Here is a 60,948-nt window from a genome sequence, read left to right on the forward strand (position 1 = left end):
TAGGCTCTCCTGCCAATTTGGGCCTTGGAAGGTACTCTGTGTATCATGGTAAACTACCAGGCCACTCATGTCAGTGGGTAACAGTGCAGACCCTACAGCAGGCATGTCCAAACTATGGCCCTCCAGCTGTTCTGAATGTTGTCCCATCATGCCTTGCCACAGTTTTGCTATAAGAAAATGCTAAAGCTATGGCAAGGCATGCTGGGATGTGTAGTTTCACAACAGCTGGAGGGCCACAGTTTGGACATGCCTGACATAGATGATCAGTACACACTAATGTTCACATCATCAGTGTGGGAGACCCCATACTGTTACCACTGAGTTCAGTATGATTTCTCGACAGTCACAATCAAAATATCGACACGTTCAAAATGCTGACATGGCTAAAAGCATCATTCGAAAAATGTCGACTGGTCAAAATCTAAAAAATTTTGTTGTTGTTATCTCTGTTGACATGGTCACCGTATAAGTGTACCGCGCCCATCGCAGCTTTGGGCACGGTGCCTCGGTACGCTACGCAAACTATTATAAACCTAACTCTATGCCCACTGGGATCGTGACTTAAGAACCAGTCAGTTTTAAAGACAAAAAAAAACATGAAAAAGGCATGTCAACTCTTTGAACTGACAACATTTTGACCATGTCGGCGTTTTGAGCGTGTCAGTATTTTCTCTGTCTCTCTGTCTGTCTCTCTCTCTCTTTTTTTTTTCTCTCTCTCTCTCTCTCTCTTTTTTCTCTGTCTCTCTCTTTCTCTCTCTCTTTTTCTCTCGCCAAAGGCTTTCGCACAGGGGGTCTGCACCTTTGGAAAGCGCCCTTCCGAGCCACCTAGAATCGGGCCATTACTGCAGATCATTTCTATATGTTCCTACAGTATGCTTGCCATATCTTTACATCCATGTGTCTTCAGTGTTGTATGTTCTGCTTTGTACAGGTGAAAAACCCTTCTCTTGCTACCACTGCGGCCGGGGCTTTGCTGACCGTTCCAACCTGAGGGCTCACCTGCAGACGCACTCGGAGATAAAGCGGTACCAGTGTCCAGGATGTGGCAAGACCTTCTCCCGCATCTCCCTCCTCACCAAACACCGTGGTGGCTGTTGCTGCCCGCTGTCCTGACGCTCACTGTAACCGATGTGCGCGAACGGGCCTGAGACAAAACAATCCCTGTTATTACATGTGCAGAGACTTTCTCCGTGGCACATTGGTGTGGACATCCATCTGACCGTATATGCTGTCTATACCCATGCTTCCTCAGTAAAACAAAGTGTCTCCGATATCTGAGAAATGTTTGTCAAGCTACATCATACTTACCGACTTTCTTCTTGGCTGATGTCAGCAAGGGTAATATTGTGGGTAATTCATGGGGTGCTCTAGGAATATTATGTAATAACAGTAATCTTACCTCATTACAGCACTTAGGTACAGATGACCTTAGGGTATGGGAAGGAGTTAACGACATAGGAAGAAGTTTCAAAACTGTAAATAGGTCAGACAGTGGGAATGGTGGGAATGGTGGGGTGGGCTGTAGAGAGTCTACTAAGGGGGAGGTGGGTACGAGGAAGTTAGTAAGGAATACAAATAAGTCCAGAAGAGAAATTCAACACAATGTTAGGGACGCAAATAAAAATAAACATAAATTAAAATGCCTACTGGCTAATGCAAGAAGCTTAGCAGGTAAAATCTGGGAACTTGAAACTGTGGTCACTAGGGACGATTATGACATTATTGGTATTACAGAAACTTGGTGTAACGAGTCACACAATTGGGCATTATGCATGGAGGGATATACACTCTACAGAAAAGACAGGGAAAATAGAAAGGGCGCGGGGGGGGGGGGGTGCGCCTATATGTAAAAAAAAATAACTTAACATTGTGTGAGAAAGAAATGAGCACAGGTACAGAGGAAGATAACATGGAGGCCGTGTGGGCAGAGATAACCGACAATAACAAAAAAACTAATAACAGAATTTGAATAGGGGTATGCTATAGACCACCGAACATAAACGAAGGGGACGAGTCTCTTCTTTAAACCAAATCAAACAATCATCAGATCAGGGTCAGGTATTAATTATGGAGGATTTTAATTTACCTGATATTGATTGGAAAAACGAAACATGTAAAACAGCAAGAAGCAGTGGGTTCCTTAGCTTACTTAAAGACCAGTTTATCACACAAACGGTAGAAGCTCCAACTCGTACTAAGGCATTATTGGATTTGGTATTAACAAATAACATAGATTTAGTTTCAAACACAAAAGTAATTAAACACCTAGAGAACAGTGACCACAATATGGTTTCACTGGAAATCAACTTCAGTAAATTACATCATAAAGGATCGTCAAAAATACTAAACTTCAGAAAAGCTAACTTCGAATTATTCAGAGAAGCCCTAAAAAGAATTGTGTGGGAAACAGTTTTTGAGGTGATAAATGCTGAGGAAATGTGGGATACTCTAAAAAATGTACTCAAATCATTAACTATTAAATACATTCCTAAAGTAACTAAGGGTAAATTCAATTTAAAAAAAAAAAAACACCATGGTTGGACAAAAAAGTTAGGTCAGCAATCAACAATAAAACAAGAGCATTTAAATTCTATAAAAATAACTTAAATGAGGAGGCGTTCACCAAATACAAAGAATCAAAAAAATTTGCAAAGGGGCAATCAAAGTAGCTAAAAGGGATTATGAAGAGCACATAGCCACTGAAAGTAAAACTAACCCCAAGAAATGTTTCAAATACATAAATAGTAAACGTATGATTAAGGACAACATAGGCCCACTAACCGATATCAATGGAAAAAGTTTTACGGAGGACAAGGGAAAAGCAGAACTTTTAAATGATTTCTTCTCATCAGTGTTTACTAACGGAGAGCAGACTGTGGAACGCACACATACCACAAATGGGATGAACAAGCTGGACCTCAATATTGATTTCTCTACCGAGGAAATAATATTGAGGCTCAGCAAAATCAAAACAAATAAATCACCTGGGCCAGATGGGATTCATCCTAGGGAATTAAGAAGGATTCAGCTTCCCCTCTACATTATATCTTTGATAATTCACTATCATCAGGAAAGGTACCAAAAGACTGGAGAATAGCAGAGGTAGTGCCATTATTCAAAAAAGGAACAAAGGAGAATCCCGCTAATTACAGACCTGTTAGTTTAACATCAATAGTGGGTAAACTATTTGAAGGATTTTTAAGAGATGGTATCCAGGAATATTTATACCTTCAAAGTTTACTCAGTAATAACCAGCATGGGTTCGTGAAAAAATTGTTCATGCCAAACTAATCTACTTGGTTTCTATGAAGAGGTTAGCAAAAACCTTGATAATGGAAATGCTGTAGATGTGATTTTCCTAGATTTTGCTAAAGCCTTCGACACAGTACCACACAAGAGGTTGAGAAATAAAATGGAGGACATGGGATTAGGGGAAAATATCTGTAGATGGGTAGGGAACTGGCTGTGTAATAGAGAACAAAGAGTGGTCGTGAACAGTGCCGTATCAAATATGATACCAGTACTAAGTGGAGTGCCACAGGGTTCGGTTCTTGGGCCCATTTTGTTTAACATTTTTATTAACGATATTGGGATGGGGTTACTTAGCAATGTATCCATCTTTGCGGACAATACAAAACTGAGCAGAGTTATTAAATCATCAGAAGATGTCACCACGCTTTAAAATGATCTTGTCAATCTAGATGAGTGGGCAAAAAAGTGGAAGATGAGGTTCAATGTGGACAAATGCAAGGTCATGCACCTTGGGAGACATAACCAGTGTGCTAGTTATAATCTAAGCGGGGATGAATTGGGTAATTCAGTACTCGAAAAGGATCTAGGAGTCCTAAACTGGGGTGTAGTGCTCAATGTAATATAGAAACAAAAAAAGCCAACAAAATTCTCGCATGTATTAAAAGGGGCATGGAAACTAGGGACACAAAAGTAATTATGCCTCTGTACAAATCATTGATAAGACCGCACCTCGAATACGCAGTGCAGTTCTGGGCCCCGCACTATAAAAAGGACATCATAGAATTAGAAAAAATTCAAAAAAGAGCAACAAAGCTTGTTAGGAGAATGGAGAATTTAAGTTACAATGAAAGATGAAACAATTTGGGACTATTTGCACTAGAGAAAAGACATTTAAGGGGGTATATGCTCAACATGTATAAATTTATTAGGGGCCAATATAAGGAACTGTCAAACACCCTTCTTTCTACTAGAAAGGAATCTAGGACGCGAGGGCACGAGTTTAGATTAGAAGAAAGAAGATTTTGTGCATCTAGAAGAAAAAATTTCTTTACAGTCAGAGCAGTCAAACTTTGGAACTCTCTTCCTGGAGAAGTGGTGTCGGCAGACACTATAAATACGTTTAAAATAAGGTTGGATAAACATTTATTGGTTAAAAACGAATAAGTAACATAATCTGTCTTAAAAATATCAGAACATACTGTACTATACAACAAGGGATAAGCTACTATAAACATAGGTTGATTAGATGGACGCAAGTCTTTATTCAGCCTCACCTACTATGTAACTATGTTACCCCGCCTCCATGTCATTCAAACATGGCATTTGCAGGTCCGTAGATTGGGGAAGGGCAAAATGACGCGGAATGATGCGTTTCGCATAATTTTAACTATGCCCCTTTGCTGCGGACTTGCAAAATCCCGGATTTTTTGTTGTGAGTAAGGGGTCTGCGGGGCGGAAGTGGGAGACTTGACTACCTTCCCCGGGGGCCGGGAGGGGGACCCAATTTTCGGGAGCCTCCCGGCCATTCCAGGAGAGTGGGCAAGTATGAGCTACGTTACATTGTATGCCTAGGCCAGTGGTGGCTAACCTGTGGCACTCCAGCTGTTGTGGAACTACACATCCCAGCATGCTTTGCCACAGTTATAGCATTCTTTCATAGAAAAACTGTAGCAGGGCATGCTGGGATGTGTAGTTTCACAACAGCTAGAGTACCACAGTTCCTAGGCAAAACTGCAACCTACTACCCCCCATAACCCCACACAACCACCAGTACTGCGCTCCATGGGGGTGGGGGTAGGGTGACCAACTTATTTCTTTAATCCGGGACACATATTAATTACACAGGTTCTGTGGCTGGCTTTCACCTGGTTTTAAACTGCCACACCTCAAGACTCCATTTCACCTGGTTTTAAACTGCCACAGAACCTGTGTAATTAATATGTGTCCCAGGTTAAAGGGATGAGTTAGTCACCCTAGGTGGGGGATAATGGGTGATCCGGCTGCCACTGCTGCGCTCCGCGGGGAGGAGATCCAGCCGCTGTGCTCTACGGGGGGAGAGTTGGTGTCAGGAGATGGGGAGGGGGGTTGGGGATGCAGCACCGGGCAGGCTCCAGAGGGGGGGCGGGGAACCTGCTCCCAGCTCCTTTCTTCTTCTTTGCCGCTGCTGCCCTCTTCTGCTGCACAGTACCGCTCCAGTGGCCGGCGCCCTAGGCAAATGCCTAATGCTGCCTAGTGGTGGCGCCGGCCCTGGGTGTCTTAGAAGTTCCACAGCTGCCACCTGCATTAAGTACAATAAGAATGTGTTCCATATAAAGATCCTTAATTTTGCCATAGCCAGACTATGGCCTCCCCCATCCACACCCCAGATCCCAGTGCCCTTGGAACCTGCCTAATGTTAGAGCTATCCCTGGTCAAATGGCCACTGGTTGGCGCTGTTATTGACAGAACCCCCCAACACAAGCAACATGACGACGGTAAACACATAAAAGGTCTGAGTTTTTCATGTTTTTTTTGGGGGGGGGGCATAGAAAGGCAATATAGTGTGCCATGCTCAGCCATAAGCCATATGAGGGTAAGCAGTACACTATTACGGTGTCCATGTCTACGGTTCTCGACATTAACCATTTAAGTGCCAAGTGAGTTTATCAAAATAGGTGTGAAAATTGCAGAGCAAACATTTTTGCTCATCCTAATGACCTGTAATGTTACCTTATATAGAACAAATATAATATTTTTTTACACAACATTTTTTATTTGAATTTATATAACAAATGTTAGCAACGCTGACATTTTTGGCGGATATCTTGAATATTTCTCACAGAGATGTTGGCACTCAAAGGGTTAAAACCATGAACAACTTGACTTTGTTGACATTTCCAATAAAATATAAATGACACCAGCTCTAACTCCGGTAATGTTATATTCTTCACAGAGAATATATACACCAATAGCAATTAGGGCGCGAAGTCCCATGTAGATCTGGTTGTGATTGTACCCCCACTCTGCAATGCCTGAAATGCTGGCATTTCAATGCGGGGGCATGGCCATAATGACTAGATCACAATGACCACACCCCCAAATACAGCACATCCTTTCAGCCCACCTCTGACCACACCCCCTTCATGGCATGTCCCCCGGCTCCGCCCCCTTCTTTGGCTAGCTGGCTGCCCTCTCCTGGAGAGGGCAGCTGAACAGTAGACAACCCTGAGTTATCCTAATGTAGGAATTAACCAGGTGCGTGTTACACTAGCTGCTGACTCCAGTGAAGGCTCACTGAGGATTTTTTTTTTTACATAAATAATGCAAAAAAAAAAAAAGACTATAACATATATACCGTGTCGCAGCACAGCCAAAACACAGTACACATGCAAACAGTATAGTAGATATTATAAAACTAGGTGATTCATCGCATCCCGCGGGCGCTCTTCACACCGTCGTAAGGGGCTCCGCCCACTTAACATGTGAACACCTTTAGTGTGTGAAATTATATGGAGGATTACCTGTATTGTACTATACTGTAGAGGATTCATTTTTAAGATGAAAAGGGCATATGATTGTGAAGAGGGTGCGGGTTATTTTGTTGGTATGAACAGTGCTTACAGACAATGGGCATCTGTGGTGTTGGTGTGGATGGTTGCAGGGGTAAAGTGGAATGGAGAGGGGCAGGTGCAGTGTTTTGGCAGGTGGATGTGGGGGTGCTGCGTGTGGTGAAAGGGGGGGCTTGGTGTCATTGGAGGGGCGTTTTCTTTGCGAGCGGTGGAGTTGGAGGTGCATGTGGGTGGTGTGGGTGTGTGAGGTGCAGGGGTGAGGGTGCTGTAGTTGGGTGGGGGTGGTTGACGCCAGTGTTGGAGGGGCGGTTGTGTGGTTTGAAGGTGGGTTAGGGAAGGGGTTTGGGCATGTTGTGGATGTGTGAAAGGCCCGTGTAGGGTTGGTGGGGGAGGGGCTGTGTGGGTGTAGTGGAGGTGTGGGAGGGGCGGTTGTCGTGTTTGCGCAAGTGGATGGCGGGTGGTGGTGGAGGAGCGGATGCGGTGGTGTTGTTTGTGTTGTAGTTTGGTGTGTGGCAGAGATGTGCAAGTGTGGCGGGGGGGGGGGGGGGGCTTGTGGATGGTTTGGGTGGTGGAGTTACACGTGTGGTGGTGGTCCATGTGGGTAGTGTGTAGGTGTGGTGCGTGAGTGCACCGGTTGCGAAACATGCATTTGGATGCTGTGGGAAGTGTGTGTTGTGGTTAGGAGACAGATGGGTGTGTGGGTAATGTGGGAGGGGGATGGGCTGGTGCTGCTTGGTGCAGGGGTACTGCGGGATGGAAAGGGGCAGGTGCAGTGTTTTTGCAGGTGGATGTGGAGGTGCTGCGGCTGTTGGGGTGGGGGGTGTGATGTTGTTGGTAGGGGTGTGGTGAGTGTGTGAAGGTTGGGTGCAAGGGTGCTATGGGTGTGAAAAGGCATTAGGGGGTGGTGTGTGTTGTGAAGTGGCAGATAGGAGGATATTGTGTGTGGTGGAGTGTATGTGGGGTGGTTGGCCATGTGGGTGGTGTGGGTTGGTTAGGTGTAGTGGTGCACCGTTTTGGTGCTGTGCATTTGCAGTGGTGGTGTGAGTGTAGTAGCAAGGGTAGTGTGTTTGGATGAGGCATGGGTGCATCAGCAGTGAAGGTGGGGGATGGACGGGTATGGTGTTGCCATGGGTGGGTGCATGGATACTTTGAGTTAAGGAATTTGGGGTGGAGGTGTGGCGTGTGTTGGTGTATTCCTGCCACGAGGGGCAGATGCAGTGTTTTGATTGGGGGAGTGTAGTGTAGGTGTGGGAGGGCTGGTTGTCTTGGTTGTGTAAGTGGATGCGGGGTTGCTATGGGTGCTGGAGGGGCGGGTGCGGTGGTGTTTCAAGCGTGTTGTAGTGGTGTGGGTGGGGGAGGGTGCTTATTGGTGTGGGGGCGGTGGTGGTGTGGGATGGATGGGTGCGTTGGTAATGCAGTAGGGTTATGGGCAGGTGGAGTGTTGTGGCGGCTGGGGGTGTGGGTCTAGGGGGTTAGGAGGTTTGGGTGTTGGGGTGGTGAGGGTGAGTGCATTAGTAGTGTGACTAGGGAAGTGGGGTACGTGGAGTGGCTGCAGGTGGGTGACAGTGTACAGTGGTAGGGGTGGGTGGTCTGCAAGATAGTTAGGCTTGCAGGGAGGGGGATGTGTATACACTGTAGTGAGGCTTGCGGGGGTGTACTGTATAAATAGAGTTAGGGGGAGGGGGTGTATAGGTAGAGTTAGAGGGTGTGTGTGTGTGTGTGGTTACTAACCTGGGCTTAAAAGGAGTCGGCTTTTGGGGGACACGCCGGACCAATTAACTATTGCATCCTATGGGGACCTCCGCTTCAAGGTTCACTGCAGGCTGCTTCTCCCTTCTGTTCACCCTTCTGCCACTGGGAGCCGCATATCTTCTGGTCCAGTGGCAGGCACCCTGCTTGTGTCCTCTTCTGCTCCCTTTCATCAGGCCAGGCCGGCCTGACTCCTGTCATACATTCAGGGGCCGGCGCAGCAGAGAGCAGACACGTGCGCGGGGAGGGAGAGACACTCTCTGAATCCATCTGCCAGCCTGCACACACATACTGGCAATGTACCAGTTAAGTTAAAGATTGAAGGGGGTAAGGCTGTGAGCAGCGTGTGTGGGGAGGTGGGGGGGGGGGGGGGGGGGGGGCAGCTGGGAGTCCACCCAGCATGAAGGAATAGACGCTGTGCACATGCACACAGCGTCTATTCAGCGACGCAGAGGGCGAAAAAGGGGCATGTCCCGGTGGGAACATAATTTGTATATGCCACACCTTCTTTTACATAGGCCATTCCCCTTTTTCGCCTCAACTCAAGGGCCCCACTTCATACATTGAGGAAGTTGGGAGGTATGTGGCTGTGCCTGGTGCCTCCCCATCACTGCATAATGTGTGTGGGCTGTGGGGATGTGTGCACATGATGGGGAACTTTTTCGGTTCCCTGCAGCAGCTGAGCCATAGTGTTTGTGAGGACTGGAGTCTGTGACTGTGTGTGTAACTCCGCCCATGACTCCGCCCAGCATTATATCAGTCACAGACTGACAGTTCTGGCGATACAGCACAAGAGATACAGCACAAGATAAACTCCCACTATAGACTATACTATGCACTATGCATTATTTATTTATTTACAATTTCTTATATAGCGCAGCAGATTCCGTTGCGCTTTACAATAGTAGACAGTGACAAAACAAACTGGGTAACAACAGACAGACTTGGAGGTAAGAGGGCCCTGCTGCAAGCTTACAATCTATAGGGACAAAGCTTTCTAACTGTAACATTACAAAACAGTATACTGTACAAGACTATGGGTGTGGAGGGTAGGTGGATGAGGGAGGGGGAATCACAAACCCGAAGTTCCAGTATAGTATTACACCTCCTAAGACACCTTTATGTTCACCTAGTATGATTCCCAGTGGGCAGACTAATGTATATTACAGTACTTCCCAACATACATAGGCCCTTATTCTGGTTGGTGCGGTCGAGCCGCATATGCGGCTCCGACCGCACCAGACGAATCCCCGCCTACAAGACGGATCGGCACGGCCGTCCGTACACGGACGGCTGCCGATCCGCATGAAAATGGTGGAGGCGTACGCCTCCACCATGGTGGGAGCTGCCCCCTGCATTCGATGGTCGTCGACCATCGAAGGCAGGTCCGCACGCCGCGGCAGCTCCCGCAAGCTGAGACCACACGGACAATCGTCCGTGTGGTAGCTTGTATGGGGGCTGAAAGCTGACATCCGGCGACGTCAGCTTTCCGCCCCCATGAGTTGCGTCATGGCCTCATTACCATGCATACGCCCCGCGTTTGCATGGGAACGCCCATGAAACGCGGGGCGTACACATAGGGAAATGAGGGCATGATGCCTCTCACGCCCCTATACGCCCCCTTTGCGGCGGACGAAATACGTCTGCGGCGAAGGGGGCTGCACATGCGCAGATTGACCTCTGCGCATGTGCAGAGTAAAAACATCGGCGGTACGGCCGCACGCGGGCCGTACCGTCCGAATTAGAATAAGGGCCAGTGAGTGGGATGCTCTAAACCAGAAATGAGGTAAAAAAACCCGTTATCTGGGTTATCTAACTGGATTATCTGGATTATCTAACCACCTCCGCAGTGTCAGCGCTGCAGAGGGGATCGCCAGCAAAAGCTGGTGATTCCCTGCAGAAGCCTATGGGCTTCTTACAACAGGGCTGTGTGAGGGATGCGTCACGGATCCCTCTCAGCATGCCCTGCGGCCGGCGCTGTGCCCTGCACAGGCGCAGGCGGACTCCCAGGTATCGCTGGGTGAGAGATTGTGTTATGTTATTATAAGGGTAATACAGGAGCAGACTAGATGACCCAAGTGGTTCTTATCTGAAATCATATCTGACATCTATGTTATTCTAATAAGAAAACACAAGAAAATTGAGGTTTTGGCTGCTGCCTCTGGCTGTTTGTTCCAGCGGCGCTGCCAGGTCCCAACACCAGTATTATGTCATTCAAATATGGCAGGCCTGGCACAATGGCAGTAGGGGAAACGGTACTGAGCATGCACAAAAGCCTGGCTTCTATGGGCTGCACCAGCTGCAGCTCATAGAAGCTGTCTAAGGCTGTATGGTAAGGCAGGGAGAGGCTTCCTATATATAGCCAACTCTCTGCCTATTGCAGCCCAGACTGGCAGTCCTGGAGGGAGGGAAAGCCTCCCAATGGGACTGCCTTACTGAGGGTGACTGGCAGGTAGGACTTCCAATAGGAATTCACTGCCAGTCACATTGAAGCCAGTGCAGCAATGTACACTCTGGTCACTAGAGGACACTAGCACTGTCCCTAGCAAGTCTACTGTGCATGCGTGAAATGCTGGTCAAATGTCCGCCGTGCCATTTTTCCGGTAAATAGAGGGTAAGTCTTAAATTATGGAGGGCATAAGCAAGTCATTGACACAGCCCCCCCCCCCCCCCCCCTTCCCCAGATACAACTTCATTCTATTAGAGAGCAGACCATCATTGTTGCCCAGGTTCTATTTCGGGAGACAACATCTAAAAGTGTCACTGCACCTGTTTCAGGAGGGAAAGTATTTCAGCGGGTCTAAAATAAGACAAGATGTTTTCCCTCCTGGAAATAAAAGCTGGTGCAATGTCCGTCTGCTGGCAGGTGGAGAGCTGTGCACGGGAGAGTGAATGAGATTTTCCATCCTGTGCTTCCTGTAAGACTATCACACCTCTCCTCTACCTTATCGCAGACCAGTGACATTTTCTGCTGGTGCTTGGTAATGGAGAGAAATATTTTGTTTATCCATAGAGGGACATTGACCATTCTGGGACTAATGACAATTTAATCAGGCAGATCCAATTATTGGTGGGGGTCACTCAAGGTTTTGGCCTATGCGCGTGACAATACACAGATATGGGGCACATTACCGTGGAGCACACCATGTGCCACCAGGAACAGAAGGTGTCCGGCGCTCCTGAGCACTGGGCCACCCTCTGCCACCTTCAAAACAAATCTTCAAGTCCATTTGCGGCACCCCACACAGCAGCTCCGACCCCAGGCAGGCAGTGACCCTGCTTCTTCCTCCAGCAGCAGGAGGGGATCCTCAGGCAGTGGCCCGGCATTTTCCCCCAGCGGCGGGAGGGAGTGGACACAGCAGACAAGCAGTGACCCGGTGTCTTCCCCCAGGGGTGGGTTTTCGGCGGGAGGGGGTCCCTAAGCAGCAGCTCAGCTTCTGTCCCCAGGTAGTGACGCGGAGGCGCTCTCTTCCAGTCCATCAAGCCGGGAAGCCGGGTAAGTTCCTTTCACACCAGCCAGTAACCCGGGAATAGTTTTTAGTCTGTCCTTTTTACCATAACGCATGTAGCAGATTGGCACACAGACCCCAAGGGGAAGAAAAAGTGTCTGAGCGCAAGGAATGTGGGAGGCAGGAGCCCACCAATGTTAACTCGGTGTTAGCAGGGTTTGAAATCTCTGCAAATTGTTCCCGGGAATTTAGGCTGTGGGAAAGAGGTATAAGTGTCACACAGTGCACCCAGTTAACATTGGCGGGCTCCTTCCCCCTTGCGGTCTGTGTGCCAATCTGCTACATGCGTTATGGTAAAAAGGACAGACTAAAAACTATTGGACACAATCTAATATATTCATTGCACTGTATTGTATTGGGCTGGACTGGGGCGGAGCCTAGGGGGAGGCCCACTTGACAGGGGTTGGAAGGAGCTTAAGGGTAGTAGGGTAATAGGGGTTTGGGCATACCTCCCAACTGTCACGATTTTAGAGGGACAGTCCCGATTTTCGGGTCCTGTCCCTCTGTCCCACCCGCGGCAGGCATTGTCCCGCTGCGGGGGGTGGCAGATGGGAGACCCCCCAATCTAGTAGAATAGACGCTGTGCACATGCGCACAGCGTCTATTCTCGTATGAAAATGAGGTTGCGGCTAATTAGCATAAGCCGCACCCTCATTTGCATACGCCCCGCCCCCTTTTCGGACCGAAGCCGCGCGAGTGTCCCTATTTCTTCAAGCCAAAAGTTGGGAGGTATGGGTTTGGGGGTGTACCTGGGTAATGACAAGGTGGGGGAGGGGCTTAACAGGGTGGCGTGGCGGTATATATTGAAAGGATCACGTAGCCCCCGTTCAGACATTTTGTCGGGGATCAAGAAGCTAGCTAGCTGAACGATCCTGTGACACTTCAGATATCATGGCGGAAATCGATGCTGCGCTGGCCTCCTTGAGAAAGGCGGCCGGTACGCAGGGAGCGGCCTGGCTACAGGAGCAGGTAGCGGGCCTCATTGGGGGGTTGGGGACAGACGCTGATACGTCTGACCCCTCTGGCGCACGGCCTCGGAGGTCCCGGCCTCCGGAGCGCCTTAGCCCTTCCTTCACCCCCAGAACCCGGCGCCGGTCTAGGAGCCCCATTCGGGACCCTCCAGGCAGTTCCGCGGGACGGACACCTTCCTCCCGGCAGGTGCGGTCTGGGAGGAATCCAACAGGACGGCGGGGTTCACAGCGCGGGAGGGGTCGCCTCCCCGTGCAAGAAGAAGCAGCGGGAGCGACGGCGGGTACAAGTGCGGCAGAGGATGGCGTCCACACAGATCTCCGGGGAGAAGGCAGTGGTGCAAGCGTGGGGAGAGCCACCGGGAACGAGCGGCAGCCGGCTGGCTTAGACGGCGTTGAAGAGCCTACACGCAGTGCGGCACCTGCAGGATCTTTGGCGGGTGCGCGCCCGGCTCCCAGACCCAGCAGAACAGATGAGATGCCCGGATCATCCGGAGGAGAAGGTGCGCGTCAGGAAACAGGAGCTGCGGCTGCTGGGTTCACAGCCCCCAGGCAGCCTGGTGAGTCATCATCTATGTCTTCTGTGCCCCTGTCAGGTAGTCGGGGGGGGGCGGGAGTGGGTCAGCAGAGTGATGCTACTAAGGGGATGTTGGAGTTGGTGACTGGTTTTGCGGAGTGGTTTTCAAAAGTGAGGCAGGGGACAGGTCAGTCGCCAGCGAGCGCGTGGGTTACGCCAGGCAGTACTATGGGTACTGGTAGTGCAGGTACTACACAGGCTAGTGGGGACACTGAGGTAGAAACGGTGCGGGTCAGTGATTCTGCTAAGGGTGAAGTATATGTTTGTTTTGAGGGGCCGCTGGGGGCCCACCTGAAGCAAGAGGTAAAGGACAAAGTTTGGAAAGGGGAGTATGTGGACATATTTTCTTTGCTCCCATTGGAGCGCTTTAATTTGGATGGGCCGCGTAAGGAAGAAAAGAAGGAGGAGGAGGAACGTCGGAGGTATCGACTGATACCAAGGACGTTTTCCAATTGGCTCCAGGCTTTTGCAATTCTAGCAAGTGTGATTGGGGAAAAAGCGCCTGAGAATTGTTCACCCCTGTTCTGCTATATGGATGCGATTGCGGAGGCAGAGAGGGTTTATGGGGGACAGGCTTGGCTGAGATATGATGAGCAGTTTAGGCAGCGAAAGGCGGTGCGGCCTAATATTAGTTGGGATCATAAGGATATTGGGCTCTGGTTAAAAGTGACAGCACCGAATAGGTTGGGGCAGCCCTTTCGGGGGGACAGGGGGGGAGCAAGGGAGGGGGTCAATAACACGGCTATACAAAAGGGCCTATGTTTTGCATTCAATGAAGGGACGTGTCGCTTTGGAGCAAAGTGCAAGTTTAAGCATGAGTGCTCCTCCTGCGGGGGTACTCATGGAGCAAGCAAGTGTTTCAGGGGAAAATCGCGGGAATCCACTTCAAAAGGGGGTGACTCCAATACGCTTGGAAAGGATGCTGGGTTATCTGCATAGATACCCAAACAGGCAGGCGGCGGCGCTTTTAGAAGAGGGGTTTCGGGACGGGTTTAAAATCCCTTCGGAGGTTGAGGCGACAGGGGTTTTTAAGGGGAATTTAAAATCAGCTAGGGAACACCCTGAGATAGTGGGGGAAAAATTGGCAAAAGAGGTGCAGTTGGGGAGAATGTCTGGTCCTTTTTCATCGCCGCCAATGCGGATTTGGTAGTGTCACCATTGGGGTTTGTGCCCAAAAAAGAGGCGAATAAATTTCGCCTCATTCATCATTTGTCATTTCCGAAGGGGGCGTCGGTCAATGATGGTATTGATCCTGAAATTTGTTCGGTGGTTTATACGTCATTTGATGCGGCTGTACAGTGGGTGAAGCGTTTTGGTAAGGGGGCTCTATTGGCGAAGACTGACATAGAAGCCGCTTTTCGGTTGTTGCCGGTTCACCCATCGAGTTTTCGGTTGTTAGGTTGCTGTTGGGATGGGGGTTACTTTGTTGATCGCTGCCTTCCAATGGGGTGCTCCCTGTCGTGTGCCTATTTTGAGGCGTTTAGTTCCTTTTTGGAATGGGTAGTTAGGGACGCGTCAGGGTGCGGTTCAATTATCCATTATTTGGATGATTTTTTGTGCATTGGCCCGGGGGACGGCAAGGTCTGTGCACTGTTGCTGTGCACCGTTGAACGGGTGGCAGCAGATTTTGGAGTGCCGTTGGCTCCTGAAAAAACAGAGGGGCCGGCGTCAGTGATTAGCTTTCTGGGAATTACTATTGACACTGTGTTGATGGAATGTCGCTTACCTGCAGACAAGTTAGCGTCGCTTAAGGCGGAAGTTGGGAGGGCGGTGAGATTAAAGAAAATTAAGTTGAGGGAACTGCAGTCTTTGTTAGGCAAATTAAACTTTGCCTGTCGTATTATCCCAATGGGCAGGATTTTCAGCAGACGCTTGGCAGGGGCGACGGCCGGAGTTACTTCCCCTCATCATTTTATCAGGTTAGGGAGGGAGTTGCGTGATGACCTTAAGGTGTGGGCGGAGTTTTTGGAGTCGTTCAACGGCAGGGCCATGTGGATGTCAGACGCGGTGGTGGCATTTGACATAGATCTGTTTACTGACGCGGCCGGGAGCGTTGGTTACGGGGCTTATTGTCAGGGCCACTGGAGCGCAGAAAAATGGCCAGAGTCATGGGTCATTCGGGGCTGGGTGCGTAACCTAGCGTTGTTAGAATTGTTTCCCATACTGGTAGCGGTGGTGATTTGGGTGCCATTATTTCAGGACAGAAAAATTTGCTTCCATTGTGATAATATGAGTGTAGTGGAAGCAGTTAATAATTTGTCGGCATCATCTCCTCCGGTGGTTAAGGTATTACAACGGTTGGTGTTAGAGTGTTTAGCCTTGAATGCTTGGGTGGTGGCACGGCATGTTCCTGGAGTGGCTAATTGTATAGCGGACTCCTTGTCTCATTGGCAGTGGGATCGATTCAGGGAGCTGGCGCCGGGAGCGGATCAAGATGGGGTCGATTGCCCGAGGCACCTTTGGGAGCTGCTGGAAGAATAGCGGATCAGCTCATCAGGGATTCTCTCGCACCCGGCACGTGGTCGGCTTACTGCCAGGAGTGGCAGCGATGGAATGAGTGGTGCAGATCAGTGGGCCTGCCGGAGGGAGAGGAGGAGATCAGGGTGTTGCTATACATCGGCCATTGTAAAGAGCTGGGGTGGTCTGTAGCAAAAATTGGGAGGTGCATGGCAGGTTTGGCATTCGGTTTTAGGGCTAGTGCAAAGCCAGATGTCACAAAGAGCTTCCTGGTATCACGGGCACTTAAGGGATGGAGAAGAGGTCATGCAGTACAGGATAAGAGGAGGCCGGTTTCTTTTAAATTATTGCAGGATTTGGGTGTACAGTTGGGGTCAGTCTGCCGATCTGCTTATGAAATTAACCTGTTTCAATTGGCATTTTCCCTTGCGTTTTTTGGGGCATTGAGGTTGGGGGAATTGGTTAGTCCAAGCGTGGCTGTACCGGGGGGCCTTAGATATGAGGAGGTTGTTTTATTTTCGGACAGAGTGGAATTTGTGTTGAGTCGGTCTAAAACAGACCAATTGGGAAGGGGAAAGCGGGTTGTGCTATTTGAGGTACGGGGTTCTTCTATGTGCCCAGTGGAATGCCTCAGAGTTTTCAAAGAATGTAGATTTACAGAGGGGCAGCAGAGAGACCCATTGTTAGTGCATGCTGATGGGTCATTTTTGTCCCGTTTTCAATTTGTTAGTGTTTTTAGGAAGGGGCTGCGGTTGCTGGGCCTGAGAGAGCAGGAATATGCAGGGCACTCGTTTAGGATTGGGGCAGCTACAGAGGCGGCACGCTTAGGTTTTGGGGAAGATTTAATCAAGAAGATTGGTAGGTGGGATTCGGCTCGTTTCAAATCATATGTGAGGGTAGGGATGTTGTAATGTTTACTGAGCTGCTGACTGGGAGCTTGTTTCGTTTTGTTTTCTTTGTTGTTTAGGGCAGCCTTCGTGTCTCATCTGGATTATGGGACACTCATACGTCTTTTGGGGTGCCGTTCGAGCCGGGGGGGATAAGGGGTTAACCCCATGCGTTATGGCGGAGGGGATCCTCGAGGTTGGTGGTCATGGAGGCTTGGCTTTGTGGAGGGGAGGGCCCCATGGCGGGGGCTGGACTCCTCGGGGTGAGGCTATATGGATACATTGATAATGAGCACGGGGTCTATGCAGATCGGTGCCCTCGAGCCTGCGTCATTGGCTGGGGGTAAAAAAGTGTGAGGGAGAGTGCTCTGATATGTATGCCGGTTTTTTAGGGTTTTGGGCCTCGAGGATCACCTTTGGCGGGTTATGTGGGGATCATGGTTAAAAAACTGTTATTGTTATTATTATTATTGTTTTAATAAAGATGGCTGCTGTGGCCAATTTCATCCAACATGAAGGAGTGGAGTCTTATTTGGGTAAAAGGGGGTGGGGAAAATGGTCACAGCGAGTTGACAATACCCTGTCTCCCATACACTAGCATCGTACTGAGCTTTATTGTGGTCAACACAGTGTTACTCATTCTAACTGTGTGTTCCGTTCTACGCTGATGTCTATAGTTATGGCCCTGATTCCTTCCTAATCAGGACAATTGTCACAATAAATGGTAAGGGATATCCAACTGGCTCATACGCAGTGGAACTGAAAACCCAACGTTGGACTTTTATTTTCACTGAAGTGTAACAAATAAAAAAGGGAAAAAATATAAAAAAAATATATAATCATTATTTTATCACAAAATAAATCACTTTCTTCTTCTTCTTCTGTCTTAACCCTTTCTGTCTTTGTGAGATATGCGCAGAATATCCACTAAAAATTCTAGCATCGCTTACAGTTATACAGGTCGAGTATCCCGTATCCGAATATCCGTTATCCGAATTATTCCGAAAACCAGACATTCCAGAAAGTGAAATTTTTTTTTTTGCTAAAAACTCACTGGGAACATTTGTAACAGCACTAATGAGGGAATGATATGTAACTGGCACTATATATGTGCAAGACAATGATTGCTTGGCATTCAAATTCAGTGCTGAGATAGTACACACAATTTGTTTCACATTTTGAAACCTTGTTTTTTGAACAAATAAAATATATTTGTGTGTATTTTATGTGGTAATAAAATATATTTGTGTGTATATTATGTGTTTATACAGCATAAATGCAAGATACTTCAAAATACATCATTGAAATATTAAAATATTCCGAATTACGGAATAATCCGTTATCCAAAATTCTCCTGGTCCCGAGCATTTTGGATAAGGGATACTCAACCTGTATACATAAAAAAAAAAAAAATGTTTAATTATATATTTCCTATATAAGGTAGACATGGTCATTATGATGGATAAAAATGTTTGCTTGGCAATTTTTCACACCTTTTTTTTTTGTCAAATTCCCTTGGCACTCAACTGGTTCGTCATCCTAAAATAACTGCGACAAATCAAATTAGAAGTTATCAGTGGGGATATAGCACTACTAGCCCATTGTACTAATATGAACATCAATAAGGCGTTGGGCCTAATGTAGGGATGTACGTAAAACCTATCTTCTGGAGCAGATTGAGTAGTGTGTGATTGGTCGCAGTGCTGCTGCAGATGTCAGGTGGGTGATATAATGCAGCCGTTTGGGGGTGCGGAGGGGAAGGCAAATAAAAAATGTGGGTGTGTCAGCCCTGGAAACATGACTTTCCCTGACATCCTACCGATGTTCCTGCAGCTGACCGATGCTGTACATGAAATCCATCAAGATTAATAAACCTCTCCATTCTCTTTCTGTGTCCTGCTATATTCAGTACTTATGGTGGGTCAAACTTTTAGATGTTTCTCTATGAGAAAATCTACATGTATGACACCCGTTCCTCTGACAAGTTAGGTTGTTGGTATAAAGCAGAGGTCATAGCAGAAGTCATGACAATAATGGTCGGGACAGGCAGCAATCAACACAATTAGATCCCGTATTCAGGCAGAATTTTTTTTTTCTTATAACATCTAGGTCCAAAGCAAGCAAAGACAAGTGAAAAGGAACCCAGACTCAATGCACAATGTACATAATATGTGCACTGACTGTACACCTGCCTGCACTAATGTAAGTGCATACAAGCCTACAGCAGACCATACCTTAGATCAGGTCTTGAGGCCTGAGGTTGGGAACCACTGCTCTAGATGATCCAGCATGCATAGATATCAAATCTGAAATATACAGACGTTTGGTGCTCTAGTGAACATCTGGATTCAGAAGTGCTAAATGAGTGTGCCCATAAATACGCTGGGCCTGATTGGGGCAGGCAGCTGACGCAGGGCCGGTGCAAGGCACCGGAGCGCCCCAGGCGAGTCGGGGTGGGGGCGCCCCGGTGCCGGGGGGGGAGAGGGGGGGTGGTACCTGTTGAAAAAACTTGCGTCCCTGCAGTGCTGCTGGACCGGTCAGGGGTGTCCGTGCCGCAGGGGTACCTGCGGCGCCGTCATGTGTATAAAGCTGGCTACGGCCGGCGGGGTCCCTGTAGTGAATAGAAAATAACTAGCGCCTCCCGCGCCGCCGCGCGCATAGCGCTAGTTATTTTTTATTCACTACAGGGGCCCCGCCGGCCGCAGCCAGCTTTATACACATGACGGCGCCGCAGGTACCCCTGCGGCACGGACACCCCTGACCGGTCCAGAAGCACTGCATGGACGCCGGGGCGCAAGTTTTTTCCACAGTTCGCTGGGGGTGAGGGGCGAACTGCCACCCTCCAGGTGCCGGCGCCCTAGGCAAATGCCTAGAGCTGCCTAGTGGTGGCGCCGGCCCTGAGCTGACGTCACATTAGGTCAACGCCGCCCCGAATTCGACAATCTCCAGCCAAGATTACACTAAGCCTAGACTTTTTTTTTAGGGGTACAATTAAATGGTGTGAGGTTCATATTTTGGTACTTATGTAATATCTGGGCTCCCGTTTTTCTTATGAGACCGCGTCCGCTCGCCACGCTTCGGGCACGGTGGCTCGCTGCGCTCGCCACACTATATAAAATCAACTCCATGCGTAGTTGGATAGTAGGGGTATGAAAAAATGGCGTGCATTTAACATGGGAGCCCAGATAATACATAAGTACCCATATTTTTTGTAGGGAAACAAACTTTGCTAAGGTAAAAGTGTATTTTATACAAAATGTATATTTTTTTTATTACAGTATAAAAATATTAGAAATGTTGTAACTATAAAAATTGAGATTACATCAGGTTTTTTTTAGGCCCAGCGGAAGCCAGGTAATACCCCGTTCTCACTGCAGGCAAATTCCCGGGTCTAGCATGTCGACCCGGGAATTTGCTTTTTAACATGGGTTTTTCTGCAGTGTGAACAGGTCGCATTCCCGGATCTCATACACGGGTAAAACCCTTCTTTTTACCCGTGTTTGAGATCCGGGTATGCAGACACAGGTTGACCCGTTCACACTGCAGAAAAACCCATGTTAAAAGGCAAATTAGCAAGTAGAACTTCTTCACCCGGGATTTTGCCTTGCAGTGAGAATGGGGGTCCGTCCCTGCAGTCCCCGGCATTTTAATGCCGGAGAAAAGCCGTGTATTTCTCACTGGCAGTGAGAACACGGTATTAATGAATTTATAGATCCATTCTGCAATGTTGAACTGCTAGGAACTTAATGTAGGGTACACAGATCATAATCATGAGACGATCGTACGATGGTCGTACGATCTGTATGGAGCACATGATCTGCTCACAATCTGCTCACAATCTGCTCACAATCTGTACCCAGCAGAAAGGACCATTGACAAATTGGGGGAATTGAGGCCACATCTTTCTGGTGTGTACCCAGCATAAGTCCCTGTATTGTCCATAATGTGGGTTTACGTAACATGATTTGACAAAAATTTAACATTTCTTTATATTTCTAAGTGTTCTGAAATTCTAGTTTTACGTATAATTTTGATGCGTCCCATACGCTGGATTTGCTATGATCTCTGCAGACAATGTTGTACAGAGGGATACAGACATTTTTTGCATATCTGCATTTGAGACAATGATAAAATCTGACATTTGGTTTTAAGATTTTCGGAGGCTGCTGCGGATTCACAATAGGCTCCTCAGTAAAGATCCCCCAGTAAGCCAGCACCTGTGAGGCCTCGTAAGCTGTTTGTCTGCTTGGTGGAGGTTTGGGGTCTGTGTTCAGCCTCAGTGGTGAAGGGGGTTTGTGGTATCACAGCAGTTTAAAGGTCTGAGGTCCACCAGACTGCCAATCATATTGATACAAACGGCTTTCACAAAGGTGTAGTGATGTATTAACCAGTGGCGTAACTATAGCACCGAAGCCCCCGCCGCCACGTGCGGGGGGGGGGGGGGGGGGGGGCGCTGTGCATATGGGGGCGCCGTGCATATGGGGGCGCCGGGGGCTGCGGTGCTATAGTTACACCTCCCCCCAATCCATCGCAGGCTTTCACACAGGTGTAGTGATGTATTAACCAGTGGCGTAACTATAGCACCGCAGCCCCCGCCACCACGCGCGAGGGGGGTGCTGTGCATATGGGGGCGCCGGGGGCTGCGGTGCTATAGTTACACCTCCCCCCAATCCCCCGCAGGCTTACCTATTTCGCTGGTCCCGGCGGCTCCGTTCTTCTGCTGAGGACCACCACAAAATGGCCGCCCCCGTACAGCAGACAGAAACTGTCTGCTGTATGGGGGCGGCCATTTTGTGGTGGTCCTCAGCTGAAGAACGGAGCCGCCGGGACCAGCGCGAAAGGTAAGGCTGCGGGGGATTGGGGGGGTTTTGCATGGGCGGCGGGGGGACGCCCAAAACGTAGCTACGCCGCTGGTATTAACCCTGTCTATTTTGGTGTTCCGCCTACATTGGATTTGGTGCCTCCCCCCCCCCCTTTTATATTATACAAATTAAAGATTTTACGTCAGAGCTGATTAGTTGCCATGGGCCATGACTCTCCTGGCTCACTTCTCCTCCCTTATCACTGCTTCATACATCTGCCCCATAGTTCCTAATCCACCTGTCTGTTGTAGATTGCTAATGGTTTGATTGTAACAATGTAACGTTACGTCACATAACACTGTAGAATATGTTAATGTTTATTATGGTGCATAGTATTCAATCAAAGAAAGGTCTGTGCAGGAAAATCTATACACCACAATTATTATTATTTTTTTAATGAAGGAGTTCTATTAATATGACATCTGATAAGTACATGATAGGAACACTATCAAGATTCCAGTCATTGTATCCGTGCAGTAACAGACAAGTGTCAGTATAATGCGGCAGGACCTCTAGGGGTTATACATTAGCCCGAGCTGTTGTCACCAGATACGTAAAGCAGCTAATCTGCCTTCTTTGATGATGGCTGTGTCATTCTGTGTGACCACCTCATTGAGCTGTAACAAGTAAGGCGGTGTCATTGGGATACAGACCACTATAAATATCCCAGCGCCAGCTCAGGGAAGGGGATTTCTCTGGGGTGACATGTCGGAGAAGCTCCCTAAAATAGCCCTTGTGTTACTATGTATACCCAATAAGTGGCACTCCCCCAAGCCCTTGGCACAAACTATGGGTCTCTCTGGATCTTTCCCTGGCACCGCACCAGCCTCGAGACTTTCCTACACCCTCTTGCCAAGGCCGGACATGCCAATTTAAGATGCCATAGCTAACACCTGTGGACAGTGAGGCTCTACAGAGGATTAACCCCTTTACCTACATTATGGAAAATGATTGACATCCAACATAATTGTACACCTATATGCAGCATATACAAATGAGCTCTACTTATATTTGATGGTAATTCAATTATCCCCTGCAGACAGCAGCCGGAGACTTCCAATTAGGGATGTCTAGATTGCTCATCACACAGTGATGTGTCAGCGCTGTGTCGGCGCTGTGTCAGCGCTGTGTGCTGAGCGATCTGTCAGGACCAGTGTACTCCGATGAGAACACTGCCCGGACCGATTAAAATCCAGCATGCTGGATATTGACGGGCAATAGCGCCGCGTGGGGCCGCACATTGTATCGCTATGGCCCCTACACGGGAAGCGATGTACAAGCATTTTCTTAAAATTGTCTAGAAAGTGCCCCTAAATCGTCTTGTGTGTAGGGGCCACAAGAATCTCTTTATTTCAGTTGAACAGAGCACATTTCGGACCTTATTTTGGTCAATTTGCTCCCACGCAAATTCGCACGGGGGAGCAAAGTTTTGCGTCTATGCCTGCGCATTTATGCACATGTGCAGATGCCGGGTGCGAACAGGGGCACGCTGAACTGCAAGTTCGCTGTCCTATTCGCACCCAACAGTGCAGGCAGGGGGGGCGGGGGGGGGGGGGGGGTGATGGATAGACAAGCACATGGGAACACCCAGCGTTTTATGAGTGATCCCCATGAAACGCTGGCCATTCATGGGTGTTCCCCAAACGCTGGGCGTTCCCAGGGAAATGAGGCAGTTTTTTCGGCTGCCAGAGGCGGACGGCTGACATCACCCGATATCAGCTGCCTGCCCTGTCTTCACACAGGGCGCATGCGAAGCTAAGGCACCTGCGAGTGTATTAGTATTGCCTGCACGTTGCACTGCATTCGATGCTCGGCAATCATCTCTCAATCCTGCCTATTTCACTAGCCAAAGATGTGGCAGATAAGGCTGCTCTTACAGGGTTGAGGGCGGCTCCACGAAAAAAATCGGTAGAGTAGACAAGTATACATAACATAGTACCATCCATAAACAAATATAATTAAACTAGTTACCAGTAACAGAAAAGTAATGTCTGCACCAGCAGCTGTACGCACTCCAACTGAGCAACACTTGAATTGCTTCATCGGACGCCATCTAGTGGCTGCTGTGGTGCGCAAGACACTTGAACTCTCCCCGTAGAGGTCAGGAGCAGTGTGATCCTTTTATTATATAGGATCATGTAATAAAAAAAAAAAAACCAGCTACTTCTATTTGATGATACTTGTCCTCTTGTTTACTGGTCCTCCATGTTATGTCAGTACATATTTGGATTGTAATAACGTATTTGACCTTTGGTCAGTTTGCAGACTAAGGTGAAAGGTGAGAAGCATTTATCAATCTCCAAATGTTCCAAAGACATTTATATCTGTGTCAGATTTTCACCAGATAGAAAGCAGTAAATCAAGTCAGCAGCCAGGCGGTTAATGTCACCCACGTGGTGAGGAGGGGGCTCATGCCATGACAAATGTATTTCTGGCCGTGGTATTGATACGTGTGTGTGTGTTTACACTCCCCGGAGTCCTCACATGTGTGGAATACTTTCCACGTGAAGTGGCTGCCGGCCGCCAGAGGCTTGCACTAGTTAGCAAATTTCACACAGCGGAAACTTGGACATCTCACAACACAGGACCTGAGACACCCGGGGCATATCGCAGTACTGCCCTGTGAGCCGCCAGATTTAGAGATGGGCACAATGTCCGTGCAGTACCCTGTACAGAGATTCTTATGGGTATGGGTCATTAGGTCGATCAGTATTTTAGGTTGACATGCATTCGGCCAACCACTGAAGTTCGACAAGGTTGACGCATGAAATAGGTCCACATGGTTAATGTCTACCTGGTTGGAAGGTCGACACAAGCATTGGGTCGACAATGGCAAGGTCGACAGTCAAAAGGTGTACTTGAGTTTTTTAAAAATGTTGTCCCGAATGTCAACATGGACATCGTCAAAGTGGTGCTACGTTTCAGTGTCCATGTCGACACAACATGTGCCGACAGGCGGTATTTCATGCTCTACCATCCACTAGGGCATGGTGGGAAAATAAAATAGTGTGGCGAGGCACCATGCCCGAAGCATGGCAAGCGCAGCGAGCCATGTGAGGGGATGCGGTGCTGCATTTTAGTATTTATGTTGACTGTGTTGACATTTCATAAAAAAAAAAAGAACACCATGTCAACTTTTTTCAATGTTGACCTTACCCATGTCGACCTAATGGCCCTGTCGACCTTAGCTCATATCGACCTAATGGTGTCGACCATAATGCTGGGGACCTAATGATCCATACCAGAAATGCCAACAAAGTCCCCATCCCCCCATTTTCATTCCAATAAACCATATTATTTCTTTGCAGCCCAAAAAGGTTTGTAAAAGCCAAACCACTATCTCAGGCTCCCTTGTGTGCAACATATCAGCTTGCAAAATGTATTTATTTGTAGCTGTATTTATTTATTACCAGTTTCTTATATAGCGCACACATATTCCGTAGCGCTGTACAGAGAATATTTGAACACTCACATCAGTCCCTGCGCCAGTGGAGCTTACAATCTATATTCCCTACCACATGTACATGCACACAGACATTCTAGGTTTAATTTTTGTTGGGAGCCAATTAGTCTACCAGTATATTTTTAGACTGCGGGAGGAAACCGGAGTACCCAGAGGAAATCCACGCAAGCACGGGGAGAATATACAAACTCCGCACAGTTGGGGCCATGGTGGGGATAGAACCCGTGACCTCAGCACTGTTAGGCAGTAATGCTAACCATTACACCATCCGTGCTGTAGGCTGGCAGTGAATGCTGGGAGTTGCAGTTCCACACAGCTACAAGTAGCCTGCCTTTACATTAGCATGTGGGAAATGGGTATGAGTTTTTCCACTTTCTTTGTCCCAAATGTCGACATAAGTGACATGGACACAGTCTAAGAGTACCACGTTCCCTCGCCATGCTTCAGGCACTATTCTATTCTCTCACAGCATCGTAGTGGATGGTAGGGCATAAAATGCCACCTGTTGACACATGTCGGCAGAAAATAAAACACGTGAAAAACGCATGTCAACCTATTGCATGTCGACCTTGCCATTGTCAAACTAATGCTTGTGTCGACCGTGCAAACCTGTCAACCTTACCCTTGTTGACCTATTTCAGGTGTTGACCCTGTCAACCTTCAGTGTTGACCTAAATAGGGACGACTGAGTGATCGTATCCCGTGGGTTATTGCATAAGAGAGAAAAAAAATCAGAGTTGTACCTGATGGTATCTGACACACATTACACACAAACACAATCATTCCACAGCTGCTGCAGCAGCAATATGCCATTGCTAATTTGCTCTGCTCAGTCTTTACTCTCCAGTCTCTGCTGCAGCCCATGTGATGATCAAGCCCAGCAGCACTGAGGCCGAGCGCCACCTGGTGGCGGAGAGGGGGCGCTGCGACTGGTTACTAGTACTTCCGGGTGAGAAAGATGGCGCAGGGAGCTGGTCTGGTGAAGGAGCAGAAATATGACAGACAGCTCAGGTACAGCTTGTACCGTGCAATGTATATTCCTGATGTTTGTGTGGTCAGTGTTGTGTCCCTGTGTAGGGGACATGCGCTCTCTGTGCTTCCCATTGTATTTAATGCAGTGTATGGTCTGTAACCTCAGTGTATTGGATGTTTGCAGCTGCACGGAGTACCATGCATGCACCATACTGCATATTCTTAATTACAGCATACAGTGTAGTATTCTATACAGTATCTACACTACAAGTTTTTAGGTGGATTGTTATATATGTCAGTAGCTGTGACTGGGTGCTAGGGCTGCTGCATCATCACTGACCTTTGCAAAATATAAAGTACTGTACTACACCTATGTGTGTATCTGTGTCTCAGCACATGGGTGTAAATACGCTATTTTTGTATGCATCTCTTTGTAGCATATATTTTGCTACCAGTATCCGCTCCGCAGACTGCACATTTACACATGAGGTCTCCTTTGCTAATATGTAGACTTACCATACTGTACTTTCCCTTTACACCAGGACCCTCATGCATTACACAGGTTCCCTGGCTGGATGACTTCAAGCCTGGATTTCACCTGGAACCTGTGTAATCCATGAGCATCGTGGTTTAAAGGGGTAGACTTCTAATATGGCTTCTAGCTACAAGATGTGCACTCACGGCTGCTCAGTAACCAGTCCGGTCTCATCCATATAGTGCAAGTTTAGCAAGTGCGCAATTTCTTTGTATTTAGAAGTACCTGGTATATATGCAACTAAAGCTCCAAGCCAAACGGGCCTTATCCAGCACACTGGCAAGTGTACCCATGATTGATTTGGTCTTTATTTATTATGCAGGTTATGGGGTGACCATGGTCAGGAAGCCCTGGAATCAGCCCACGTGTGCCTAATAAATGCCACGGCCACTGGCACAGAGATCCTGAAGAACTTAGTGTTGCCTGGTGAGTATAGCATGGAATGATGCAAAACAACAATCTATATAATATAATATATATATATATATATATATATATATATATATATATATATATATATATATATATATATATATATATATATATATATACACACTAGTGTTCATTCTAGCACCCGCCATCTTTGAAAACCCATGCAGTTCCTCTTCCATGCCTGGGGTGTCGCTGTCTGCTCTGGTGTTTCTAGCACAGGTCTGGTTTGCATGTCAGTGCTGATATATAGACCACACTGCTGGAAGCACTACAGCAGACAGCGACACCCCAGACAGGGAAGAGGAACTGCATGGGTTTTCAAAGATGGCGGGTGCTAGAATGAACACTAGACCCACTGTATGCCAACATGCCTAACTGCAACATTGTCAGTTGATACAACAATTGGACTGCTTATATAATTCCAAAGGTTGGTATAGCACTTGATTTACCACCTAAATGCTACAATATTATTGTAAACCCCCAACCCTTGTGGTTTCCTGTACTACTTCTATATATCTACAATATGGATCATTTTTCTGTTCTTCACCTGTTAGTAAAACAAAAGAATCTACATGGTAAACATTTGATTCCGTGTGGTCTGTGTTCCAGGTATTGGCTCCTTCACAATTGTGGACGGCAATGTAGTCAGCGGGGAGGATGTCGGCAATAAGTAAGTCTGCTCTCACAAATAAAATACTTACCATAACAATATATAGGCACCTTATATAAAATATAGAGACTCTTTACATTGAGGTATGTGAGCAATCCTCTTTTGCACTGGAATGTACAATGGAAGCAGACAGTGACACCCCAGGCAGACAGTGACACCCCAGGCAGGGAAGAGGAACTGCTCAGGGTTTGAAAGGTGCAGGCTGCTAGAATGAACGCTAGTTCTGTGATCATATTGGGGCACAGACTTTGAGGTGGATGGCAGTGAATGAGACTATGCAGGATGGTCGGTGATGTACAGACAGGAATTGATGCTGTAGGTGTCCTCTGACTAATATGGGACAGGATGATTGTGTACTTCCCAAACCAATCCAGTTGGTTTCTATTACTAACACGCACTATTGCCCTTCTGTTATATCGATACAATGGTGGAAGTGGGACTTTCAGTGACTTATGATGTTTGCAGAGAAGAATGTAATATATCTTATACATGCAATGGTAGTATGCTAATAATGTTACTTTCTTTTAAATACCTTGGTGTTAGTTGGTTGTCAGGGACTGTTGGACTGTAAAACTATAACACGCAGCAATGTGTGTTGTGCGATCTGTGCTTTATTTATTTATCAATAACATATTCCGCAGCGCTTTCCAGAGAATGTTTGAATAGTCACATCAGTCCCTGCCCCAGTGGAGCTTACAATCTATATTCCCTACCACATGTACACGCACACACAGACATTCTAGGGTTCACTTTGTTGGGAGACCGTTAACCTACGAGTATATTTTGGATTGTGGGAGGAAACCCACGCAAGCACGGGGAGAATATATAAACTCCACACAGTTGGGGCCATGGTGGGAATGGAAAAAATGACCTCAGCACTGTGAGTCAGTAATGCTAACCAATAGACCATACGTGCTTAAGCACTTCGCACAGAGGTTCCATCTCCCTGTGTGTATGGGGCTTAAGTGTTAAATCCCAGTCTGCAGTGTTTGACTGGATGTTTCCTGTTGGCCGATGATCACAGCCCAGGACTGGGCAGCTGCTTACTGCCTAGCCTGGTCACAGCTTGGTCTGAACCACTTGAATTGCAGACTATGATAATTCGCCATTCTGTGTGTGTGTGTGTGTGAGTGACCTGTGTAATACCTTGGTTGGCTATAGATTGGTCCAGCTGCTTGCAAGTGGCACTAGCTGGCAGAGAGGAGCACACTGGGGTGTGATGCACATAACTGACTTTTGGAGAGTGCTCAGTGTTCTCTTTCCTGTTGTGTGAGTTAATAAATCTCTTTCCTTTTAGCTTTTTCCTTCAGAGAAGTTGTATCGGGAAGGTAAGTTGAAGCCTCTTTATTTTTGTTTCTTTTTAAACCCATTTAAAAGGGAATTATGCGTTTATGAAGAGCTCGCCTTTTACACCAAGGAAATGTAATGGAGTAGGTGAGACTCCGTTTCCCTGATCTGTCTGGTGTCTCTCATGTCTCTGCTTTTGGCCTTGTTGTTAGGTAACCGCATACGGGTCCGTCTTACTTTATCAGATTGTGAGGTTGGTATTGTGCGGATCAGATTCCAGAGGACTCTATGGGGCTGTTTCCTTTCAGTGGGATGTTCTGCTCTGGCCTCGATACTGGGCTGACCACTTACCCATCACGGGCCTGATTCAAAAAACTCTAAACTACAATCTGTGGTGGCAGGCTGCGCAGGGCCGGCCAACACAGGGCAAGGGCATCCCCACAAATCTGTGAGCACTTTGCCGTGTATGTAATGTAATGGGCAAGTGTTGGAAGCCAGATGCAGGCAGGGCATGTTTGGGGTTGCAGCCGGCCGTGACCCTCCCTGTGAGAGGTTCGGACATGCCTGCATTGTCCAGACCTCTCCCACAAAACTGTCGGTCTTCAGCTCCCCCCCAACTCTGAAACTGTTTTAGCGCTTGCACGCAGAAGTACAGAAACCGCGAAATAGCCATCTCCGCATTTCTACAATCGGGTCTGAATCAGGCCCTATATTAGGATTTGGTATGAAATCCCGACAGGGTCAAAATCCCGAATGTGTCATAATCCCGACATTTAAAATCTCGACATTTAAAATCTCGACAAGGTCAAAATACCAACATATAGAATGTACAGGTGAAACAGTCAACATGACTTTTGGTCGACAGGTCGCGAGGTCGACATGGTTTTTTTCACTGTTTTTTTTTTACCCGTATGTTGACACGGTCGACATGGACACAGTTGGAAGTGAACCGCAGCCCCTCGCTCCGCTCGCAATGCTTCGGGCACGGTGCCTCGCTGCGCTCGGCACACTATTTTATTCTCCCAACACGCCCTAGTGGATGGTAGGGCATGAAATACCGCCTGTCGGCACATGTCGGGTCAAAAAACAGTGAAAATAAACCTGTCGAACTCGCGACCTGTCGACACAAAAAAGGATTTTGACCCTGTCGGGATTTTGACTGAATCCCCTATATTACGGTGCCATTAACATTGCATCAGTGTGGTGTACAACTTTTGATGTTGGTGGTTGCACTGTGCCCTCCCAGAGAGGTGCTTCACTCCTGTCGTATAGGCATGAATCTGTCCCTGTATAGTGTGTATACTGTGTCAGTGGTTTCAAACTCATGGCCCTCCAGCTGTTGTGGAACTACACGTCCCAGCATGCCCTGCCGCAAATTTTATATAATGGATTGCTAAAGCTGTGGCAGGGCATGCTGGGACGTGTAGTACCACAACAGCTGGAGGGCCATGAGTTTGACACCACTGCGTGTAGCTCTTACAAGATGCTGTGCTGATGTTCCTGCTGCTGTTGCATGTGGCTAATGCATATAATATGTCCTGTTTTATTAACAGAGTCGAGCCCAAACCACCATGGAGCTTTTGCAGGAGCTAAATGAAGACGTCACAGGACACTTTGTTTCTGAGGTTTGCAGATTGTTATCAGTAAACGACTATTCTTGTCTCCTGCCTGATATTGCCAATTACTTTATATTATGATAGGAAATCATCATCCGGTTAAAAAAAAAAATCCAATTTGTTAATTACTTTTAAAAATGTTCCAGAATAACCGGAATTGCTCCTGACCGCTGCGTGACTGATGAGCTGAACATTGTGGCAAAAATGGTTCTATTTCTGAAAGTGATCATTTTCTTATTACTTCCTTGCATTTTGCAGAACCCGGACGAGCTTCTCGACAACGATCCATCTTTCTTCTGCAAGTTCACTTTAGTGATCGCCACTCAGCTGCCGGAGAGGTGCGTCTGTGCGGTCGCTAAGATTGGCAGCCTGGTGTCATGTGACTGGTGTCATTCTAATCTCACTCATCTCTGTGTTTGTTTTAGCTCGTTGCTGCACTTGGCTGAAACCCTCTGGAACTATAATATTCCTCTGTTGATTTGCCGGCCTTATGGCTTTATTGGGTACATGAGAATTATTGTAAAAGAACATACGGGTAAGGCCGGTTTTGTATTATTTTCATGCAATATTTCAAATGCGATTCTGTCACCTTTTAATTATCTTTTTTGTTTGAGGGGGCATTTTGCTAGTGTGCCCAGAGACCTGACACAAGTGTCTAAAATCCATGGGTGGGTCCGGGTGCCAGTGTAGGAGCCTATGAGAAATGGGTCAGGGGGCCAGTGTAGGAGCATGTGAGAAATGGGTCCGTGGGCCAGTGTAGGAGCCTGGGAGAAATGGGTCCGTGGGCCAGTGTAGGAGCATGTGAGAAATGGGTCCGTGGGCCAGTGTAGGAGCCTGGGAGAAATGGATCCGTGGGCCAGTGTAGGAGCCTGGGAGAAGCGGGTCCGGGGGCCCGCGTAGGAGCCTGGGAGAAGCGGGTCCGGGGGCCAGTGTAGGAGCCTGGGAGAAGCGGGTCCGTGGGCCCGCGTAGGAGCCTGGGAGAAGCGGGTCCGTGGGCCCGCGTAGGAGCCTGGGAGAAGCGGGTCCGGGGGCCCGCGTAGGAGCCTGGGAGAAGCGGGTCCGGGGGCCCGCGTAGGAGCCTGGGAGAAGCGGGTCCGGGGGCCCGCGTAGGAGCCTGGGAGAAGCGGGTCCGGGGGCCCGCGTAGGAGCCTGGGAGAAGCGGGTCCGGGGGCCCGCGTAGGAGCCTGGGAGAAGCGGGTCCGGGGGCCCGCGTAGGAGCCTGGGAGAAGCGGGTCCGGGGGCCCGCGTAGGAGCCTGGGAGAAGCGGGTCCGGGGGCCCGCGTAGGAGCCTGGGAGAAGCGGGTCCGGGGGCCCGCGTAGGAGCCTGGGAGAAGCGGGTCCGGGGGCCCGCGTAGGAGCCTGGGAGAAGCGGGTCCGGGGGCCCGCGTAGGAACCTGGGAGAAGCGGGTCCGGGGGCCCGCGTAGGAGCCTGGGTCCGGACCGCGTAGGAGCCTGGGAGAAGCAGCAAGTTACCACTACACAATGGCCAGGATCAGTAACAGGTGGTTACTGATGGTGAGAGGGAATCCCTAGGAGTAGTGAAGTAAGCCCAGTTAGGTCACTATGGGAAGAGTAACCACCCTCTATATAAGTCATTGGACAAATATCTGTGTTCCTCTGGCGGATCAAGGTCATACGGTCACAGCTTGTTATTGTAGTTTAATATGGGATTGAGAAAATATTTTGGGTAGTGTTTACGAACAGGCATGTCACAGTATTGTAATGTTGGAAGACCCTCTGATATAACTTTCTGGTGTTCTGGACACGCTCCATCAGAACGTGCTGTATTGGTGAACATGAGACTTGTCAGGTTAGATTTTCTACAATGTGCAGGATGTGTTTGTGGGAGAAGGGGAAGTATAAATAGTGGCTACAGCTGCAGGCTGTCATTGGGCGTGCAGAAGACCTCAGCATTGATGATGACAGAGCTCCATTCGAGCACACACACCCACATGCCTCAGCATGACAGAGCAGGTCCCAGCAGTTCTGTCATACAGGGGCAGATTTATTAAGCTTGGAGAAGAGAGAAACTGGAGATAAAGTGGAGAAAAGGTAAAAGGAGTGTGAAAGTCGAGTTGCATACACGCCATTTTACGATAGTATGGCCGCCATTTTGGTTCGCAGAGTTGCGCAAATAAAGTTTCCATACCCGAGTCTGTGTGACAAAGTGGACCAGAAGAGTAGCCATACTATTACACATAAATTCATAAGAACATACTGACTCTAAAATAAAATATAGTTAAAGGTTTAGAACGCCACACATAGCTTAGTTAGCATTGCATACATCTATCTGTATAGTGTTTAGTACCGTTCCGTTCCGTTTCTTATGCGCAGTATTCCGGTCATTGCGAATATTTCGCAATATACACGGCCCGATAGTTATGGACATAATTCCATATTCCCAGGACAGTTTCTGTTGAAAAAGGTATAACAAAGGAATCCAGATGTAACTGGTTTCTACTGCTATTTACAACCCCTGACGACGAAACCAACAAACAAAGAACTCCAAAAGTTCACCTTCCCCCTGCACCTTTGCAAACCAGTTGTATTACTTTTCCCCAATCACAGAGGACTTGACATACGAACCCTGACCAATAGGAATGGCCTTTGACCTCCCCCTTCTGACCCTATAAGATAGGTGACCCAGGGCGGCCTCGGTCACTTCGGCACATCTTCCTTTCCCTGACCTTCGACCGGGCTATAGTTCAACCCTGAACGATAGCGAGCTCTGACCGGACTGCGCTGCGCATATTTGATGAGGAGACGGTAAACGGTTGCATTCACGGTATTTATTGTCATTGTATTGTTGGCTGATTGTATCTTGTATCTGTATTTTCTTCCCCTAGTAGAGCCTGTTTATTATACTCATTGTTAAACTTTTGTATCACTTGTTATACCTGTATTTTCTATTCCTGTAACCCCCTGTTGTCCGTTAGGGACTTAAATACATCTTTTTATGGAGTTCCTATCTCCTTACTTCCATACTGTGGTTGTGTCTGTTTATTCGCATAGCGATAAGGTATATTACGGACACTGTCCTTAAAGGTATATTCGCAGATTAGAGTCAGAGTACTGCGAAAGGATCTCTTATTAAGGTATTGGTTCTTTGGTGTACAATACACTATAAAGGTACGCTACGCTGCGCTACGCTTTGTTCGCACGTAGCTAGGTATAAAGGGTACGCTGGTTACGGACATAATACGTAACCTGCGCTTTTCACTTATTGTTTCTTTGGTCATATTTAATCGCCATTAACAGGAGATAAAGCACCAGCCAATCAACTCCCAACTGTCTTTTTCAAACACAGCTGATTGGCTGGTGCTTTATCTCCTTTTACCTTTTCTCCGCTTTATCTCCAGTTTATCTCTTCTCCAAGCTTAATAAATCTCCCCCAATATTAGCACAAACACCTGAGCAATAGCCCATTTACAATGCACGGGTAGCACACCCCGTCACTGTGTGCTTAGTTGGCTGGTCTTGTTGAGATGATATAAGGCACACAGATATATGGGAGCCAGGTCCAGTAAATACATCTGTATGTAATTGCTCTTGGTCTATGATGTCCCAGTTATAGAATCCCATCCTGATAATGCGCTAGAGGATCTGAGGCTGGACCAGCCATTCTCTGACCTGAAGGAACATCTCCATCTCTATGACCTGGACCACATGGACCGAAAGGTAAACTGCAAATCCACATATATATTCCTTCATTATTTATGTATTACGCTGTCAGTCAATGCTTCTCCTTTTGTGTGCATGCCCTCACTTTATTAACATTAACCGGTTTCGGACGGTAGCAAGCAAGGTGAAGGGTATGATCAAAGTATAGCGATAATATTGGCCGTTTTATACAAAAAGTGTAATACCCCTTTCACACCAGCCAAAATTCCCGGGTTGGCCCCAGGAACAACCCGCGACTAGCACTGGTGTGCAAGGTTCCCAGGCCAAATTCCCAGGAAAATTTGCCGCGATTTAAACCCTGCTAGCTAGCAGGGTTGCTCCCGCGGCCAGCCCAGGTTACTGAGTAGTGTAAAAGCTACTGACCCGGGCAGCGGGTTCCAGGTGGCGTTCAGCAAGGTCCAGACAGCAGCGGCTGGGAGCTTTTAGCGATATCTGCCGGGCGGTGGGGGCGGAAAGCGCTGCTGAATTTGAAAGCATATTGAAAAGACTGGCCGGATGCTCTCAGCCAATCAGTGTCCAGACAGATGATTTCAAATTCAGCAGCGCTTCTCGCCGAAACGCACAGCAAATGGCGCTATAAGCTCCCAGACGCCACTGCCCGGACCCGCTGCTGCACATAGGTGCCCTCCCAGCTCAGTTTCTTCCCCCCTCATACCAGAAAATGCAGGGACTAGACTGGAGTGAAAGGGGCCAACCCGGGAATGTCCCTGCTTGATCCCTGGACTGTATTCTTGGGTAAGTCCCTGTATTTTCTGGTGTGAAAGCGGTATTAATGGCAGCTGGGAAACGAGGGCAGACCCTGCAATTGACATGTCATAGGGACAGTAGCATGTGGTATAGAGAAAATGCACCAATCTGCGGCTCTGTTTTAGAGGACACAAGACGGCCAATAACAACCTTTGGTTTGTGTACCGCCCCATAGTTATGCCGGACAGAGGAGGACCCAAGTCAGTGTGTTCCAGGTGTGAGGTCTTGTAACATACAGGCTTCGTTATACCTGAATGTCTAACTGGGCTTACTGGCTGCTGAAATTCATATTGGTAGGGGTCATAGGGTCAACGGTATTTCATGCCCTAGAGCAGTGTGCAGAGCGCAGCGCGGCACCAAGCCCGAATCGCAAGCCATGCAAAGGGATGCGGTGTACTTGTTCTGTGTCTATTCGGGACAAAAGTGAAAATCCCATGTCGACCTTTTGACTCACATCCTTCCCATTGTCGACCTAATGCTTGTGTTGACCTTTTTGAAGGACATCATGAGTTTTTCACACATTTTATTTGACACAAATGAAGACACTACACCATCTAAATGTACCGCGTCTCGCTGCACTCGCCGTGCTTCGGGCTATTATATTCTTCCACCGCACCCTATCGGATGGTAGGATAGGAAATACCATCTGTCGGCACAAGGAAAAAAAAGTGAAAAACTTTTGACTGTTGACCTAATGCTTGTGGCAACCTTCCGACCCAGTCCACCTTAGCCTTATGTTGACCTATATCAGGTGTCGATGTAATGTATGTCGAGCTAGTGACCATGTCCCATTCATATACCCACATTTAAATATGAAAGATTTCTGTGCAGTAAATGGAATATTTTATGCATTAAAAGGTTGTGATGGCTGATTCAATGTTTTTTTTTAGAAAGAGTTGGACCAATTTTTTGCGGTATTCAATCGCGGGGGTTTTCGCCCATTTTTTACAAATTTTTTGTCCATGCCATGCCTGCTTGGTGAAAACGGTCGCGAATTCGCCAAAACCACTTCAATTTGTGTCAATTTTACGCGGTTTCACCAATGCTATATTTCCTTTTCAGGGTCCATGGGTCCCACAGGGGACATCGGGGTTGTAGGTGGATCCAGGGGGTCCGAGGCACCAATCAGCGAAGCTTCTTAAGATTTCCCAGGATGCCCGGGCCCTCTCCCCTATAACCCCGCCTCCAGGCTCACACAGCTCAGTTTTTGTTTGGTGCCTGCAGGAAGCAGACGCACCTTTTATCAGCAGGGATTACCTCACTGAGGTAATTCCATAAGAAGCTGCTATATTTTTTACTTTTATTTATTTTTACACTTTGAATCTGCCGCCTAAGCGGCTGAGCCGCTTTGCGGCTGAGGCTGCTCACCGCCGTCAATCATCTGACGGCGGCGCGAGCAGCCGCATCACTCCTGCCGGCGCCGACATTCCCCCATGACCTCGGTCAAGCGGGGTAGCCCGGCGGAGGGGAGACAGCGCCTAGCACCGCGGAATCTCCTCCAGGCAGCGTGGCCGGCGTCCAGGAGAAGGTAAGGCTCTCTTAGAGAGCACAAACCGCTGCCATGCTGCGCGCTGTGGGAGACAGCCGCAGCAGCTGGCGTGGACACTGGCCCTCGAGTCAGGGACTCCACTAGACCACCGGGGACCGGAGCGCAGGCCAGGATGTGGGGGACATCCATTTTACAAGGCTCCTTTTTACCTGGTGGGGGAAGACCAGCAAGGGGAGGTGGCGCGTAGCCTGCAGTCCCTCCCCCAGCTTTGGCGCCATTCTCCTCGGAGATAGCCGCTCAGTTAGCTGCATTAACCCTGTGCCCGCCCCCCTTCTCTCAGACCAGCGCCATTCCCACAGGCACAGTAGTCTTCCAGAGAGAGGGCACAGTCTCCCCTGTGAAACCGTTCACTGACTAAGTGATTGCTTTCACAGACACCCTAAATCCCCCTTACTCCATTAGAGTTCAAGCGGTTGATACAGGGTGTGACAGCATTTATAGGCTGTGGCTGTATGTAAATGATTGTGTATGTGACTGCAATGTGCTAGTTCTTTTACTTTCACTTTCTGTCAGTACTTCTGCACTGTCCACTGTATTTCTCTCATCTTCTGAGGAGGATGACAGAGGTTTAATCCTCTAGGGTCACATACACTCAGTGATATCACTCTAGGTTTTCCTCTGTGGTATATACCTATTGTGCACTGTAACCCCCCACTTTGGGTTTGTTTGCATTATATCCAAACGGGGGTACAACCAGACAGAGTTTACAAAGCTCCTGTCCTGCAAGAGCTGTGCTGCAGGCCTGTCTAACAGGATGTCTTCCAGGACGGGTTATGTGTCATTCACTTTATTCCCCCCCCTGGCCAGTCCTCTGCCACGGTGGTTTCCCACAACCTCCCTGGGCAGCCTAACAACAGTTACTAGGCAGCCTATTGGATTGCCTTTGACCCCCTACTGCACCCTCTGTAGTCCAGCCCCCTCCACCTTGGTTGGAGGCCCTGTCTACCTCTGTGCAGATCTGGCAGCAGTTTTCGGTAGCTAGGCAACACCTGCTACCTGATGCTGCACTACCTAATACAGTGGTTCCCAAACTGTGTGCCGTGGCTCCCTGGGGTGCCTCGGGACACATGCAGGGGTGCCGCAGCTTGGTGGTCCAGGACCAACTCAAATTATTAATGGTTAATTATTTATGAGCAAAACCAGTGCTGGTGGCTGCCAATCATAAAATGTGTACAAACAGAAGCAAATCCTGCCCTTTACCACATAACTGACCCTAGGAATCGTATATAAACCCAATCTAATTAATTTTGTTTTGGCATAGGGGTGCCGTGAAAAAAAAAATCTGATACTCTAGGGTGCCGTGATTCAAAAAAGATTGGGAACCCCTGACCTAATAGGTTTCTGTTAACAATTGCTTTCTGTAGCACAGGTTGACACAGATCATAAGGGGAAAATAATGTTAATGCTGAGGATGTCATCAATATTCATAATGACAATATGATGATGCTATGCCTACAGCACTCCTGCTTCAAAGCAGGGACAACTGATGTGGCAGCTCTCACTCATGCAATCCGTGAGGTGTTAATGTCAGACTTGGTGAAGCCTGAACCTACTGCTAAAACCAGAGATGGTTTTTAATAAAAGCAGAAACTAACCCTAATGCCCTCATTCAGACCACTTGATGGTAGTCAGGAGGGATTAAGGGGCTAATCAGGTTTGTGAACCACGGCTAATCCCTTGGTTTATTCTAAGGTATCCTTCAATACTGTTGGTCACTTCAGGATTGATATTAAAAGACCCTACCAAGGTGTTTGAAACATTCCTTAAGGGCCATATCCCCATTCACTGGGAAGGACCTCTGTTGACATGGCTAAAGCCACTTTATACAGGTCCTAGAAGACTCCTCTGAGGATGCTAAGTTATGTGTACTTCACATTAAACAAGCAGCATTATATACATACATATATATATATATATATATATATATCTATATATACATAGGCGCTATATCAGAGGCTGGCACTGTCGCTGCCCAGACATCCACCAGCTTCATTCAGGCCAGCCGTATCATTTGCCCAATACAGGGAAAGTGGACCTGGAGTCCTGGTAGACCTTGGAACTTTTACCTTTTTAAGGGTAAAAATTCATTTGGGGAAAGGCCTTAACAAGTTTGTGGCCTCTCTGACAGCTGCCAAAATGGCGTGTCTATCCACGGCTTTACCTCAAAAAGGAAAGCCTGAGATCAGTCCTATTCTAGGACCAATCAGGCCATTAAGGCAAGCCCAAGCATGGGCTGCTACAGGCTCCTGCCAATCCCGGCAACCACCTGCATAACGGCCCCTCCACAGGGGGAACCCCAAGCGGGAGGCTGACTTCTCGTCTTCCTCACCTGCATCCATACCACACTGGATAAGACCTATCTCTTCCAATCCTGGAAAACAGTGTTAGACCTGGTTACTAAGTGGATCGGTGCCACATGGGAACACCAGGTGCTGTAGGAACACCAGTGACTATACATAAAAAGGATGCCTGGGTAAAGGAAGTGGTGTCAAAGGGATAAGGTCTTTGCATGGGTCTATCTCACAATTCAGACTAAGCAGAACAGTTATTAAAATAAAAAGGTCTGCTACGGTCTCGGGTCATCCCTCACCACTAGAGAAGACTCTGCTACTACTCGTCTTTGATCCTGGTTCTAAAACGGAACTTACAGGCCAATTCTAAAACTGAAGTCTCTTTAAGGTGATGCAGGGTTCAAAGTTTCGGATGGAAACTTTAAGGACAATAATCCTACCCATGGACCGGGGGATAAATAGTCACCCTGGGCATTCGGGACGCTTACTGGCATGTCCCAATTCTGCCAGCACACCAGAAACATTTCAGGTTTGCTTTTTAAAATAGCCATTTTCAATTCTAGCCCCAGGATTTTCACAAAACTCATGGCATTTATGGCTGAACATCTCCACCGTCTGGGTATCCGAGTCTTTCTATATATATAGACGACCTACTACTGGTGGCCAAGTCCCTATTATTGCTATCACCTATCGATAACAATCGGGACACTCCAACATCTCGGTTGGCTCCTCTCGCAATAAATGTGGCATTTGGAGAGCTACCCTGGACACTCAGTCATGGAGGATGTCTCTTCTCATGGACAAGGACGATTCTCTGCATCACCAAATATGGGTGTTTTTGCAGAGTTCCAGAGTCTTAAGCCACTGGGCGCAATGAAAATCTTGGGATTGCTGATGTCACTGTTTGAACATGGTGGAGTGGGCACAGTTTCATTTTTGCCCTCTCAACACCTCATTCTGGCAAAACGGATGGACAATATCAGGTCCACAAGTCAATGTCCCTTCTGGTTCTAAGAACGGACGATCCTCACTTACGACGCCACCCTTCGAGGCTGGGGGACATTAGCTTACTCCCGAGCCTTGCAGGGCGTGTGGACCAATCCAAAAACACGTCTCTCCATCAACGTGTTGGAGCTTCGGGCAACTTACAATGCCCTAATCCGCTCTCAGGACCTTCTTCAGAAGAACCCGGTCCTGATTAGAGCAGACAAGGCCACGGCTGTGGTGTACATACTTGACCAAGGAGACCCACGCAGCACTGCTGCTCTCAAAGTAGTCTCTAGGATCTCTTCCTGGGCGAAACCGTGTCTTCTGGCTCTGTCTGCGATCTTCTTCCCAGCAGTTCTAAATTGGAAAACAGATCCCTAAATCGACTTCCATCGGGGGGAGTGGTCACTCCATCCAGAGTTGTTCGCCCTCCTCAAAGACCGATGGGACCTACCAGACGTGGACTTAATAGTGTCCAGACACAACAAAAGTGTCAACATTCGGGTCAGGGTACAGGGATCCTCAAGCTAGCTTCATGGATGCCCTAGCAGTTCCAAGGAATTATCATCTTCCGTATGCCTTCCCACCAATATCCATGATTCCCAGGGTAATCAGGATATTCAAACAGGGAGGCGGAAATCTCGTTCTGATAGCTCCAGCCTGGCCACTCAGCACTGGTATGTGGACCTTCTACAAATGTCCTCCCAACCACCCTTCCTCCTTAACTTTCGGGTGGTCTCATACTCGAGGACCTTGTCAGCGCCTGTCTTTGATAGCGTGGCGCTTGAAACTACTTTACTGTAAAGTTAAAGTTTTTCTTCCAAAAAGGTCATGATTCAGGCGTGCAAGCCAGCATCATTCAGAATTTATTACCAAATATGGCACACCTACTGTATGTGGTGTACGGCTAGGAAGTTTGATCCAAAGGTTTTCAAGGTGGCCAGAATTCTGGCATTCCTACAAAAGGGTCTGAACAAACAAACAGACAAAATGGTCTGAACATTGGACTTAAGACTGCCGTCTCTGATAATCCAAGTCTCACCCTTATCCATCTGGGTTCAGATGAAATTAACCTTCTTACCGGAGGTACGTACACTCCTACAAGGAGTGATTCATTTTCACCTCCATATGGTCCTCCTACAACTCAGTGGGATTTGTCACTCGTACTGCAGGCCTTAATCAAGCCTCCTTTCGAGCCGCTACAAGCGACGGATTTCAAAAGGTTGACAGACAAGATAGTATTTGTCTTGGTCATTGCTTCTGCAAGATATGTCAGCTTTTTCATGTAAGCTCCTCATATTTCATTCCCAATAGGGATGTTCTGGACTAAAACATCGCACCTTCTAAAGTTGGTCTCCAGATTCCACATCAATCAGGAGATTGTGATTCCGGCATTTAACACGGAATATATCTCTACAGAGGAACGCTTATTGGATGTGGTCAGGGCTCTGACCATCTACATTGACCGTACTAAGACGGTCAGAAAATCTAATTCCCTTTTCGTGGTTTATGAATTCCACAAAAAGGGTTGGCCAGCGAGCAAACAGACTATTGCTCTCTGGATCTGCATGGCTATTCGAGATGCTTATTGGCAGGATAATCTGCCTTTTCCTCCTTCCACCAAAGCACACTCTTCCAGAGCGGCTGACCTATCATGGGCAACATGCCAAGGTGCTTTGGCCGAACAGCTGTGCAAGGCTGCAACGTGGTCATCTGTTCATACCTTCATTAAGTTCTATGCTTTTGACACGTTCGCCTCCCAGGATTCCTCCTTTGGTCGTCGGGTACTTCTGACACCTCAGGCAAATTCCCTCCCTTGAAATACGGCTTGTGACATCCCCGATGTCCCCTGTGGGACCCATGGACCCTGAAAAGGAAAAGGAAAGTTATGGTAGAACCTACCTTTGTTAACTTTCTTTCCTTGAAGTCCATGGGAACCACAGGGCGCCCTCCCTTCAATTTGTTCCTGAGGTATCCCTAGGCGTGATATACTGCACTGTGACCTTTAACGACCATAGTCTTGTTCATGTACCGTGATATGTATGTATGTGTACTTGGACATGTGTTCTCTCTGTCCTCTTCTTTTCTCCGCTTCCTGCTTACGGCTTGTTACCAAAACTGAGCTGTGTGAGCCTGGAGGCGGGGTTATAGGGGAGAGGGCCCGGGCATCCTGGGAAATCTTAAGAAGCTTCGCTGATTGGTGCCTCGGACCCCCTGGATCCACCTACAACCCCGATGTCCCCTGTGGTTCCCATGGACTTCAAGGAAAGAAAGTTAACAAAGGTAGGTTCTACCATAACTTTCCTTTTTTCGCTCAGGCGATTAATCGTCACGGGATTGATTAGGGCCAGTCAAATTCGCCCTAAAAACAAGCAAAAAGAGCCGATTTGGGCAAAACACGACTGGGCTTGAATAATTTGCACTAGGGAAGCCAATCCCGGGACATTTTTTCAATCCCAGGATTCGGGATTGAAAAATGCTCAATCCCGGGATTCCCGGGATCCCGGGATTGGCTTCCCTAATTTGAAAAAAACGCCCCGGCCACCCTGCACATTCACAGTACTTACATTTGCGGGTGCGGTGTGGGTGGGCGAGCGTGCAGATATTGCTGGGAGCCAGGTGGGCTGCAGGTATGTCTGCTAGCCGGGTTGCTGGGAGCCATGTATGTCCGGAGGTCGGGTAGCTGGGCACGGGGGCGGACGGGTGGTCGGGAAGCTGGGTGGGCGGTCGGGTAGCTGGGCAGGCGGTGGGGTAGCTTGGATGGGTAGCTGGGTAGCTGGGCGGGCGTGCACTGTGCTGGACTGATAATGTTTTGAGCCGGGTTGCTGGGCGTGTGGGCGGCTGTGTGGCCTGCGCAGCATGACAGCTGACCTCATCACGCTGCGCAGGCCGCACGCCGGGTATGGGAGAAGCCGGGCAGCGTCTGAGCGAGTGCTCAGACGTTGTCCGGAATGAGACTGCGCATGCGCAGTCTAATCCCGAAATCCCGGGATTGGAATCTCCAATCCCGGGATTGAAATCCCGGCATTTTGGGGGCCAAATCCCGGAATCCCGCCGATCCCGGGATTGGCCACCCTAATTTGCACCAGTTCGACACCTAAATTGCTGGTGGTGTCTATTGAAAAAAAAATGGGTACTTGTTTCCTAGCACGGCGCCAACGATTTTAATTGTATCCATCGGGTCAATCGCATCGCATGCAACCAAATCGCATGCGATGCGATGACCCGATTTTTACGTTGGAACCAATGTAAAATGGTCCCCAGACCCCAATTTTCATTGTATACCCACCCTTTTGGGTCAAATGCCCCCCCATTGTTAACGCCACCCCACGATGAACGCCAACCCGAAGCGTGGCGAGCGCAGCGGTACGCGTCCTCCGACCTTTTCATACCCCCACTATCCACTTCAAGCCCGAAGCGTGGCGAGCGGACGTGCATGACTTCACAGGTATTACGCGTCCCCTCGCGGGGCACGCTGCGCTCGCCACACTTAGGGCTCGCTGCGCTCGCCACACTATATGAAATCAACTCCACGCCGACGTGGATAGTGGGGATATGAAAAGCTCGGAGGACGCGTACCGCCGCCCCTCACCACGCTTCGGGTTGGCGTTCATCGTGGTGTGGCGTTAACAATGGGGGCATACATACATGTATTCACATACAAATTAGCCATCAGGGTGGGTATACAATCAAAAATCGGGTATGGTGGGCCATTTAACATTTTTCCCTATGTAAATTCGGGTCCATCGCATTTACATAGGAATTTAACATTGAGTACAATGCATACAATGTAAAATCGGGTCCGTCGCGTGCCATTATAATGGCATGCGATGGACCCGATTTTACAATTGTCGGGAAAGATGAAAAAAAGCCCGAAATCGGGTCAGTCGGGTCCCATCGCATACCTTAACTTAAGGTATGAGATGGCACACGATGGGAGCCGTGCTAGGAAACAAGTACCAAAACAATTTATTCTGTTTATGTTCCCCATTCAGGATCACAGTCACACTCCATGGATTGTAGTGGTTGCCAAATACTTAGAGAAATGGCTCCGGGAGGTATGTATCTGCCCACATGTCACTGGGTATAACCAACGGCCAGTCCGGTTGCGTACTGCTCTGACCATTGTGCCGTTTGTTTATAGAACGCAGGACAGATGCCAAAAAGTTACAAAGAAAAAGAAATGTTCCGAGATCAAATCAGGCAAGGTGAGCTCTTCTTCTGGTCTTTTGGCCCATTGTAGATTGACTGTTGTGGACTCTAATCTGATTATGTGGTGTGTCAGGCGTCCTCAAGAATGAGAACGGAGTCCCGGAAGATGAGGAGAACTTTGAGGAGGCTGTGAAGAATGTGAACACTGCATTAAACACTACAAAGGTATGAGACCGCTGTAGTCACCTGTCCCAGAATTGTTCCAATTAGGGACCCACAAAATTTTATATAGTGGGCAGGAAATACAGAACATCGCAGGGTTATTACATTAGATGTGATTTCTTTTTGTGCTTTAGTAGACTTGTCTTTTAATAGTCTTTATTTGTGACCCTTTTTTTCCCCAGTTTCCCAGTAACGTTAAAGATCTTTTCACTGATGAACACTGCACAAATATTTGTCAACAGGTATGACATAACAATTCCCTTTAATGAAAAAAAAAAAGAACTTCTTTTTTTTAACGACAAAGATAATATTGTTACACTCTCTTTGTTTTCTTAGTCGTCTCCGTTCTGGATTTTGGCGCGAGCGGTTAAGGATTTTACAGAAGCAGAAGGGAAAGGGAATTTGCCGCTGCGAGGGACAATTCCGGATATGATTTCAGACTCGGATAAATTCATTAAATTACAGAATGTGTAAGATTTTCCATAAATGCGCTGTTATACCGCTTTAGAACAAAGCGATGGCTGAAATACAGATCCATCCATACAATACAAAGCATATGTTGTACTGTTTATAACGGCAAAGCAGTGGGGGAAATACCCGTTTGGTGCAGCAGGTGCATTGCACAGGGGCCCACTGCTGCCACTCACTCCTGAACTTGGGTTGGGGTGGAGGAGGGGGGAATAAATTATATTTTTGCACCTGGGCCAACCACTGACCAGTTCCGCCACTGCAGCAAAGATTGTTCCCACCATGAACATTGAGATGTTTGAAACCGTAAGAACTTGGCAGAAGCTCCACTGTCTAGTCGGTAGACCATGTAGACATCTTCTTGCGCGTGTTTCTCCTTTCCCCATCAGTATCTCCTTTCCCCATCAGTATCTACTTTCCCCATCAGTATGTCTGTCTTGCCTCAACACAATAATATTTTGTGACCATGTGTCACTACGTACAACGCTCACTGTCAAGTAAAGTACAAGTTAAAAGCATCAATACATCACCGGATATTTGTAGCATCACCCGAAGCCTTCTCTTGATTGGGGAATTCTAGCAATCAGCACGGGGAGAATACCGGGACCCACGTAGCATACCTGTCCTGTACAGTCACATGAAGCTCTACTGGGCCTTACTTAAGAAGCCACAGGTCTACTGCCTGTTGTACTTTCAATTTAGTCTGATCAAAAGCTTCTTGCTTTTCCTCTCCCCAGGTAAACTCAAACTTCTTCAGAGTTACCTTGTACAGGAGAGCCAACAACTGTCCTAAATGAGGTATATGCTGTTTCCTAAAAGCAAACAATCCTATGTAAGATTGTGTCTCTGTTTCATTCCTGGGTGTTGCAAAATCTAAGCTTTTCTGTCTAGCTTTGGGGTGTATTTCCCTATGTCCTTTGTTCCACTGTATTCAATCACAGGGTCCGGGATGTCCTCATCATCACTCTCTGATGATTCCTCATCCCAGACGTCCGCATCCCATTTATCTGGGTCCCAATCTAGGGATGCAGCAGCAATAAACCTCCTAACCTTAGTCTTATTTACCCGCCCATGTCTCTTCTTGTATTTGTTCTGGGCAACTTTTACTGCTGCTTTCTCTGCTATTCCCTCATAATGCTCAGCTTTTCCTGCCAGCAACTTATTGCTACACTGAAGCATTACAATCTGACCATCTTTTCAATAGCCTGTTGTTCCAGCGTGTTACACTTAGCCAACAGTTTCTTGTTTCTTTTATGCATCTGCCTGTATGCTGATAACAATATCCAGCATTGTCTGCCTAAAGCAACTGCATCACCTGCTTTTGCAGGGACCCCCTCGAGTACTTTACCAACATCGAGAGGTTCTGAGTCTTTTAACTGCCTATCCCAATTCTGCTGATATGCAGACAGCAATATCCAACAGCGTCTGCCTAAAGCAACTGCATCACCTGTCTTAACAGGGACACTCTCGAGTACTTTACCAACATCGAGAGGTTCTACATCTTTTAACTGCTGATCCCATGATTCTGCAAGTCCTGCTGTCAAAAATTCCTTGCTTAACTGATGATGGGGTGCCTCGGTCCAGCCGGACACCTCTACATCAGGTTTTTCTACCTTTTTGGTTCATTTAAACATATTTTCTAGCTTTTGGCAATTTGACAAAAACGAGGGTTCAGAACTTGGCACCGTGCCAATTGTTCAAATTTGCTCTATAAACTCCTTGGGATTAGTATAGTATTACTGCAATATGACTTTTTCAATATCTGTTTGCGATAGGCTGCTACGTGCAGCGGACAGTGTCTGATCGCTTTAAATATATTGTATATGAAGCCTCATGTAGCATTATCCCAAGAGGTTGGGAAGCATAAGACCGCTAGTCTGTTGGCATACAATATATAACATACACAATAATATATAAATCCTGCCGACTACGCCAATTTATGTCTTGCCTCAACACAATAATATTTTGTGACAATGTGTCACTACGTACAACGCTCACTGTCTCCCTGGACAGGCACTCAGATCTTAAAGGAGCCAAGACATGAATTAACTTAAAGTACAATTTATTAAGTCAATTTAGCAGCAATAGGATTATATGACAGTTTGTTCTTGCATTATATGAGTCAATTAAAACATCAAGTTAAAAGCATCAATACATCACCGGATATTTGTAGCATCACCCAAAGCCTTCTCTTGATTGGGGAATTCTAGCAATCAGCACGGGGAGAATACCGGGACCCACGTAGCACGTCTGCTGCGTCCAAGATGAATTCCAATTTCCCCGTAGAAAACCCCTTCCTTTTATACTATTAGGCGTTGTATAACTTTTATGCAACGACCTTGTTTGCTCAACATTTTCACTTAAAGTACAATTTATTAAGTCAATTTAGCAGCAATAGGATTATATGACAGTTTGTTCTTGCATTATATGAGTCAATTAAAACATCAAGTTAAAAGCATCAATACATCACCGGATATTTGTAGCATCACCCAAAGCCTTCTCTTGATTGGGGAATTCTAGCAATCAGCACAGGGAGAATACCGGGACCCACGTAGCACGTCTGCTGCGTCCAAGATGAATTCCAATTTCCCCGTAGAAAACCCCTTCCTTTTATACTATTAGGCGTTGTATAACTTTTATGCAACGACCTTGTTTGCTCAACATTTTCATGACCAGGACTGATATAGTTGAACAAAGCATCTTGTAATTCTGACTTACAAGGCTGGTTTAAAATAGTTTTAGCAGACATTGCTCCTTATTGTAACAAACACTTTAGTAACCCATACAGCTCTTTAAAAAAAACAACAACAACGTGGCCGTTATGGTACAATATGGAATTCAATTACCTTTATCCATACACAACCATTCGCGTCACAGGCGTATTCACCACAATGTCCATCCTGGACTTTGTGTAGTGGTGATTTGTAGAACAGATTGTGGTGGCTGATGAATACCATAAGGATTTGTGCTAAAGAACCCGCTTTGGTGGTTTCTGTCATTGGAAAGAAGGGACTTCATGCTGGGGGTCACATTAAGCTTTCCTTCTGACCATTGTTTGTGACTTTGGGACATCCCTCCCCTCTCTGTGTGGCTACAGTTGTATAAGTGGATTTTTGGACTTGAGTCAGGCCTGGCCAAACTATGGCCGTCCAGCTGTTGTGAAACTAGTCCCATCATGCCTTGCCACAGTTTTGCCATTATGGCAAGGCATGCTAGGGTTGTAGTTTCACAACAGCTGAAAGGTTGCAGTTTGACCATGCCCGATTTAAGTCATCGGCTCCCACACAGTGCCGGCAGCTATTATGTGGATGAAATCAATGTTCAGTTTTTGGATTGCTTAGAGCTAGTGCTGTGTTTCTCAGTCCTCGCCCTCGGGACCTAACCTTTTCCAGACCCCTTCCCTCCGGAAGGTGCATAGGTGTATTCAATACCACAGATTAAAGATCCACAGGAGGCCTGGAAAATATTGACATTGGCCGTAGTCCCATGAATATTGGTTCATTTTTACAAAACTGCTGCTTAAAGCCTGCGGAAATGGATCCACTTCTCTGATACAAGTACACTGGTACTAGGGTGGCCAATCCCGGGATCGGCGGGATCGGCGGGATCCCGGGATTTGGCCCCAAAAAGTCTGGGATTTCAATCTCAGGATTGGAGTATCAAATCCCGGGATTTCGGGATTAGACTGCGCATGCGCAGTCTTATGCCGGGCAGCGTCTGAGCATCCGCTCAGACGCTGCTCGGCTGTTCCCGAATCCCAACCCCAGCATGCGGCCTGCGTAGCGTGACAGTAGAAGTCACCGCCCACTCTGATGCAGCCTCTGCTCCTGTGCCCGCCCCCTTCCTCTCTCCTCCGCCCGCCTCTTCTCCTCCGCCTGCCCGCCTCTTCTCCTCCGCCTGCTGTCTGCTAAGGAGGAGGTGCACTTGCCCGGAGGCACTGTACACCTCCAAACCCACTCCCGGCCGCCTGCTAATGTAAGTAAGTGGACAGGTCGCCTGGTGTGGGGATGTGTATGGGACATGCCTATAGGGATACCAATCCTGGGATTGAGCATTTTTCAATCCCCGATGATTGGCATCCCTAACTGGTACAAACCAAACCAGAATGTCTTTGGCATTACTTCTATGTTTTCTGATGGGGATTATATGGTGGGGAACTGGGCAGTTATAACGAAGTATAACGGGACTAGTGTATGATCACTATATAACTATATATTGTATTTGCTGTTCAGGTACCGGGAGAAAGCTAAAGATGATGCAGCAGCTGTTGAAAACTATGTCTCCAAACTCCTGCAGTCCATAGGCAGAGTAAGTGTGTGATGTGTAACACGGAATCGGGGCAATGTTGTAACTATTATACTGTATATCTGAGACCTGTTACGTAGAAGTCATCTTTTTCAATCATCACCATATAATACCGCTGTTATTACAAATAAAGGTCTGTACATCTTATGATCTGATCAGTACATGTGCTAGGCGTGTGTTTCCCTGTAGCTGTATCTCAGATACACTGCGCTGCATATTACATAGGGACAGATGCACTAAGCTACAAAAGTGATACAATGGATAGTGATAAACAGCCAGCCAATCAGCTCCCGCTTGACCGTTTTCAAACACAGCAGGTAGGAGCTGATTGGCTGGCTTGTTTATCACTCTCCATTTTTTTCACTTTTGAAGCTTCGTGCATCTGGCCTATCGTATGGTCTCATATTTTCCGAATTAAAAAGATTTGCCATATGAAATCCTATGCCCCTTTATGAATTATAAATCGCCTATAGAAAAACATTGGCCAGCATTTTATCTCTATTTACAATGTTGAATATCCGCATAGTATACAGCAGGGGTACTTATTTCATATATTGGCATCACCTCTGCCACTTGTGTTTGTAATTATCAATTATTGTAGTTCAGGTTCTTGTCATGTCTTCATTCAGTTGTTCTAACCAGTAGTTACTAACATTTATAGATAGAAGTACACAACAATCCCAAATGGTATATATATGGTTCCAAATGTCAACCACTGCACGTTGCCAGCTGACAATCTAGACTGGTGGTTTTCCTAAAGATGTCTTCCAATTTATTTCTGATTACATTACATATCGCATTTCAATTTTGATGCAAACTTTATCGTTCCTTTCAGCCCCCAGAAAGCATATCCGAGAGAGACATCCGCATGTTCTGTAAGTTTGTTTCTGTAACTATTCTTTATATCATTTGTTATTTTTCTAATTAATATCCACCACGGTGTTGGTTAAGTACCTTAACGGAGATGCAGTTATAATCCTGCCAGGCTGACAGAATTCTGTTGTCGTCTAGGCACTTTTAAGGTGGGTGGTGGTGGGGTTATGGGTAAATTGGGGGAGGTTGGGTTTAGGCGGTGGGGTACAGGGGTTAGGCTGCAGATTAGAGGGATATAGGCTCTGATTCTAGTTCACTTGCAAAAGCAAATTCTTTCTCTCTCTCTAATGGTCAAAACCATGCTGCACTGCAGGGGGGCAGATGTAACATGTGCAGAGAGAATTAGATTTGGGTGTTATTTTGTTTCTGTGCAGAGTAAATACTGGCTGCTTTATTTTTACACTGCAATATAGATATCAGTTTGAAGTACTTTCTGCACATGTTACATCTGCCCCACCTGCAGTGCACATGCGTTTGTCCATTAAAGAGCGAGAATTTGCTTTTTTGCTAGTGAACCAGGATCAGGCCCATAGTGTAAGGCTTCAAGTAGGGACCGCTCACTTACAAAGCCCCTGTCTGGATCCTCCGTATAGGAATGCCAGTGTCGGTCTTCTGACCGCCTGGGCATATGTATCTCCCCTCAACTTACCTCATCAGTTTTGTTCAGTAATGAATATAGTTGACCACAAGATGGCAGTGTGTAGCTACAGCTGAAAGCTGGCTTAAATAACAGTTTGCATCCTGCAGAATGTTTTAAGGGTAATCTAATTATGAATCCATCAGAAAAAGTGAGACGATTGTTTAATTATTAATGCGAGGATGTCTCTAACATTCAATTTAAAGGAGAGAGCATTGGTAGGCAGCAAATGTGAAGTTGTTAAATCCTCAAGTCTTGTTTCCGACTCTGTATATTCCGTTTCCTGTATTAGGTGTGAGTCAAGTACTTAATATTTTATTGTTTTCAAGAATCTTTGTTTACTTCTTTACTGCAAAAGTACATTATTGTTTATGAGCATGCTGTAATGCTGGCAGATATGAGAGCGTTCTTCCTTCTGACAGATCTAGTTTACTAAATAATTAGTTATTATTTCTCTTAATCTCTTAACGGTTTCTTATATAGCGCATCGGGAACAGTCTACATGCTACCAGCAGCATTTGCTTATTTTGCTGGGTAGCTATGGGGGGGTAAATCCTAGATTCGGAGTAGGGTGGCCAATATCGGGATCGGTGGGATCCCGGGATTTGGCCCCAAAATGTCCGGGATTTCAATCCAGGGATTAGACTGCGCATGCCCAGGGATTAGACTGGCCAGCTGTTCCCGACCCGGCGTGCGACCTGCCACAGCCCTGCACCACCAGCATTGGAACTCGCTCGCCGCCGGGCCTCCCCCAGCCGCCTGCCTCCTCACCAATGCCATCTGCCTCTGCGCCAAAGCCGCCTGCTTCCCCCGCTCCCCAAAAGTAAGTGAGAGTGGCCCCGGAACAGCCGCACGCGTCATACCAGCTGCCTGCCTCCGCTCCGCACCCATGCAAACACAGGGAGAATATACAAACTCTGCACAGTTGGGGCCATAGTGGGAATGGAACCCATGACCTCAGCACTGTGAGGCAGTAATGCTTACATCGGGTAAATGACTGTCGGGATCCCGATTGTTAAAATACCGATTCACGGGTTCCCGACGCCACCGGCTCCCTCGTGGCTATTCAGGGAGCCTGCAAGGGGCTTTGTTGCACTTGCCACGCTGTCTGAGTACGGCCAGTCGGGATCCCGAAGTCGGGCTAATGACTATCGGGATCCCTACTGTCGGAACCCTGTACCACACCCCCTCCGGGTACTCCGGTTTCCTCTCACAGCTTAAAAATATACTGGTAGGTTAATTGGCTCCCAATAAAATGAACCCTTGAATGTCTGTGTGTGCGTGTACATGTGGTAGGGAATATAGATTGTAAGCTCCACTGGGGCAGGGACTGATGTGAATGTTCATATATTCTCTGTAAAGCGCTGCAGAATATGTGTGCGCTATATAAAGAACAAAATAAATATTTGTCTTGCGATGGGCATTCATGTCATTACAGTGTGAGTTGAAACATCATATGCAGAACATGTTAAAACCAGTCCTTTCTTGTCCAGGTAGAAACTGTGCTTTCCTCCGAGTTGTGCGGTGCAGATCGTTGGCAGAAGAGTATAGTTTGGACACTGCTAAAAAGGAAGAAATTGGTAAGTGGACAGAACAGCATATTATTATTACTATTATTATTATTATAATTTTATTTATAAGGCGCCACAAGTGTTTCGCAGCGCCGTACAAAGGAACAATACAGGGAGACAAAACTTGGCATAACATTGAATAAATAACAAAAATAGAGTACAAATAAAAAGCGCCACAGTTCAATACACATTACAGCTTGGATATAAGTAGTGAGGACTCAATCAACATACAACTAGAGGCTAGATGCCAATGATGGAGATGAGTATGCGGACAAAGATGGTCACTGAGTGTTGGAGTATAGAAGAGCTGTGAGTGACATGTGAAGAGAAGAGGGCTTTGACAACAGGAGGGAAGAGGGCCCTACTCAGAGGAGCTTACAATCTAGTAGGAAGGGGAGACAGACAGATTACAAGAGGTGCAAGCGAGGGGGTGGTGGTTAGATAGCAGGATGTAAACAGGCAAGGGGTCGGAGAACCAGCTGGTTTATGCAGTGGAAGGGTACGCTTTGATGAATAGGTGAGTTTTCAGTGCCCGTTTGAAGCTTTGCAAGGTCGGGGAGAGATATATGGAGCAATGGAATTAGAGATGGCCCTGTATGTGAGTGTGAGGTGTTTGAAGAGGATTCTGTAGGGGAATGGAAGCCAGTGCAGATTTTGTTGAAGGGGAGTGGCAGAGTTAGAGCGGCGGGAGAGGAAGATAAGCCTGGCTGCAGCATTGAGGACAGATTGGAGAGGAGCCAGTTGGGATTGAGCGAGGCCGGTGAGGAGAGTATTACAGTAGTCAAGCCGTGAGATGACCAATGAGTGGATGATCAGCTTAGTTGCACTCTGTGAGAGAAAGGGCCTGATGCGAGCAATGTTGCGTAACTGGAACCGGCAAGAATGGGCCAGGGCTTGGATGTGGGGTGCAAAGGAGAGGGAGGAGTCAAGAGTGACACCCAGGCAGCGGAGTTGGGGAACAGGGGAGATGATGGTGTTGTTAACAGTGATCGAGATATTAGTAGGGGGCATAGCTCTGGGTGGGGGAAAGATAATAAGTTCGGTTTTGTCCATATTCAGCTTCAGAAATCGCTCAGACATCCAGGTAGAGATGGCAGCGAGGCAGTTGGAAACTTGAGAGAAAACAGTGGGGGACAGATCAGGAGAGGAGAGGTAGATTTGGGTGTCATCTGCATAGAGGTGATATTGGAAGCCAAAGGAGTTAATGAGTGCACCCAGAGAGGAGGTGTACAGAGAGAACAGAATGGGGCCAAGGACAGAACCCTGAGGGACCCCGACAGGAAGGATAGAAGGTGGTGAGGTAGAGCCAGAGGCAGAGACTGAGAAGGAACGGTTGGAGAGGTAAGAGGAAAACCAGTTGAAGACTGTGCCAGAGAGGCCAATGTTTTAGAGTGTGTGGAGGAGGAGAGGGTGATCCACAGTGTCAAAGGCAGCAGATAGGTCCAGATATGTGCTGTTATAGGGAATTTTGTACACGCCGGATACCAAATGAGAACCGCAGCAGCTTGCACATTATTTCTTGCGTGAAAACCTTCCACGCACGCCCAGAAAAGAGCACATAAGCATCTCTGCAGATTTGTGCGATTCATGGGATACCTTGGCCGAGCGATGGAGTGTTCTTGCAGTGTCAGTGGTAGGCGCCTGAGAGAGTCCTATTACTTGTGTGTGGTGCAGATAGCGGATCATGACGCCAGTCTCAAAGCACTAGTGAACTACTTATGATTGCCATTGCTGATTGGTGCTTCCTTCGTTGCCCAGGGATATTGTATACTTTCCTGTTTTAGCAAGTGGGCTTTGGTGTTTAATGCAGAACAGAGCTAGGAGTCCGTTTAAGAGAAGTATTTGGAGTTTTATCAGTGCTGAATAGCGGACGGATATTCTACAAATAGTGGATGTGCCATATGTCTGGCAAAACCAATCAAGTCCACTGTGTTTGCATGATGCTGAGTTGCCTGGTCTCCATTCTCCTAGCACTGAGTAGTCCTACATAAAGGACAGCAAGCGTGTCACCGTGCTGCCATTCCCAGCTGATAAGGATCTGATCTTTTCTTGCAGTGTCTCTCATGGAGAATCCCGACAATGAGATTGTCATATATCTGATGCTGAGAGCTGTGGACAGATTTCACAAACAGCATGGAAGATATCCAGGTGAATCATGTTTAATAACCGTTCAGTCTACTTGCAGCACAGTTATAAAACTGTATTGAATCCAATGTGCTTTTCAGTAAAAAGTATATTTAAAGCCGACCGCTTCATTTTTTTTCTTTTCGAACCGTCGCATTAGTCATGTCATACTTGTTACGCAATCCGATTTGTTCTAGACCTGGGGTAGCCAACTCCAGTCCTCAAGAGCTTCCAACAGTTAAGCCGTGTACACACGGCAGCGATGTTTGCTGAAATCGCTGGCAATATGGTCGCTGGCAACCATATTGCCAGTGATGGGAGTGTGCCCTGGCGATAAGTCGCCGGGTGCGCGCTCCCGTTTTCAGCCCCGTTATAATCGCTGCTGCGACCAGCTGATTACCTCTGCGGCACCGCCGGCAGAGGTTTCTTTTCATCAGCGACCATCACTGCAGCAACTAGGTGAGCTGGAAAACCTGAACATTTGTTAACTCTTGAGGACTGGAGTTGGCTACCACTGTTCTAGACCATCTAAGTCTAGAAAGTTCTCATTGTATTTGTAATCTGACAGTGCGATACTGCATTTGCAGTATAAAGGTGGCCATACACTACTAGTGTTCATTCTAGCACCCGCTATCTTTGAAAACCCATGCAGTTCCTCTTCCATGCCTGGGGTGTCACTGTCTGCTGTGGTGTTTCTAGCACAGGTCTGGTTTGCATATCAGTGCTGATATACAGACCACACTGTGCTAGAAGCACTACAGCAGACAGCGACACCCCAGGCAGGGAAGAGGAACTGCATGGGTTTTTAAAGATAGCGGATGCTAGAATGAACACTACACTACTGCAAGAAGTGGCAGCAGTGTACGGCCATCCGATCCCCCTTGAGCCAACCAGGAGCTTCCTGTGGTCGCAGGATTGCATGAGGTTCTTCTGCATGTGACGTATTGCATCCAATCCGGTTCCCTGCTGCCGGGAGGCAAGCCAAACCAGAGGTCGGATGTGCAGCAGGTTCAACCTCTGGCTCTGTTCTGATACGCACAGGACTGCGCATTGGATCGGATGTCCAGCACAACTGATTTGGCCACTTTTCACCCGATTTTCTTGTCCCGATCTGTCAGAATCAAACAAAAGTAGCCAAATGGGACTAGTGTATGGGGGCCTTAAGACAAGATGTCTAGGTACGAGGGGTCAGAACCATTACTGTCAGTCTGAGATCAGCGGATGATCTGGTTGTGTATATGCCACTGTATTGGTTACATTGTTTGATACAGTTCATAGATACAACTTGTTGAACCACTCTTGCAGGTGTCTATAACTACCAGATCGAGGGGGATTTCGGGAAACTGAAGACCTGTCTGAATGGTTTCCTCCAAGATTACGGGTTATCACTCAGCGTGAAGGACGATTACATCCAGGAATTGTAAGTGATGCGCGTTCTCCTCACCTGGGCTTTGCTAGGGGATTTATTATTTATCTTATAACATATATTTATTTCGCGGATGCAAATTCCATATGTGCTTTCAGTTAGGAACAAACATTGTTAATGGGTGATCAAGCTATAAAGGTTGATCTATTTTCTTGGTAAACTCCCTAGAACAGGGGTGGCCAAACCTGTCCTCAAGATCTACCAACGGTGCATGTTTTCCAGTCAACCTGTGGATCTATAGTAGGAATGAATGCAGCAGGTTTTAAAATGTGACAGTTAGTAATGACTACAGCTGTGCACCAGCTAGGTGATGTGGAAAACGTGGACCGTTGGTAGATCTCGAGGACCGGTTTGGCCACCCCTGCCCTAGAACATACCAAAAGACATCATCTTATTTATCTTGAAGGATTTCTAGCATTACTATTTTGTGAACAGCTGGACTGCCCCACGGTTGGCCAATTCTGCTGCGTTCGTTCTGATATTTAGGAAAGATAAATTGTGAAGATAAAGGAACAATTGAATAGTGTGTATGCATGATATCTGATTCTTTGCAAGGAACAATCCGTGATTTAACGTCTCATCTTAAGTGAACATTGTATAGTGGGTACCCAGCTTAAGGACACACTGCACAACGAATGCGATGCGTCTAGTCCAAATTGCATACAATAATTGTACCATGTCGTATTGCTGACTTCCAGCTGTCTAGACTGGGATTTAGCCTTTATAACTGGTCCTTAAAGTCAAATACACTGAAGGTATTAATGGATTTAAGTCCTGATGGCTCCTTGGAACTCAGGCAAAGGGATGAATAAATTCGGACCCTGTGGGGAGCTTCTAAAGCAATCCAATTACCACCCCAGGCTGACAGTGGGCATATTTTCGGTGCGATTTAAACTGCACCCGAATTTTACTACACTACAATAGTAACTAGTGGACTGGTTTACTGGGTTGTGGGTGTCGCATCGGATTTAGTAAAAAAAAATACCTGCATGCACATTCTATTTTGCCTTGCAATATTGACTACGTGGTAGCATGCATCTGCATGGCAAGGCAAATACACACAGTGCCATTTGAATTCGTTGCAATGCAATTTTAACTTAAGAGATCACAACGCACGCGATAATCATGCTGTGTGTAGGCCTCCTAACAGTCCAAATTTTTGTGATATTCGTGCTTGAGCCCAGGTGATGAAATTAATACTTCAGTATATTTCATTTAACCACCTCTGCTCAACCATGCATAACCTTTAAAAGCTGGACGGTAGGGTACTTTTAGGACAGAGGTTGGGAATGCCGGCTGTAACCAGTGGTAGAAAATAGTTCACTTTACCTTTTATAAAGCAGGTAACCACCGGCATTTCAACAATACAAGTTTAAAATGTTACATCTGGTCAGGTGAAATGTAGGCGTTTGGAGTTGGGAATGGGGGTAGTTGTAAACAATCGATTTAGGGGGTTATTCAAAGTTGTTCACTAATGTGCAAATTGGCAACCCGTAAGCATTGTAGTGTGCATGCGTGAGACAAAATCGCGCTGAAAAATAGCGAATGGATCTGATCACAATTTGACTGACAGGAAGTCGATGTTTGGGGGGTGGTAACTGAACATTTTCTGGGAGTGTCCGGAAAAATTTTAGATGTGCCCAGGCGCTTTAAGGGGGATATTCAATCACCACATTGAGCAGGGTATCTTGGCAGAACGAGCCCGACATCACAAGCTGTCGGGCTCATTCTGCTGAGAACGGCCGGGAATTGACGAGCTGCCGGCTGCAGGCCGCCTCTTCCCGGCTGCAACTCGCGGCCACGCCCCCTTCTCGCTCCCCGGCAGACGGGACATTAAATCCCGCCTGCATGTTCTCGGTCCGGCTGACCGAGAACGGGACTGGGTCATGGCGGTCGAGCAAGCTCGACTGCCGTGACCCTCACATTGAATACCCCCCTAAGAGAGGGTCTGTGACGTCCGCTCCGGCCTCGATCAGCCTGCATGTCAGAGTTGTGGAAGGGTCAGACTTTAATTTGCACAGATCGGGAAAAACATTTTATGGTTCGTGAATTGCGTATGGATGTGCCACAGGATAGCGAATAGTTCTATTTGTGCAATTCACTAGCAGCCTTGCACAGGGCAGGTTTTCTGTCTGTCTGAACAGCAGCGGCTAACCACTCAGTCATCTGCAACTTTGCAGGTGTAAGGTACACATTTTTGCACTTTACAGGTGTGTACACCATACATTAAAGCAGGCATGTCCAACCTGCGGCCCTCCAGCTGTTGTGAAACTACACATCCCAGCATGCCTTGCCATAGTTTTAGCATGCCCTAATATAAAAACGGTGGCAAAGCATTCTGGGATGTGTAGTTTCACAACAGCTGGAGGGCCGCAGGTTGGACATGCCTGCATTAAAGGATAGTTGTGTCTAACACAATATATGTTACTGTTGCTGTTTCAGATAAAGTATTTCCTAGTTGTGTTTTTTCTTTTTTTTTTAAAGAGCAAATGATTAATATAATGGGGGGGGGATAGCCTTGTTGGTGAGATCAACAAACTGTCACATCGGAAACTCAGATGCGGGGCATTTATTGTGTTTGTGTGCATGTGAATATCCTATACCACACATCAGGGTCAGTACTGCTGCCTACACGAAATGTCAGAGGCACAACTTGCGCTATATGACGTAGTAATATCCCTTTGCACGTCCAGCCTTGCGACCTCTGTCTAAGTAACACCGCAATAGAATCATTCATGGAAGTGTTTTCAACAGAAGAATGACTTGAAAGCAGCCAACACAAGTAAACATGCTAAATATAACCATGGACTGAGCCCCTCGGGTTAAACACACACCCAGGATCCCTGGTGCACCGAGAGTGATGAGATTGGTCTGGACAACTGTCTTGCAGGAAGTAGGTCAGGAGCTGAAGGCTGTCTGCAGCACGATGGTAATTGTGTACTATTTCTTCTTTTCCAGCTGTCGATACGGAGCTGCTGAGCCCCACACCGTCGCTTCATTTTTAGGAGGTAATTCTCAGAAATCTGCATTTGCAGTCACTTCAATAAACATGGCTGTTACTTTGGCTCAGACGCACTTAAAAGTTATTGAAGACTCTCTTACACATAGTTGTTGCTGCTCCCAACTAAGAGACACACTTGGATCTGTGTGGACCTATTCTACAATATAAGTATCGAAGACAGTCAGATCAGATTATTAATGGAGTTGCCGGAGGATCTAGCATGCTGTGTGTGTTTGGGTTCGTCCGCTGACCCAGAATTGAATGAGTGCAGGCGGATCAGATGCACAGTGCTGTGTTGGGATCAGGCCCGTTCTCTGAACCTCTGGGCTCATGCGAGTTGACCCGCCCACATATGCTGCCATATTGTGTACAGATGGGCGACTGAGCCAGCCATAAGGGTATGTTTTTATGTGGAAGTTTAGGTATGCCCTGCATTGTATTCCCTAGATAATGCTCCATTTACATTGACTTTTATTGATCACTTTGTGAATCCGTCCAGATGTTAAACCGACATTGAATACATTAGCCAAGTGTTTTGATAGTAAACGAGGCATCTAATTATGCTCATAATTGATCTATGCTGTGTTATGTTGTGCGGCATACATAGGAGTCCCACAATACTCTACAGGCCACAGTCGTCAAAAAGGACACAACAATGTTGCCGCATTATTGCACTATTAGATGTTGAATTTTCCTGACTTGTCGATAGCTATCAAAAATGATCGGCAGCAAATTGGGGAATACTAACATGTAGACTTTCCCCATCAGATCGCCAAACATTGATGGGCACCCAGCAGCATTTTTGATTGGGGGAACAGCCATCTGATGTTTGGGGCGTTTAAACACCTTGGTTCCTCCTACGATTAAACCAAATATACCAACGTAATGTCCGATAGTCCTAAAGTATTGCTATGATGATAAGGAAATTTTATATTATGCATAATGCAATGTATATTTAAACCCTAATTTGTGCATTACACAGTACCTTATATAATATTAATTTAATAAAAAAATGGACAGTTTGCTGATCAGAAACGACATCTATGAACATAGTATCCGACTCATTGTCGTTGACTGTATTTTGTACAGTTTGTACAGTATATGCTTTCAGTCTTAACCGATACATTTAAAGCCACGTTGGAACGCTCTTGACCTGATATTACATGCTCGGGCATGTCCAAACTGTGGCCCTCCAGCTGTTGTGACAGTACACATCCCAGCATGCCTTGCCATATTTCCTATCAGCATTCCCTATGCCTGCTGTAGGTTATAGTTCAGGGTCGCCAACCCTCCCGGAATTTGCTGGAGTCTCCCGAAAATCGGGTCCCCCTCCCGGCCCCCGGAAAGGTGGGCAACCCTCCCGGACCCCCACTGAGCCCCCCCCCGATAGCGGCATCTCAATGCCGCAATCCGCGGGTCTCAGAGGAGGGGGCGGAGCTAAAATGGCACAATCGTGTAATTTTAGCCCCGCCCCCTCCATGGAGATCAGTTATTTTGGATATTTGTCATAATGGGGGCGGGGCTTAATGACGTCACCATTAAACCCCGCCCCCAAACTCGTAATGAAAGATTCGGCAACCCTGTTATAGATCACTATTGTTCTTTGCAGTTATTGATCTGATTTGTCATCAGATAAAATGTTGTTGACTTAATACTTTTGTTCCATGTTCTTCGCTTACAGGAGCTGCTGCCCAGGAGGCTATAAAGATAATAACAAAACAGTTTGTTATATTTAATAACACCTTCATCTACAACGCCATGTTACAGACCTCTGCGACCTTCCAGCTGTAGTCCCATCCTAGAACATGTAATACATGTATCATTTGTGTTTATCTCTGTACATTAGCATTGTCGTAGCTGTTTATAAACACGACTGAGTTCTGCTAGATCACCTCTTCCCAATAAATCATTTGACCATTTTTGATTCTAATGTTTTTTTGGCAATAAAAGTGTACGTTTGTAGAAAGCTGACGGTTGGAGATTTAGGCAAATGAGATGACACATCCACTTGTACAGGAGAACAGCAAGGGCTCTGTCACCGGGAACCCCAGCTTTTGTAACAGATATTGCAAAGGAATCGAGTGGTGTAGCTAAGACCTATCATGGCAGTGATTCACTTATGATTTGGTA

The 60,948-nt window shown here is 47.2% G+C and overlaps 2 protein-coding genes across 3 annotated transcripts in view; both read left to right on the forward strand.

Moving 5' to 3' along the window:
* The window catches only part of SNAI3 (snail family transcriptional repressor 3), a 9,035-nt gene extending 7,764 nt beyond the window's left edge, over positions 1 to 1,271 (forward strand). For both annotated transcript variants that reach the window (XM_083165731.1, XM_083165732.1), the window contains exon 3: positions 932 to 1,271. In XM_083165731.1, coding sequence (XP_083021857.1) covers positions 932 to 1,113 — 182 coding nt within the window. In that variant the 3' untranslated portion in view covers positions 1,114 to 1,271. The remainder of the gene's footprint in view (positions 1 to 931) is intronic.
* A 24,868-nt stretch (positions 1,272 to 26,139) lies between these two features.
* On the forward strand, positions 26,140 to 60,737 carry NAE1 (NEDD8 activating enzyme E1 subunit 1). Its single transcript, XM_083164815.1, has 20 exons — positions 26,140 to 26,283; positions 27,102 to 27,205; positions 27,821 to 27,881; positions 29,179 to 29,209; positions 30,722 to 30,793; positions 31,043 to 31,122; positions 31,210 to 31,319; positions 34,353 to 34,462; positions 44,035 to 44,097; positions 44,184 to 44,247; positions 44,325 to 44,416; positions 44,596 to 44,655; positions 44,750 to 44,883; positions 49,114 to 49,189; positions 50,022 to 50,061; positions 52,190 to 52,276; positions 54,323 to 54,415; positions 55,697 to 55,811; positions 58,776 to 58,825; positions 60,500 to 60,737. The coding sequence occupies exons 1-20, from the start codon at positions 26,231 to 26,233 to the stop codon at positions 60,607 to 60,609; spliced, it is 1,605 nt and encodes a 534-aa protein (XP_083020941.1). The 5' UTR covers positions 26,140 to 26,230; the 3' UTR covers positions 60,610 to 60,737.
* The last annotated feature ends 211 nt before the right edge of the window (positions 60,738 to 60,948 follow it).

Source organism: Crinia signifera, chromosome 11 (genome assembly GCF_055691185.1).
Source record: "Crinia signifera chromosome 11, ASM5569118v1, whole genome shotgun sequence".
Lineage (NCBI taxonomy): Eukaryota > Metazoa > Chordata > Amphibia > Anura > Myobatrachidae > Crinia > Crinia signifera.

Excerpts from the sequence above, each read along its gene's own strand:
- NAE1 (XM_083164815.1), top strand. The coding sequence starts at position 26,231 with ATGGCGCAGGGAGCTGGTCTGGTGAAGGAGCAGAAATATGACAGACAG. Across the intron at positions 27,206-27,820 it reads GAAGAACTTAGTGTTGCCTG|GTATTGGCTCCTTCACAATT; the intron begins GTGAGTATAGCA and ends TCTGTGTTCCAG. Across the intron at positions 34,463-44,034 it reads TGGACCACATGGACCGAAAG|GATCACAGTCACACTCCATG; the intron begins GTAAACTGCAAA and ends TTCCCCATTCAG.